This window comes from Pleurodeles waltl, chromosome 3_2 (assembly GCF_031143425.1).
Source record: "Pleurodeles waltl isolate 20211129_DDA chromosome 3_2, aPleWal1.hap1.20221129, whole genome shotgun sequence".
Lineage (NCBI taxonomy): Eukaryota > Metazoa > Chordata > Amphibia > Caudata > Salamandridae > Pleurodeles > Pleurodeles waltl.
The window spans coordinates 8,227,375-8,299,463 of NC_090441.1; positions in this window are offsets into that span (position 1 = coordinate 8,227,375).

Here is a 72,089-nt window from a genome sequence, read left to right on the forward strand (position 1 = left end):
CTCATACCAATAAGCCAATGGCCGCTCAGTCCCTATATACTCACATTCAGCTTCTGATTCAATTTCTCAAGCACATTCAATAAGTCGTGTTAGCCGGCAGATACCGTGTCCACTGCTAGGTGTGGAAGCTAAAAGCCAACTGGAGGTTGTGTAAGGTTGATACAAATCAGCATAGATTTAAACGTGTTTTATGCTCTTGCTCTCTTTGATCTCATCTTACATGGAAACAAGAGGATGGAAATGAGGTGACCAGAGTCTGGGACTTTTCGATCGTCTGAGCGCTTTTATTGGTGGTGGGGGCATTCAAAATATATCATTGTATAATTGAGGCACTTAGTACTGCTAACTACTGTTATGGTTTCTAGGTTGATGGAATCTATGAGAAATGATACTGGACGCAGGGAAGCTGGGATTTTATCAGCAACCTCACAGACTTAGGGGGTCATTAGGACCCTGGCGGTCTCCGACCGCCAGGGGTAATGTGGCGTCCGTACCGCCAACAGAGACCCGTATTACGACCGCGGCGGTAGCGCCGCGGTCGCACCGCCGGGGCCGGTGTTTTCCCGCCGTTTTAGCCCCGGCGGTGATAATCCGCCAGGGCAGCGCTGCAAGCAGCGCTGCCCTGGGGATTATGACTCCCCTACCGCCGGCCTGTTTCTGGCGGTTTGCACCGCCAGGAAGAGGCTGGTGGTAAGGGGAGTCCTGGGGCCCCCTAACAGGGCCCCATGCAGCTTTTCACTGTCTGCATAGAAGACAGTGAAAAGCGCAACGGGTGCTACTGCACCCGTCGCACGGCCGCAACACCGCCGGCTCCATTAGGAGCCGGCTCCTATGTTGCGGCCACATCCCCGCTGGGCCGGCGGGCGTAAACTAGGTTTGCGCCCGCCGTCCCAGTGGGGATGTTGTAATGGGGTCCGCGGGAGTGCGGCCGCATTGGCGGCCGCACGGCGGTGCCGCCCGCCAAGCTTGTAATGACCCCCTTAGAATTATTTAGTAGGTTTTCAATATGACATGCGGGATTGGATTGGGATCAATTGGGCATGGGCACTCCCAAAAAAGTGACCCACATTCCCAGATTGTCCCTTTCATGGATCACCCTTTCATGGTCTCATTGGACTTTTTTTTACAGAAATGTTTGGTAAATTGAATATTTTTAAATCTTATAGGACGGATAACATTGCTATAACTAGAAGCACTGAATTTTAGCTGGATGGGCGAGGAGAAATGCAACCACCCAAGGACTACAACACCTTATCTGGCTAGGGTTTTTCTCCCTAACTTTTTTTTTCACTTTTATGATTGGTATTTTCAAAGTTCTGGACAGTACAAAACTGAAGAAAATCACTCTAAGCTGTTATTTTTTCCTCTGACCCGTATGTACTTTAAACAGTAAACATCGAGCAAAAGTGCTTTAAAATGTGTTCTAAAGCTGTCTTAATGATCCATGACTGATAGTTATTATTATTATTATTAAAATAATTTGATATTGCACATGAATCACCCCAACCGGGATATCTTGGCGCATGATCAACCAGAAGCAGATGAACATGGATTCTAAAACAGTGCCGTTTTTTGTTGTTTCCTACATTTGCTGTAATCAGGTCAGGTTTGGACCCAGAAATTCAATCTATTCCAGAGGGTGGGAGCCAAATAAGAGAAAGCTCAATCACCGCATCTGGTTCGCTTATGCGAGGAACCGACAATAGCTTTTAATTACGAGAGCGCAAGTCTCTAGTGGGCAAGTAGCGCTTGATCTTCTGACAAAGGTACTTGGGGCCTTTCCCTGCAGTGCTTTATAAGTTAAACAGCAGATTTGATCACTATTCTTTACTTTACTGGTAACCAGTGTAAAGACCGTAATAGGCATGTGGAGGCCGTTCTAGGGGGGCAATTACAAATCAGCCGAGCGGCCGTGTTTTTGCACCTGTAATTTAGACAGCAGTGCCTCTTTGGTGGATGCCAATAGTGCATTTCAAAAGTCCAGCTGGCTCACCACAAGAGCTTGTACCAGGGTCTTTCTGGCTGTCAGAAGGAGAATGGCAGAGCTTTCTTTAGTAAGCATAACATATGAAAGCAAGTGCCTGTTATGGATAGAACTTGTTCTTTAATAGTGAGTTCCTGATCTACCCTAAGTCCAATGGTTTTTACAACCTTACTTGGAGTAGGGACCTTGCATAACTCCAACGGCTACCAGTCTGAAACCCACAGATGTTTAGCTTCCCAAGCAGCATAAACTCAGGTTTCCCTGGACTCAGTTGAAGGAAGTTATCCAACATTCATTCTGCAATAGCTTTCATTTATGCCAAAAAGCGGTACTTCATCTTCTCAATATCTTTGTCTAAGGAAATGACTAGCCGTATGTCATCCGCATTTGAAAGGACATTGAACCTGTATGGTTTATTGACCTTGTCCAGGGGTGCCACATATATGTTGAATAATGTAGGGCTTAATCATGAACCTTGAGGTACTTTTTTGTCAACCTGTCTAGGGTTGGATTTGAAAGCTCCCAGCAAGATACCCTGAACTCTGTCTTTTAGGAAATCCTGTAACCAAGTCAGGGCAGAGCCAGTGATCCCACATTCATGTAGTCTTGTCAGTAACTTGTCATGGGACACTGTATGGAGTGCTGTGGCTAGGTCTAAGAGCATGAGCATGGCTGGAATGTCCACATCCAGAGAGCACCTAATGGTGTTAGTCATAGCAACCAAGGCTGACTCGGTGCTATGCTCAGCTCTAAAACCTACTTGCGAAGGATCCAGGATCTCATTCAATTCAAGATATTCAGTCAGTTGCTTATTAATTAGACCTTCCAGAAGCTTGCCAAAAAGCAGGAGTAATGAGATGGGTCTAAAGTTTGAAAGGATAGAAGGGTCAACATTGCTCTTCTTTTGAAAAGGGATGATCAGCGCTGATTTCTAGTCTAAAGGAATTTTCCCTGTCTCAATTGATAGATTAAATAGCAATCTTATAGCTGGAGCAATATGGCTAGATGGACAGGGGTCCGTGGGGGAAACAGATTTCACACTTTTCAATACCTGTTGCATTATTTCCAGAGAAACTTTTCCAGGCTATTACACTTGAAATCAGGGGAAGGCCAGCCAATTTCCTCAGAACCAGATGGGGGGACCCACTAGCAAAGTTTTGATAAATTTGATTCACCGTTTCCTCAAAAAACTCAGCGAGGGAATCGCATAATTCCTGTGTAGCCTGAAGTGGCTGGGTGCAACCGGGAGGATCGGTAAAATCCTTAAGAGTCTTAAACAATTCTCTAGAGGAATTGCCCACCTGATCAATTTGGCTGCTGATATAGCTTTTTTGTGCCCTTTTAATATTCTGACGATAGACAAAGAGGGCCTTCTTGAATGTGACTTTGTAATCAGAAGCATAGCACAACCGTCATTGCCGTTCTAACTTCTTACAGAGCGATTTTTCAGCTTTGAGCTCTGTAGTATACCAGGGTGCAAAAGGTGTATGTAGAGTATTTGCCTGAATTCTTAAAGGTGCGATACTATGAAAGGCAACCTTTAGGGCAGACTGGAAATCTGCCAACTAAATAAATGCAGAAAAGATATGTTAAAAGGGAACTGAGAAGTTTTTATTTAGAGTCCTATTTAATTATCATGCTCATGCTTTGCAGAATCTGGCTGGTTATATTTTATTATTTATTTATTTATTTTAATTTTTGTAGTTTTATATAGTGTAAACCAAGCCTAATTACATTAGAGCACTTCACATGAACACCAGTTACATTGCACAAAGACACATGTATTATTGTAGGCAGGGGGGATTAAGGTCCTCATTAGGCGGTGGGAGTTGGACCGCCACACTCATGGCAGCCTGACTGCCAGATTACTACCCTGGCGGTTGGACTGCCAGGGGACTGCCACCACCACCGTGAACTTGGTTCCCGATGGGGCGGTGACGATCGGAGTCATGGTCAGCCACAGCAGTGCTGAGTTAATCACCGCCATGCAGATCATAAGTCCTCTTTCTGCCAGCCTGGGGTCCCTGCCATGAAAATGCTGGCGGAAAGCCAGTGCTTGGGGCCTTGAGGGTGGGCTATACTGCTCATGCCTACGGCATGGGTAGTGCAGGGGACCCACTGCCAGCACCTTTGGAATGCGCACTGTCAGACAGTGCGCATTCCGAAGGTGCTCGTGTGCCACAGCATTAGCCCCGGCTCCCTTAAGGGAGCTGAGGCCAATGCTGTGGCACTGTTTCCAGCAGTCTGATTTGCAGAAATGTAGCCCAGTGGAAACATCGTAATATGATTAGGGGAGACTGCCTAAAAGACACTGGAACCGAGGCCCATCTCCCAATGCCTGAATGCCTGTCTCCCCAATCTGACCTTAAAGACATGGGTTGAGGGACAGGTGATAAATGGGTAGAGGGTAGCTCAGGTTTGGCCCAAACTTCCTCCTGAATTTTTTAAGTTGTGGTTTTGCGATTATGCTGATTTCAGAAAGGTTGTGTGGAGCTCCTGAGACATGAGGGGAGGGGGCGAGTTCTTAGCCAACTCTAGTTCATCATGAAAAATTCTATCCTTCCATCCTTTGGTTAGAGGATTTAATGATAATGAAGGAAATGTTCTTTTTTGACCTATCCACCAATTTGCGCTAACAGAAATTCTTTTCAAGCTTGATTTTTTTTACTTTTTACAGCATCACTCCAAGGTTAGGCTTCTTCCTTCCACATTTGGTCATTCCAGACTGAACAACCTGTTGTCTGCATTTAGAGACATCAGAATGACTGTTTGCGGGTAGAAATTCAGCATCAACTTTAACTGGTTCTAGACCATGCAGGCCACCACAAGCCAGCAATTGGCGCATGTAAGATAATAGGGTCACAGTGTGCATGGAAACTCATCCTAGGGTGCACCCAGCTTTGTCAGTTGAGGTGTTCATAAGTTGGGTGAACCCAATGATTTCAGGCTTGCTATTCATGTTCTGCTGCATTTAGTGCTGTTTCTTAGCACAAAATGCATCCTCACGTCTATTTTGGAACCAAGGGTTCATTTTGCACTAAGAAAATAGTTCTAAATGCCAGTAGTAAATTGGGCAAAATCCTATTCTAAAAACAAATTTAGCAAACGTGAGTTGCTGCTCGCTATTTGTGTTCTGTTGCATTTACCACTGTTTCTTAGCACAAAATGCATCTTGGTGTCCATTGTGGACACCGGGGGACATATGTGTTCCAAGAAATAGCAGTAAACATGCTAAACGCAGAATTCTTCTTCCTGTGTAATTCAGGCAGAATCTTGCAGAATTCTTAGGCAGTTCTGTGTGATTACGATACATGGAATTATGCGAGTTACACCCACCCCTAACTAGAACCCCAAATCATAAGATGACTCTTGCCTCAAGGCTGGGATATTCATGTTAAAAGATGTCCATCTATTTTTCTGTTAATGTTATCATCAGTATCAGGTATCCAAGATTGTCAAAGCTGATGTGAAATATCATGGCATCTGTATCATAACCTGAGGTTGTTATGACTTCCAAAACAACATCTGCTTCTCCCTCAAAGTACATTTTCAACCTTGCTCTCGCATTTCCATACTCAGAAAATTATTATGAATAATGTTATAGGTCTGAGGGGTGTGACATAGCTGGAAACTAGAATTGCAGTGTTATTTTAGATTGTTTTCTGGCATTAATCTTTCTTTTACTATTTTGATCTCTAACATTTTCTTGCAGACTTCTCTTTTGGAGGCACTTATCTTTGTTTCTTCTTTCTTCTTGACTCTCCCCTCTTCATCGCATAAAATGACAGCCAGTGTACGATGCACACGGAAAGATGAGATCCCGTATGCCATCATTGCAATGTTGCTTCTTTTCATAGTTTTTATTTGACTTTAGTTGTTTAAGTTTTAAATAAGTTAATTATTTATTTTATTTGGTCACATGCTTGTCTGCACCTTTTATTAGAAGGTGACTGGTGTCATTTAAATGTACACAAGAATTATTCATAATGTAATTTATCTATGAAGGACACTCAATGCATTTAAATTTTGCCTTTATATTTTAGTGTGTTTGTTAAGTATTTTGTTTGGCAGTAATTTGTCTGTTCACCACTTTTAATTTCTCTTGGTTTCTGGGTGATTTCTTTTCTGAAGATAGCAAGACTCCCTTAGTCGGCCTGCTCCCTCTTCTGTCCCTACATTTTTCCTCTTTACTCCTTTTCTCATTTGCAATAATATAGTAGCTGGAGTGTGTCTTCTCAGGTAGTGTGCTAAAACTATACCAAAGCCCAATTCACCGTTGTGTGGAAGTCTTGTTATGCTACCCAATACAGGAGACAAGGGCCCTCATTCTGACATTGGTGGTAAATCCCGCTTACCATGGCTGTGACAGCGCCAACATACCATCGCAGAGGCGAACATCCGTACGCCATATTATGACACACACACACCAAACCAACAGAATACTGCCACAAACACAAATCCGCCAGATCAAAGGTTAGTGTTAAACTGTTGGTACGAACACCCATACCGTTATGCCAACAAAACAACGCCCTCCACTTTATGACCCACGAATCACCACAGCAGACATTCAACAGCGGTAAACCATTGGCGGTACACACCGGCGCAGTCATAATGGCCACCCAATTACAAAACAACACAACATTGGCCAATACAAAAAAATGCACACCTAACACTAATACACACACCACACACACCCACCAACAGCACTATAAAACACACACCCACATTACCCACAACACTTTGCTAACACAAAGAGACTGCAATAGCTAGCCACGCAAATCACAGAGCCAACTACACACACCACAACCTCCATTCATCTGTCACGCACCCCACACACCACCACATTACTCAACACCCTCTGCACAACACACACCACACAACACCCATGTCCCCAAAAAGACACCCCTGTTTCACTGATGAGGAGTTGCGGGTCATGGTGGAGGAAATAGTCAGGGTAGAGCCACAGCTGTTTGGAGCACAGTTCCAGATGATCTCCATTGCCAGGAAATGGAGTATGGCGGAGAATTGTGGACCGGGTGAAAGCCGTGGGACAGCATCCATGAACAAGGGACGACATCACGAAGAGGTGGAACGACCTACGGGTGAAGGTACGTTCCATAGCAGCAAGGCACCAGCTCGCTATCCAGAGGACTGGCGGTGGACCCCACCTCCTCCCCCTCAGCTGACTGCATGGGAAGAGCAAGTCTTGGCAATCCTGCATCCTGAGGGACTTACCGGAGTTGCCGGAGGACTGGGCATTGGTGAGTCAATATTTACTACCTATCCCCCTCATACCTGCATGCTACCACTACCCCTCAGCCTGACACCCATCACTCCACTCCATCCCACACACTGCACCACCACAATTAACTAACCTAAATGCCAAGCCCTGCATGCCATACCCACTGCATGCACATCCCTCCCAGCCCTGTATGTACACCCACCACCAATGCATGCACAGCATGGAGAACTAGCAATCCCACAATGCATCACCATACACAAATAAAGGTGGCAGGGCAACAGCAACAATATAGGTGAAGCTAAGGATGCAGAAAATGTCACAGACATGTAGCATAATACACCACTTACATACCCACAGGTGCCCCAGTCAATCTCAGCGCTGAGGAGGTGCCACGGCTACCCAGTCCCCCACCAGAAGATGCCCCCAGTGATGACAGCAACTCTGAACTTCTGGATCTGGATGAACTCCCTGTCCCATCAGGGATCACTGGTCAGTCGGATACCCCAGCCCTCACCCAGTCCACCACAGAGCCTCTCCCCTCAGTATCCAATACCACAGCAGCCACCCAACATCCCCAGACCTCTGTCCCCAGGACATGTCAATCAGCAGTGTGCCCACATGTACACGGACCCCAGTCCACACCTAACAGGCAAGACAATGAGGGTCCTGGGGTCAGTGGCAGTGGGCACACCATTCAGGGGAACACAGGCACAGGGGGCCGGGGACACTCGGAGGACAGCTGTGCGCCAGGGGGAGGATAGGCCCAGGGAACCGACTGTCCAGGAGGCACTCACTAGTGTCCTGGGGGCTTACCAACAATCCCAGGACAAGATGGGTCAGGTGATAGACATCATGCAGGAGAACCAGCGGCTGCAGAAGGAACACAACCAGGAAACCAAGAAAGAATTGCAGGTCCTCAACACCACCTAGTCTCCATAGCAGGGGTGCTGAGTGATATGGCCAACATCATGAGGGAGACCACATCACACCAGCGGGCCCCTTCCACTGGCCAGTAAACTGACCAGCCCTCCACATCTGCTGAAGTTAGTGGACAGGAGGCCCTGTCACAGGACCTCACAGGCCACCAGCACCCCTCCTCCTGCAGAAGGTGAACCAGCCTGCAAATGTTCCCTGCAACCCAGACAGACACCAGAGACACTTGCCAAGACCACTGCCAGGAAATTAGACCCTCCTGAATGTCCCCCTTGTGTTCCACTGTGTCACCATGTCCACTTTGAACTGCCCTTGCTCCCCTTCCTATGGTCCCTTGGACACTGGACCTGTGCTATAAACAGACTGGACCACTACACTGGACTTTCCTCTACCATCACCCCATTCCATTGCACTATTCCTTCATATTTTTCACTTCAATAAAAACCCTTAAACACAACTGGAGTAATAGTGCTTTATCTGACAGAAATGTGCAATGTATTGAACTGTATCATCCTGTGCAATTGTCCAGAACTTTGTGATTCCATCCAACAAATGGCCTGTAGCAGTTTGTAGTCATCACACCAGTACACAGTTGTAACCACACCAGCAACTTCAAAATGGGAAGGCATGGGTGACAGTCAGTTGGGATGCTAAGGAAGTGACTGCCATCATGCAGCCATGCGGACCCTGGGGGTTTATAGCCGGCAGAGCATCCACTGCAGGAAACGGTGGGAGGACCTGAGACCCTGATGGGAGCTGGGCCCGGAAGACCACGGAGGCCCAGCTTGGGACGGCCTCCCAACGAGGAAGGGGTGCCCATCGGAACCTGACCCCACTGATGGCCAGCACACTGGTGGTGGCCTATCCAGAGCTGGATGGGCATTTGAGGGCATCACAGCAGCCACAAGGGTGTATGTCTAGTGTGTGTGACAACCATCTTTGTTGCCTGGCATGAGATTCTGATGGTGGGTTTTAGTCAGTGGATGCCTCTTTATGCCAGCTCATAAATTGCTGCTTGGTACAGCTCAGGGCTATTGGGTGAATAGCAAAATCTGGATAGCTAGCTAGGTGGCTTTCCATGTCAGACAGGGCTTAGTAGGTCTCAGGAGGGGTGCAGATGGCAGTGTTTGGCTCTTATCCTGCTGTGGTACCTAGCCAATGGTATGCCAGTGTGGTGCATACTGCTCAATCGTGGTTCATGTGTGTGATGGTGATGTGTATGCCGTCTGTGGTGTTGGTGGTGTAATTGACCCAGTGCTTCCCCCCCGTTATCCTGTCCATGTGTGCATTAGCATCATCTGGTGAAGGAGCAGGAGCACCGGCAAGTGAGGGAACTGCAGGGCATGGGACCCAGGAGGCAGAGTCCACCAACATCAAGGGAACCAGTGGGACGGAGGGCGAGGGGAGCACCATGGTGGGGACAGGAAGCGACAACACTGACTCCGAAACCTCCTCCGATGGGAGCTCCCTGGTGGTGGCAGCAGACACCTCTGGAACCACCTCAGATACAGGTACAGCCGCCACCCCTGTCCCAGCACCGTCCTCCCAGTAGCCCCCCACCGAGTTGCCAGTGCCCGTTCACCAAGGAGGGTGGCCATCTCCTTCGCCCCAGGCACCTCAGACCCTGCCGCAGTGAGCCCTACTGCCCTGAGTGACGAGGCTATTGACCTCCTGAGATCCATCTCTGTAGGGCAGTCAGCCATGGTGAATGCCATCCAGGAGCTGGCATCCCAGATGTAGCAATGCAGTGCCTTCCTGGAGGGCATTCACGGTGGCTTGGCAGCCCTAAAGAGATCGTTTCAGGCTCTGGCCTCCTCTCTGATGGCAGCCAGTGTCCCTGGTCCTACCGTCCCTCCTCCAAATACCACTTCCCAGTCCAAGTCTCTTTAACCCCAACCCATCCCATGCACACATACAGACAAGCATGCCGACAAAACATCCTACAAGAGTGGCACAGACAAACACAGGCACCAAACTTCAAGCCACAAGCACTTACACAAACAACAGAAAGATGCACATACAATAACATCCACTGCACCCAACACACCACATGCGCAGTCACCACCACCATCACCACCTCATGCAGCACACCCGCTTCACTTGCAGACACCACCACAACATCCATCCACTCCCTCTACCTCCACTCCCATCACTCTTCCCACATCCCGCCCCACGTCCCTAAGAAGGTTTTCCTTGCCCATCTTGACCTCTTCCCTAACCCTGCCCCCCTGTCCTGCCCGTAACTGCAAAGTCCCAACCACCCAGCCCAGCACCTCAGCCAACCAGTCTGCAACTGCTCCCACCAAAAAATCTGCTGCTAGCACTAAGGGGCCTCTGAGTTGGATGGCAGCCACTACCAGCAAGGACACACCTCTGCCTAAAAAACAGAGGCCTAGGGTGGCGGAACCTGAGAGACATAGGACGGGGTCAGTGGAGGCACCTCCTAAACCTGGAGGTAAGGACACAAGTCACGTGACAAAGGCCAAGGGGGCCCCTACCAGGAATGAACCCAAGGATCCCCCAGCCACCACCTGAGGGCAAGGATCCCCCTCCACCACCAGAGGCCATGTAGCCCCCCATCCAGAGACTGTGGCCTAAGACTCCCCTCCAGGGACAGTGGGCAAGGAGCCCCCTCCAGAACCAGGGGACATGATACCCACTCCAGAGACTGTGGCCTAAGACTCTCCTCAAGGGACAGTGGGCAAGGTGCCCCCTCCAGAACCACTGGGCAAGGAACCCCCTCAAGAAAGAGTGGGCATGATACCCACTCCAGAGACTGTGGCCTAAGACTCCCCTCAAGGGACAGTGGGCAAGGACTCCCCTCCAGAACCACTGGGCAAGGACCCCCCTCCAGAACCAGTGGGCAAGAAGCCCCCTCCAGAACCAGTGGGCATGATACCCTCTCCAGAGACTGTGGCCTAAGATTCCCCTCCAGGGACAGTGGGCAAGGAGTCCCCTCCAGAGCCAGTGGGCACGATACCCACTCTAGCTGATGTGCCCCTCCACCCACCCCTTCCCCCTGAGGTGCCTGCCCATTTCCAACATGATGCCCCTGAACAGAGGAGTCGGATGATGTCAGGAGTCAAGTTGGGGCTTAGACGATGCCCTGTGGCCATGTGACCCTTTGGTACTTTGGACTGGCCATTGGCCCAATCTGTACATTGACGCGTATATAGTTATTTATTTATTCATTGTAATGGCTCATGGCAGCAAATTACAATAGTTGTACTACAGGTATGTGTCCTTATATTCTTCGCTCCTGGGTCCTGTAACTGTCGATGTACTATGCTTCTGGTTGTGTATGGTGTGTGTTGTGCATGTGTGTGTCACTCTCCTTTTCCTCCTCCCTCCCTCCCTTGTGCGTTAGGCGGCTGTACTCACCGTCATCGTCTTCGTCAGCGTTGGTGCTCCAGGACGGCCATGGCGTGGTAGACCATCGGGGAAACTTGAAGTTCCGGTTCCATGGCTGCCACGGAGTCCTCTGTGTCCCTGAATGTGAGCCTTTCCTTTTCTGTAATGTGTTTCCGCCAGGCTTTTGATGGCGTTGTTAACGCCCCGGAAATCCTGGCGGTTTGCTATGTCATAATATGGTGGGCGGTACCTTGGCTTCTGCCTGGCTGTAGGTGGTTACCACTGTGGTCGGTGGTGTTAACGCCCTGGCGGTTGGTGTGGTACATTGGCTGTCTATGAGAGGTCTCACCACCATGGTCATAATTTGGCTGTAATTACCGCCAGCCTGTTGGCGGTGTTACTGCCACTTTAACAGTGGTGGTCAGTACACCGCCAATGTCATAATGAAGCCCAAGGTGCCTCTTATTAAAATTAGCCCCTCGCCCTCTAATCACTATGATAACCTGACATTGAAGAAATGGCCTGGACCACCTTTGATGTTTGATCAGATCAAGGAACAAAACATTGTTGGAATTAATGGTTGGATAAATCTCAGACACTGGTGATCCCTTAGGCTGCCTTCCAGTTCGGTTTGATCAGAACAGGCTCATTGTACCAGGACTCTTTTCGTAAACCTGTCAGAGACATTTTGGCCACTTTCATCTTAACCAGATATTCCATTTCATACCAGTGAAGAAACTTTGGATATCCTGCTGATCAGAGAATTTGGGTTACAGACATGTCTGGTCTAGCTGTGGCTGATTCAGTCACCCTGGGCTCTGGACTATTCAGAAAGTTAGTATTTCAGACATCATCATTATTAAAAAGATATAGAGGCAAACATTATTTCAACATCTATATCTTCTCATAGTGATTTGAGTAATGCTAAGCATATGTTTGCTTCAAAAGCATCTCAGTTTCTGTTGCCGTAATCTACTGCCCCTAAGACTACACAATGGTATGTTATATCCAAATTCTTAAATTTGATGTCCTATTTTAAACATTCCTCTAGCAAGATGATGTTAGAGCAGATGTTAGTCTTTTGGGTTGAAGATCACACCCCTCACTGATGATTGAAAAGCTACAATATATACTACTCTTGCAATTGGTTGTGCTTGCCACACATTCTGCTGGCCATACTCTTAAATTTATATTTGTTCCTGAGATGCTCATTTCTGCATTTGATTTAGTCCCATTTACAGGTTTGTCTTGAAGGAAAGGGTGTTGTCCATAATAGTGATACCTCATACCTCCGTAGCTACAAGGTAGGCAAAGGTGTTTGCCCGGACAGAACACAGCTCTGCAAAATCTAATCAATGACTGCTTCAATGCTTATGAGAACTTTTCAAGATGGATTGCTTAGTTTCTGGAAAAGTGGCACATTTTAAATCCACAATCAAATACTCATCTTGGAAAGCAGATCCCCAGATTTCAGCTGAGTTAGTTCCATGCAAATAATCTATTCTAGTGGTCAAACATAACTATCTTAGCCACAGAAATACTGAAAGATGCTTCCAGTACAGCACACAACTTACATTTGCAAAAACTGTGACTGCACCTACTTTTCCTCATGGATTTAACAAGTGCAAAATATTCAGAAAGATTCATTGTTGTGAAGGGTTGTGCACTAGAGTCCACAAATGCTGTGATGCTGTTTGCAGGACTCTTTGAATAATTATCTGTTTTGTTGCAAAATAGTTATTACTAGAATTATTGTCAGACAGCCTGCTTTTTCAGCTCCTAATGTAAAATCTGATTTCAGGCTTTCCATCATTTTCATTCACAAAGCAATAACCACAATTAAAGTGTCATCCTTTCTAGATCCTTGCCTGGCTAAATTCTGGCAACAAAATCACCCAAAACAAGTATTCAGCTGTAAAGATTTATTTAAACAAGTCTGCATCCAATGGATTACTACCTGTAGTTTTCCAAAATGATCTCACTGTTCCCAGTACAGCCAAAGATCGCAGAAGTCATTATTTCTCTCTTGTAGAGCACACTAACACCACTTATACTACAGCTTATGGCTCCTGGTCAGAAATGGCTGAACGTAGCCACTGTGTGGTAACATGGTTATTCACAAATGTAATTTAAGAGTAATTTATATGTGTAAATTAACTCTTACACTTTTGAATAACTTTACAACTTTTGGCTATTCTCAAATTCTGAAAGTAATGTTACTCAAAAGTGTGGAGTTACAGGTCTCCAGTCCTTGAAAAAGGGGGTGGGGTCATACTTACACATGCAAGGTAATACAAAAAAACAACAGTAAGTTAAGCACCACTCATGGCTAACTCCTGGTAGTGTAACGATCCCATAGTAAATAATGGAGGCAGGGACTTAAGTGTAAACCCCATACGAAATAATGTTGCTTTAAATTAAATTAAGACTTAAACATATAAATAAGAATAATTTAATGTTAAATTTAATTCTAAAATATTTTAATAACCTTTTTGTGTTTAAAAATTAATATAACAATAAATAATTTAATTACTTTTAATTACTCCTATACATCCTGTTTCATAATTATTAATGCAAAAGCAATTGGAATTTATAAGGTATGAATTTATTTTTATTAAAACCTTGTGAGAAATAAATGTAATACAATATAATATGTTTTTACTAATTTGAAATTCAATATTTAGTTAATAATGCTGTAGCATTTTGTCTTCAAATCTACATTCAAAATAAAACTATAACAAAAATTTACATTAATGTTTAACATAAAAATATGTTTATAAACTTTTTCCAAGCTAAAAAAGCTTTTTAACTATTCCCTATACTTTACCATATGGAGGTCGGCAGGCCCTCAACAGAGTCTCCCTAAAGTATAGGAAAAATGTGAAAAGTTTATTAAACTAAAACAATAAAAACATTTATATGCTAAATATAAAACTAAAATATGTTAAATTACATTAAAATTATTTTTCTCAAGGTTAAATTAAAAGAATTCCCACGTACCCAACATAAAAAAACAATTATTTTTTATTATAAATTACAAATTAGAAAAATAATGACTCGACAAAGAGAACTCAGAGACCTATTTTTCAAGTTGGAGAATTATCCGAAGAGAATCTTCAAAGTGGTGGGATGCTATGGCTTTAAAAATATTTAGAAATTGATCCTATACCTAGAGGTTAGATGGTCAGTATTTTTCCAGCTATGTTAGATTTGGATGACGAAACTGCTAGCAGATGGAAAAGAAAAGTAAATGAAATATTCAAAGATTTGATGGGCTTGTTAATTGATGAAGTGGAAATACAAAGAGAGATTATAAATAAGGAAAAAGTGGAAATAAAAACTATTTAGAATTTAAATTGTCCAGAGAATGCACAAAGGAATTTCAATACACAAGAGAATTTCAATATTTTAGAAGACACAATGACTACATTTCAAAAAGAGATTAGGCAGGGGAAACAATCAACATTTCTTTGAGATGAGAGGGTCTACAAAATGGAATAATCTGTTCCTAAGCACATAAATTTGTTAATACAGCTAGGAAAAAATGTGCAACTAATAAAACTTTGAGCAATATAACAAATGAAATGCCAAGCATTAATCAAGTTCCAATGCTAATATCTGTGAAACTGATTCAAATGTTTCTAAAACAAGTGATGCCTACTCACATACAAGATCTGTTACTTTTTTAGAAGAGGTGAAGCAGATGAGCATGGCATAACAAAGGATGTTTAGAGGAACAAAGAAGGGCTGGTTTTGAGACAAAAACAAATACAGGGAAAAGAGGCGAGAAACCCAGGTCATGTAGAAGGAGTATCAGGGAGAAATGGGGTGAAGATTGGGAGTGGGTGGTAAACTCCGCTCGGCCAGTGGGCTTCGTTGAGTTTTGCCACTTTGTGCTCTACTTGGAGTGAGAGGTTTGGCAAAATCTCCACCACATAGCGGAGTTTACCACTGCCCACCCTAATAGTACTAAATGTGTTGATGATCTTCTCAGAAAGACTAGATCCCATTTGAGGAATGTCCCTCAGCAATGATGCAAACATCATGTGGCACTAACGTCACGTCCTAATTCTGTTGTGTGTCATTGAATGAAAAATGGATAACCTCTTTCCAGCCCCGCACTTGCAAGCAATTCTCTCCCAGCTCTTGAGCGAATGAGCCCTTGCCTGCTCACACCCACCTGCCATTAGGTGATAAATTCTACAGGGTCAGGTCATGCATGCCTACATCACTCCAACTGTGTCTTCCAACCCTCTGTGCCTCCTTGTGCCCCTGGAGCTGGTCTCTCCTGGCACATCTGTGCATGTTCACAGACCTCTCTCTTGAAGTGCTGGACAGCACAGAACACAACCACAATAGCAGGCCTGCTCAGCTCATGCAGTGAATGAAAGCTGTTGGAAGCTTCAGCAAAAAGGCTCATATGCAGACCGGTAGGTTCCATACGGATACTGCACTGGTGATAAAGTAACTATGTACATGTCACCCGAGTTTAAAGTGCCTGAAACTATTCTGAGTTATAGAAAGCAATGCATAGGCAGTTATGACTTAACTGTCTTTCTTTTTCTTTTTTTTGTTTTTGTCTTCATGTCTCCCGCTCCTCCCTCACTCTTTGTGAATTCATGTTTTCCATGCCCGCAAGGTAACCATGCATGGTTTGTGCACAAGGTGCGCACAGCCTACAAATACTGCACAGCTGTGTCTACTAGATCATCAGCTCTGCTTGGTACTACTCCAGAGCTTTTGTGATGCATTGTGTTATGGAGTAAGTCACTCACTGCACCAATTTACCATGATGGGGATGCTAGTGGCCGGGCCATTGTGCCCTTATTTAAAAAGTACTACAAATGCTGTAAACACAAATAAAAACAAGTTCTCAGGAACGAGATAGGCCCCACAGTTAGCTCTTTTTTTGTAATTCCTCCCTGTAAAGAGATTCGATGTAGCCATGCATCCGTTATTGTACCGCACACTCTTCCCAGAAATAATTGTGTCTCTTTAAGGGGGGGGGGGGGGGCGGGAATCCAAAAAGCTGAGTTGAAGTGTACTATATTGATGTTAAGGAGGTATACATGTACCTTCTTGTTCTGATGGTACGCCCTGTACACCCATAAAGTGGCACAGAGTACTGCCCATGTACAGTGTGCATGTACTGCCAGCATCTCACAATGCTCGTGGTGAAGTGGTCGGCCTGGCACAAACAGGGCTAATGGCATCCGCACAGCACATTGGTCAACCATGCTGGTGACAGCAGTGCCTGGGCCAAGTCTTATAACACCTTCCACAGAGGAATATAAACGTGAGTGACAGCTGTATGCAGATGTGTCAATTTTACCACTGGCAATGGCACACCTTCAGGGCATATTGTGGTATGCTGTGCCCTCCTGTTGTATGTGCCCGGTAGTTTAGAAGTCAGCGGTATTCTGTGCCCAGCTGTATTACATATCCAGCAGGACTGGACGCTGAGCCACTTTCTGCATCAGTGATGGGCATGTACCCATTTGTACCAGATTGGTGCCAAGCAGCTATCTGTGTTCAGCAGAAATGAACATGCTCAGTCATTTATTTTTTTATCAAAAGTAGTTTTTCTAAATGTAATGTTTTATCATATGACGTGAAGATATGCAAATGTGTTTTTCCATGAAGAATGAGTAATTAGTTTCCAAAAATTGTTTTTGTCACTTTACATCTCCAAATCAAAATATGTGGAACTGTGTGGAACAGTTTTATTCAGTCCAGGGCAAGTTCTGCCCTTACAGCACGGCCCATTAATCAGTAGGCCTAAAATTAGGTAGGAGAACATTGTTGGGAAAACGACAGCACTAAGAAATACTCTGGCACAATCAGTCAAGGCTCGGACACAGATCACTGAGGACGGGGCTCAGATGGTGAGGAGTGGATTGTGAGATTAGACCAGAAACACAAGAGCGAATAAATAATGGTTCTGTAACCCTGTGGAGCTGGGAGAGTGAACAGTGGAGGTGACGGGTAACATAATATCTTTCCAACAAAGTCCAGCCAGAAATATTAGGTGTGGGCAGAACTCCACAGAATCTCCCAGAGTTTTTATGTTACTCCACAGAATTCCACAGAGTACAACTCCTAGTGAAGACAAGAGCACAAACCAGGAATGGAGAGGGAAAATGACTAGGATAGTCACTAAACTTTCTGATAGACATCTTAATTCCATTGTGTTAAAAGTACTCCATAAGGGTTCAAGTGTTGCCCCCCCCCTTAACCATGCTGATGATTTACAAGTGAATACACATAAAAATGGGTTTGCTCCTGTAACCCTGCCAAACCTGGGCTATAGACATATATACCGAATAAGAAGGTCAACTAACAGATCAGATCCCATGGTTACTTTGCACCAACACTGAAACTAATCCAAAATTGGCAGGTGACTAAATCATAAAATTATGATGGCTAATGTGATAGTGTTACCACCACTTATCTCCATTTTATTGTGAAACATACTGGTAGGAAGTCCATAGCAATTATGGACATATATATAAACTAAGACACACATCCATATTTCCTAACACCACAATAGCAAAACAATTGCACACTTTATTAAGATACACAGTGAAGAACACAAAATATTACATGCAATCAAAAGAATCCATTTATTCCTTATCCCTGACTGATAGAGGAACAAGGTGTCGATCTTGACTGGCATGTGGTCCGAATATTCGACGGCCATGCTGGAAGTGGAGCGCATAGCCTATAAAGCTATGTGTCACACCACAGGAAGTTGCTTGCTGTCCTAGTTCTCGTCGGCTGCAAATTCCTGTTTGATACCTACTTGAGTGTCGCGTTCCTGTTTTTCTACCTTGGTGTCTTCACAGGTGCACCCGGTCTCCCCTGCGACATCTGCTTAGTGTCCCACGTGAATGCCAGCTTCCTCTTGGAATTTCAGTACTGTGGGATAACTCACAATGCATGCAAGTTTGCATACTTATCTTTTTTATTTTGGTGAATCTAGAGACAAGCAGCTATTTTATTGGAACCAGTTATTTGGGACACATCTACAAAACAAGTGACATTGTGGCAATATGAACAAAGGAGGGAATAATGTAGTAGGCACAAAATAAATCAAGTTTATGGACTAAGAAAGGACTATAAGTATTCTATACTCTGGGATAGTAGGGCACATAACTCATGTTGCTCAGCATGATGAAATGCACTCACTTGTATTATTTGAACTATTATTTCCATTATTATTCATTGTACCAGTTTTCTCCATAATGGTTATTTACATGTGTGCATATATAATATGCTTCTTACCTTTCTATCCATATTCCAAGACATTAGGGCCCATGCATAGGAGGTAGGTGTGTGTTCCATATCGAAGACATTTTGTGAAGCAATGTTTAATCAAAAAATGCTAATAGATATACTCTATATTCCCTAGTGTGCATTCCAGATGTCTCTACACATCACAGACAGGGAAGGGAATAATCAGGTGGATATTAGAACATCAGAGACTATGGAGAATTATTTTATTTGGTGATTAGGATGTGTTAGTAATTTTGGGCCCAATTCACAAAGATAAACTTAGACCAAATGTCTAAGTTTAGAATTAAAGTCTAACTTTACTCATAATAAAGTTAGATTTTTGGCCAAAGTTTAGACTTTTGATCTGAAAACTGCAGAGACAGGTTTTTCAGCTCAAGAAGATAACACAATCTCCAAAACTCTGGCACAGACTAGTACAATGAATGAATGTCAACACTTCTTTGTTTTGGCTCAGTTGACTTGGGAAGGTCATTCTGAAAGCTTAAAGATCTTAATAGACTTGGAGGCTATGAGTAACTTTATGGATATTAATTTAGCAGTTCATGTTACGTACTGCGCTGGACTTCTCACCTCTGGATACCGGGTTGTCGAATACAAGATCTGACCACCGTGCGGCCGCCAATGCGGCCGCACCCCCACTGTGGCCATTTGGAGATCCCCGCTGGGCCGACGGGGATCACGGCCGCAACATAGGAGCCGGCTCCAAATGGAGCCGGCGGTGTTGCGGCCGTGCGACGGGTGCAGTTGCACCCGTCGCGCTTTTCACTGTCTGCATAGCAGACAGTGAAAAGCTGTATGGGGCCCTGTCAGGGGGCCCCAGCACTGCCCATGCCAGTGGCATGGGCAGTGCAGGGGCCCCCAGGGGCCCCACGACTCCCCGTTCCGCCAGCCTTTTCCTGGTGGTGCAAACCGCCAGAAAAAGGATGGAGGTCGGGGACTCGTAATCCCCTGGGCAGCGCTGCAAGCAGCACTGCCCTGGCGGATTACAACCGCCGGGGCAAAAGTGGCGGAATACCGCCGGCCCCGGCGGTGCGACCGCAGCGGTTCCGCCGCGGTCGTAATACGCCTGGAAGCATCGCCAGCCTGTTGGCGGTGCTTCCGTCATTTTAGCCCTGGCGGTCTCGTACCGCCAGAGTCAAAATGACCCCCATAGTCTTCTACAGGTTCTGGATACTCCCAGATAAGGGCGACCCCTTCTAGTAGCCACGGTGCAGCTTGACAGGCTACGCCAAAGCAGACCGTACCCTCCAGAAGGAGTCCCAGAGGGAAAAAACCCCAATACTTGGGGAAAAAAAAACTCAAGCAGGAACTCCTGAAGAAAAACAAGAAAAAACAGGACTAAACAACAGGAAACAAAATTAGACAAAAATCTCCCAAGGCAAAAAGCAGGAACAAAGAACAGGCAAAAATCTCCCAAGGCAAAAAGCAGGAACAAAGAACAGGACCGAACAGCACAACCAGAAGGAAGTCTTTGCAACGCAAGGTGGAACAAGACTGACTGACTTATACACTGAGAAAAGGGAAGTGACATCACAGGAAAAGGAAAGAACACCATCTTGAATTGGGAAGAGCCCATAGACCAGTATAGAAAAAAGGAAGTAGTATAAAAGAAAAACAGAGCATGCTGGGACAAAAACACGAAGAGGATAAGATGGACACAACATGGACAGAGACAGGTAAAAAGACCAGACAAACCCACCAATAACAAAAAATAAGAAAAAAGGGCTACAGGTAAGTGTAGCGCGACTGGGAGCGAAATATATGCTTCCCAGAATGTGTAGTAAAAAAACGCAGGGAACGGCGCTCCAAGTATCGGTAGCGCGTTCCATCCGCGAGGACAGAAAGAGACACCACGTCTGAGCGCGGCGTTACAGTTCATTACAGACTCCCATTCATAACTAAATCAGTGGATGAGTTAAAAACCATTGATGGTAATGCTTTGAAGTCAGGATCTACTACATGCTCTACTGGTGATGGTACTTACTTAAGGATCTCAAAAAGCAATTCTACAAATACCCTTGTTACAGCCACTTATGGCCTTATTAGGAGGCTAGCAGTCCAAGGACCGGCAGCCTCTGGGTGTGGTTGGACCACCACGGCTGTGGCAGTCCAAACGCCACTTTACGAAGTTGGTGGGCAGACCCGCCAACCTACTGTCGTCCTCGCCAGGATCAGTGACCCCTATGAGATGATGGCAGTCCTGGTTATAATCAGCCATTGCGGCACAGAACTACTGATTACAACCTTGTTCTCCACCAGCCTTTTCTTGGTGGTCCAGCCACCATGCAAAGGTTAGTGGAGAAGAAGTGCAGGGGGCCACAGGGGGTTTATGCTCTGACTGACAAAGAAAACCTCCATCTTCAAGAATGCCATGATGAAATGCTAACAATAGAATTTATTAGGCCATCACACTCACCAGCTTCCTCTCCCCTATTTTTGTCCCTGAAAAAGTGAGGGGAGCTACGAGCTTGTATAAATAATGAGCCTTGAACAATAAATAATGGGTACCCTCTACCATTAATACCAACACTACTAGATCAGGTAGAAGATGCTAAAATCTTTCCAAAATTGGATTTGAGAGGCATGTACCTCCTAGTGCACATTAGAGAAGGAGATAAATGGAATACTACCTTCTGTACTAAAATGGATTATATGAACATCTAGTTATCCCCTTTAGATTGTGCAATGTGTCAGGTGCATTCAAATTATTTATACATAAGGGTTTGAGGGAATACTTGCACATTTGTGCTGTAGCCTACATTGCTGGAATATTGATTTATTGGGCTACTATGAGTGAACACGAAAAACATGTTAAAGCCATGTTGTAAAATTACAGAAAAACAAGCTGTTTGTTAAACTAGATAAATGTGAATTTGATTTTTCAGAGGTATCTCTTTTGGGCTAAATACTTTCAGCACAAGGCATTAAGATGGATCCCCGAAAGGTGTCTGCAGTTGTACAATGGAAGTCACCTCAGACAGTGAAAGAGATACAGGGTTTTTAGGATTTGCCAATTTCTATAGCAGATTTATTGATAATTTTTCCAACTTGGTATCCCCGATCAAAAAATTATTACATAAGGGCGTGATGTTTCAGTGGGGTGCGAAAGCAGAAAAAGCTTTTCAACAATTAAAAGAGAAATTTACAAGTGCTCCAATCTTGCAACATCCTGACCTAACACAGCAATACATAGTTGAGGCGGATGCCTATCAGGTAGAAGTAGGCAGGGTTCTTTCACATAGAGATAAGGCTACAGGAAAGCTACATCCAGTCACATACGTTACTCATACATTAAGTTTTGCTGAGGTGAACTATTCTGTTAATGATAGGGAGTTGCTGGCAAAACAAAAGGCCTTTGAGGAGTGGAGATGCTGTCTATTAGGAGTCTTGGACACTGCACCGTTTTGATGGTTCATAGAAATTTGAAATTTTTTAAGTCTGCTCTGGCCTTGTCCATGCGACAGCTTCGCTGGATGCAAATTTTTAATGACTATGATTATGTGATCCCGTTCCAATCTGGTCGGCAGCATGGCAAAGCAGCTGTCCTATCACAATTGGGATATGAAGCATGTGAAGAAGTTAAGGAATACCCCTATATCATTCCTGCAGAAAGAATGTTAGGGGCTTCATATATCGAAGAAGCTTTTGTCTTTGAGGTATCCAGGGCAAAAAAGTACTAATAAGACTCAGTCTGTCATCCAAGACAACAATAATCAAAGGGTAATTTATATGATTTACATCCAAGAGGGATTGTACATTTCCACTAGCACACTACAGCAAAAAGCGTTAGAATGGTGTGATACAAGGGTAATGGTGGGTCACCTCTGGGAAAAGAAAATGCTGGAATTATTCAAGCTGTATTTTTGGTGACCATCCATATTCACTGACATGTGCCCACAGTAAAAACACCCATCAAGCACCAATGGAGTTATTGACTCCTTTGCCTAATTCACCTGCTCCTTGACATACTGTTTCCTTGGATTTTATATGAGACTTACCTAAAACAGAAAAAAAAGGTTACAGTGCTATATTGGTAACAGTAGATCATCTAACAAAAATAGCTTATTTCACTCCCTTAAAAAATCTACTCACATCCAGGTAACTTGCAGATGTTTTTCTCCAGGCAGTAATTCAGCTACATGGGCTTCCTTCTGTTTTGATTTCTGATCAAGGTCCTCAATTTATGTCAAGATTTTGGAGAGCTCATTGTATTCAAAATGAATGTTTGTCTGTCCTCTAGCCATCATCCTTAAACAGATGATCAGATGGAAAGAGTTAATCAATGCATGCAGCAATACGTATTAAGTCAATTGGTACATGGCGCCGCAGATTGGGTTGATTTTTTTGTGGACAGTGGAGTTTGCATACCATAATGTAGTAAACAGTTCAACTAATTATTCTCAATTTATTTGGAATTATGGTTACCATCCTCGTATGTTGGCAATCAATTCAAAACCGATATCGGAAGTACTTGCAGTACAGGAGTTCATCAAAGCAATTACAAGACATCCAACTCTCTCCACAAGAGAACCTTGAACAAGCCAAAGAAACTTACAAGAAACAGGCAAACACACATCAACGGCCAAGCCCAAGAAGAAGTCTGATTATCGACACATATTATCTGTTTAAAAGGCCCATGAAAATTCCAACCAAGATATATTAGACCATACAAAATTCTTAAAAAGATCAATGATGTAGTTATGAAATTGGAATTACCAACTACATCAAGGATACATCCTGTGTTTCATGTATCTTACTGAAACTGGTTACTCCAGGGACTACCGTTCTAAAGAAACCACTGGCATTAATGACAAACAATGAGCCTGAGTTTGAAGTTAAAGCCATAGTTGATTCAAAAAGAGTACAAAACAAATTGAATTATATGACACATTGGATAGGGTATGGTCCAGAGGATCGTACCTGGCAACCTACAGGCCACGTAAATGCCCCCTGTCTGTTGAGATAATCCCATCACAAATATCCTGATAAACCCCGACCTGCAGGAGGTGCTGTAGGGGGTTGTATTGTCTGACTTGCCTGCCGTGCACCCTGTGAGATCCTGAAACAAGGAATAGATGGATTCTTTTGATTCAGTGTTGGTGCAAAGTAATCTTGGTGTCTAATCTATCCCTGCTAGTTGATCATCTTATTTGGTATATATAGATTTACAAGTTCAAGGGTAAAATGTAGGAAGTATTTTGAGAAACTATCCAAACAAAGAGGGCACGTTGAACTAAAGGAACATGTTAGTTTCAAAATGATTAATGACTTGCTTGACATAACCACTTTACTAAGTTTAGAAGATGGTTGATCTGTAGATATTGAAGAATTGTCTAAACAACTAAGCATCATTGCAGCTACAGTTCCAGAAAGTGGACTTAGGCCAGCCTCAAAACTAATGCCAGAACTGAGTAGTGATAATGTCATTGATTCTTTTTGCCATTGTTTTATTTTATTGAATTACTCAAGGGAAAAACATTGCTGCGTACAACCAATAATGCAGCAGCAGGTCAACAAAGATGAAGGGCAACACAAGGCCTCAACCATCAAAGGCAAGACATGGAGCATCAACAAGAGGATGGAAACAGTCCAACTGGTTGGCAGCAATAAGAATGGCACCGAAGACAGGGGACGGCGTGGAGGGTGAAGGGGTGGCAGAAATTAAAGGAAGGAGGGACGAGATGAATAAAGAAGCAGGGGAGGGGGGCAGAGCAACAGAGTGATGCAGGAATGGGGGTGCGCAAGGGACTCAAGGATCACAAGGACCTGGGACCCATGGGAAAACAAGCCAAAAGGAGGAAGAATGGGCCTATGAGGTTAACCCGGGGTGGCCTGTGCCGCTTACCATCAGTCCTCTTGAAGGAAGGGCAGCCATATCAGGACGAACAGGTCAGCTTTGTCCAGAAGGTTGTAGATTATCCTCTCGTAGGATGCAGTTTTATACATTGCCGTGAGCCACTGCTCATGCATTGATAGCTGAAGGGATTGCCAGTGGGGCAGGATGCAGATCTTGGCCACTGTGAGGGCGGTAGTGAACAGTCAATGGGCATTGTGAGGTAGTTGGGGGAGGACCGCCATGTCGTGGAGCACTGATCAATCGACCAAGCATAGGGGCAGGTACTGCTATGGAATCTTTCAGTGCTGACTCCACTTCAGACCAGAAGGGGTGGATGGCTGGACATTCAGAGAGCAAGTGGGCGCTGTTGCATGGAGCATAGGTGTAGTGCCAACAGGTGGAGTGGGGTAGGAGACCCGTGGAAGCAGTGACCAGTGCCATTCCTGTAGGATCTTGAAAAGACTGAGGCACTGATTTAAGAGGGCCTAGCACCACTTTAGCGGCGCCTTAGCATAATTTTTTTGATGCTAGGGCAGCAATAAGGTGTCCTTTTCCCGTGCCATATTTACAAAGTGGCACAATGCATGCAATGTGCCACGTTGTAACCCTTTGCACTACATTATGACTGCACTAGACATAATGTATGCAAAGGGGGCATTCCCCCGTTAGGAGGGCCGACAAAATGTAGCAAAGAAATGAAGATATTTCTTTGCGTAATTTTTGTCTGCACTTTTAACGCCTGCTCAGAGCAGGCATTAAAAGGGGGCACACCATTGTTTACAATGGGCCCCTCTGTACTGTTCGGGGCTAGTGGCGAAATGTTGCTATTGCCCCCTACCCTGTCCCCTACCGTGTGCTGTGGTGTGCTGTATCTTAGATACGGTGCACACATGGTAGCGGTAGGAGGTACAAGGGGGCACAAGGAAAGTGACGCTGCACTGGGTGCTGCTCCACTTTCCTTAAATCTGCCCCCAAATTTCTTCTGGACCTCCCAAGAGACTCTTTAGGAGATCCGACCAATCCTCCTCCTCATACTGAACATGAAGGTGAGCTTGCCAGACTGCCTTCAGTCTGCCACCTGAGGCTGGGAGTGCAAGTGGTGGATCAGGAGGTTCTGTGCCTTGGACATCACGCCCTTGAACTGCCCCCCGTGTTAAGGTAGGAGAGTACCGGCGAGGGGGGACGGTCCAGGGAGGGGGGGCCAAACCTACGTGTGAGGCAGTGGAGGAACTGGGGTTAGCACCACCGTTGGCACCATAGTTGGTTGGCTGGAAGTTCAGCCTGCAATGCGACAAAGAGTTTGAAGACATCCTACGTAAGCAGGAGGGCCAGGATGTGGATTCCTGCGCTGCGCCTGTAGCCCCAGTTGAGCGTCCCTATGTGGATTCCAGTGCTGCCCAAATGGGTGTTTTATCCTGGAGGAGGGTATCCACAGAAAGGAGCATGTAGGCCTGTGCCTAGGACCGAGACATCGCTTGCAACATAGGATTTATCCAATCTGTCCCAAGGGTGGCTGATATATAGAGAGAGCGCAAGCCCCCAAGTCTGTCCAAAAGTTGGCTGTCTTTTGGGACCCACAGCACAGTGTCCTGGGGATGCATAGAAATGTGCTAGATGCAGGGCCAAGCTGTAGTGTTTCACAGAAGGGAGGCAGAGGTCTCCCACAGATCGATGGGCAATGAGTTTCCCAATGGACAGGTGAAGCAGCGCCGGTCCCCAAATGAAAGACAAGGCACTTGTCTACCTGCCATAACACCGAAGGGGCATCAGCATTGGAAGCATACCCAGCACATAGATGAACAATGGAAGAGTCACCATCTTCACTGCCTGTGTTCTATCTCACAATGACAGGTTCAGGTGGGACCACTTCTCAAAATCAAGTAGCATCTGGTCTAAGAGAGGATCTAGGTTGTCCCCCACCATGCGTTCCAGACTCCTGGTCACGCAGATGTCCAGGTACCGTAAGCAGGACAGTTTCCCCTGGAACAGGTGCCCCTCGATGGCGGCATATGTGGTCCCCCTCAAGAGCAGTAGTGCCTCGCTCTTCACCCAGTTGACCTTGTAGCCAGAAATGTCAGCAAAAGCAGTAATTGTCTCTAGCAGTGCCAGGAGAGAGGAGGGCAGGTCTGACAGTATGAGGACGATATAGGCCCTCATTACAATCCTGGTGGTAAATCCCACTTACCGCCATGCTGAAGGGCGCCAACATACCGTGGCAGCGGCGGAAATCCGCTACAGGTATTACGACCCACATCTCGGAATCCGCCACAATACAGACACCCACACAAGTCTGCCACACCAAAGGTCAGTGATAAACTGGCAATACCAGAACCTACACTGTCACGCCAACAAGAATACGCCCACACTATCACGACCCACAAATCAACGTGGCGGTCTTTAAACCGCGGTAATCCATTGGCGGTACCCATCGCCCCATTCAAAATACACACACACTTACAAAACACAACTACATTGGCCAATTCGAAATACACACACCGGATACACATACACACACCACACCCACACACTCACAACACTATAAAACGCACACCCACATTACCGACAAACCCTTACAACAAATTTGTTTTGAAAAAGCTGAGAGAGAGAGAATAGCAAACACAACACCAGCATCCACAGGCACACAACACCATCACTCATACAACATCCACGCACCTCAAACAACACACCCTAACACAACACATCACACACCACAACAAACAGCACCTCACACATTGTCCACACCAAATTATGCCACCTCAAAGACACCCCAGGTTTTCTGAGGAGGAGCTCAGGGTCATGGTGGAAGAAATCATCCGAGTAGAGCCACAGCTATTCAGATCACAGGTGCAGCACACCTCCATTGCTAGGAAGATGGAGCTATGGCGGAGAATCGTTGACAGGGTCAATGCAGTGGGACAGCATCCAAGAACACGGGATGACATCAGGAAGAGGTGGAACGACCTACGGGGGAAGGTGCGTTCAGTGGTATCCAGACACCAGATTGCTGTACAGAGGACTGGCGGTGGTACCCCACCTCCTCCCCCACAACTAATAACATGGGAGGAGCAAGTCTTGGCAATACTGCATCCTGAGGGCCTCGCAGGAGTAGCAGGAGGACTGGACTCTGGTATGTCATATATTTACTATTATATCTCCCACCCTACCTGCATGCCATCACATACCCCCACCCTCACCCCATCACTCCATCACCTCACATATGCCCCACTATCACAACCCAGCCATTCCTATACCAAGGCCCTGCATGCAACACATATGCATGGACCCCCATCACCAAAACATGTCCAGTACAGATACCCACCCAGACCCCAAAACAACAATCACACAAGGGCAAACACAATAATGCAAGCACAGGAGTAGAGGGTAACTCACCCAATGCAGAAGATGGCACACACAGATATTAAAACTATGCATTTACACCCGAACAGGACCCATACCCAACGTCACCGGACAGGAGGTGCCAGACATATCCAGTCCCCCCACAGAAGAGGCCCACAGTGATGATAGCAGCTCTGCATGCCTTGATCAAGATGACCATCTCGGCCCATCAGGGACCTCTGGACAGTCGGTTCCCCTGCCACTGTCACAAGCCACCACAGACCCTCCCCCCTCAGGAAACACCACCACAGCACCCACCTAGCGGGCCCATGCCACTGCCCCCAGGAAACATCAATCAGCAGTGTGTCCACCACTACAGGGACCCCAGGCAAACCCACCAACCCAAGACAATCTGGGTCCTGGGGTCAGTGGCAGTGGGCACACGGTTCAGGGGACAGCGGCACAGGACAACATGGAAGCTGGGAGGACTGCTGTGCGACAGGGGGAGGACAGGCCCAGGGAACCCACTCTCCACGACGCACTCTCAAACATCTTGGGATCATACCACCATTCCCAGGAGACCATGGGCACAGTACTGGCCAAGTTTCAGGCTGCAGGAGGAACACTACCTTGGGATCAGGGAGGACTTGAAGTCCATTAACACCACCCTGGTCACATTGCAGGGTTGCTGGCAGACCTGGCCAACACCATGAGGGACACAGAGGCACACAAACGGGCCCCAGACACTAGCCTGGACGATGAACAGCCCTCCACCTCCGCCGGCGCTAGTGGACAGGAAGCTCCACCACAGGAACATCAGGCCACCCGCACCCCACCCCCTGCAGAAGGAGAACCACCGCGCAAATGGTCCCTGAGATCCAGGAACAAGACAGAGAACATTACCAAGACCCCCGCCAGGAAATAAGACCCTCCTGATGGTCACTCTTCTGTCCCACTTTGTTACCCTGTCCACCTTAAACTGCCATTGCACCCCTTTCTATACCCCCATGGACAATGCACCTGTGAGACCAAGAGACTGAACTCTACCATTCCTCCACCATCACCCCAGCCCATTGCACACCCCCCTCCACTTATTAGCACAGAAATAAACACCCTTGAATCACAAATCAATCTGGAGTCAGTCAGTACTTTCACAAATGTGTAATAGCAACCTCTCAGAAATATAGCAATGTCAATGTACATGTTCACATACCTATGTTACACAGTTGTTGGGCAGCAGTAAACATAGCAGAGGGCACAAAGTGGGACCCAGATCTGTGAAATGGAAAGGCAAAGTGACATGTCAGGGTCCATACGCAGAGGTAAAAAGGCAGATTTATGCTATGTCCTACGGTATTATGAGATGTGGGAAGCAGTGCCATCCTCTTACCTGTGTCTCACTGGAAGCATTGCATGATGATGTTGTTTTGGTTGTCTATATCTCCTCTTTCTGCCTCCTCTTCTTCACTGTCCACAGGCTCCAAGTTGCCACAAGACCAGCATCAGGCCCATCCTCCTGCAGAAAAGGCACCTGGCGTCGCAAAGCCAGGTTGTGCAACATATAGCATGCCACGATTATCTGGTACACCTTCTTGGGTGAGTAGTACAGGGATCCACGTGTCAGATCGAGGCACCGGAATCTGGCCTTCAGGAGGTCGAAGGTGCGCTCTATTATCCTCCTAGTTCGCCCATGTGCCTCACTGTAGCGTTCCTCTGCCCTTGTCCTGGGATTCCTTACTGGGGTCAGTAGCCATGACTGGTTGGGGTAACCTGAGTCACCTGCAGATATTGAGGGACAACTGTTAGACATCCTCCAAACATTAGGGAATCTCCCATACACAGACACCTATTTAAACTGTGTGGGGACCTTGGGCTCACCTATTAGCCACACACGGTGCCTCTGGAGTTGCCCCATCACATAAGGAATGCTGCTATTCCTCAAAATGTAAGCGTCATGCTCTGAGCGAGGATACTTGGCATTCACATGGGAGATGTACTGGTCTGCCAAACACACCATCTGCACATTCAAAGAATGGTAGATTTTCTGGTTTCTGTACACCTGTTCATTCCTGAGGGGGGGAGTGACAAATGCCCCATGTGTACCATCAATGGCACCAATGATATTGGGGATATGTCCCAGGGCATAAAAGTCACCTTTCAATGTGGGCAGATCCTCCACCTGAGGGAAAACGATGTAGCTGTGCATGTGTTTCAGCAGGGCAGATAACACTCTGGACAACACGTTTGAGAACATTGGCTGTGACATCCCTGATGCCATGGCCACTGTTGTTTGAAAAGACCCACTTGCCAGGAAATGGAGCACTGACAGGACCTGCACTAAAAGGGGGATCCAACTAGGCACACAGTTCCTGGATTGTTGCACGATCAAGTCTGTAAGTGATAATGATGTGTCTGTCTTCCATTGTTGACAGGTCCACCAGAAGTCTGTACACCGGAGGATGCCGCCATCTCATCACCTGCCCCAGCGGACGTGCCTTATGGAGGAGAAGGGTGAGCAGAGGGTCATACACCACATAGGTTTCACAAGGCAGTTTAACACAATTGTGAAATTATCTGTATGTGCCTTTGTCTGTCCGTATTCCTGCCGTAAATAGGTGTGACGCAGTTAGTTGGCCTGCCATGTGGCCCCCTGAAATGGCGGCTGCCTGACCTGTAAGGAGGGACAAGGGGAAATGAGGTAACTGCGCTGGCGTTGTGCAGCGTCGCAGTAGGTGGTCGAATACCACTGCGCAATTCAGCATTGGTTATCATTGGGCTCTATGGGTTCCAGGAGCCAATGACAATGTACGCCGGCGGTGACGGTACGCACCGCCGCGGACGTGACCGCCATTTTCTATCTGTTCCCTCACTTGATACCTGACCTTCAACAGGAGAGGACCAACACTGCAAGTGCTGCTGTGACCTGAGTCTGGAAGCGACAATGGCTACAGTGTCTGGGGAAAGGGCCCCTGCCTTCACTGCGGAGGAGTGGGAGAAACTGGTGGATGGGGTCCTCCCCCAGTACACTCTACTCTACGGTCCTCCAGACAAACAGGTGAGTGAACCGTGTGCATGGTGGATGGGACATGATTATATGGAGTGTTGTGGATGGAAGAGACGGGGGACAGGCCAGCATGTGAGGATGGTGAGTGCATGTTTTTCTTGGACAGGGTGGGAGGTTTGTGGCCAATGTGTGAGAAGAAATGTACGGGAGAGTAACATCCTTTTTTACTTCAATATTCCTCTAGGTCAGCACCCACCAGAAGATGGGTATTTGGGGTGCCATCGCCAAGGGAGTGCGGACCCTGGGGGTCTACCATAGACGGAGCACCCACTGCTAGAAAAGATGTGAGGACCTGCGCCGCTGGAGCAAGAAGACGGCAGAGGCCCAGCTGGGGATGGTCTCCCAACTTGGAAGGGGTGCCCGTCACACCATGACCCTCCTGATGAACCGGATCCTGGCAGTAGCATATCCTGAGTTCGATGGGCACTTGAGGGCATCACAGCAGCCACAAGGGGGAGAGTACACTCTCATTCAGCTGACTCTGTGCGCTTGAGAAGGTGTCTGGGTGGGGGAGATGGGCTGTGGGATCCCCTAGGCCAGGGCAGACGTGCAAAGGTAGATCCATTGATTTGCAGGCTCATTCCCACTCCAACCACAAAGGTGGTATTTGCCTTCTACACCTAGTCAGGCTCCCATGGGTCCCAGCTGTGCATAAAATGGGTCTAGGCAGAGTCCCCCATGGGCATGTGCTTTTCCCCTGCACTATTAGTCCATGGCTTAGTACATAGGGCTACTCTCTGTGTGTTGTGTCCGCCAACTGTGGTGGTGTTGCAGGCATTGACCATGTGTCTCCTCTGTCTTTCCCCCCTTTTTTGTTTTGTCACCCTGTCCTTATGTGCATTAGCATCATCTGGCGGAGGAGCATTGGCACCGGAGCAGGAGGGAGCTGCAACCCACGTGGCCCTGGAGTATGAAATAACGGAGTCAGAAAGCACCAGTGGGACGAAGGGCGAGGGGAGCTCCACGACGGGGACAGGAGGGGACACCAGCAAGAGTGACTCATCCTCTGATGGGAGCTCCCTTGCGGTGGCGGGCACCTCTGTGCCCACTGCAACAACAGGTACAGCCGCCACCCCCCCTACCAGCACTGCTATCCCAGCAGCCCCTCATCGAGTTTCCCGTGCCTGCTCACCCAGGAGGGTGGGCATCTCCATCGCCCCAGGCACCTCAGGCCCTGCCCCAGTCAGCCCTGCTGCCCTCAGTGAGGAGGCTGTTGACCTCCTGAGATCCCTCACTGTTGGGAAATCAACCATTTTGAATGCCATCCAGGGTGTTGAGAGGCATTTGCAACAAACAAATGCATACCTGGAGGGCATTCATTCTAGCGTGGCGGCCCAACAGAGAGCATTTAAGGCTCTGGCCTCAGCACTGATGGCAGCCATTGTCCCTGTGTCCAGCCTACCCCTCCAACTTCCTCTACCCACACCCAATCCCCTGTACCTCAGCCTATCCCAAGCACACCATCAGACCAGCATGCACACTCATCAACATACAAGAGTGGACATGGCAAACATAAGCACCACACATCCCACAGGCACTCACAGAAGCACCATCCCCATGCAAACACACCAACATCCACTGACTTCACTGTGTCCCCCTCCTCCACGTCCTCCTCCTCCCTCCCTGTCTTGTCTCCTCTCATACCTGCATGCACTACATCTTCATCCACTACCTCCATCACCAGCACGCCCATCACCACACACTGCTCACGTGCAATCACCACCCCAACTACCATTCACACATCCCCTGTGTCCTCACCCAGTGTGTCTGTGAGCCCTCCTCCCAAAGTACACAAACGCAGGCACACACCCACCCAACAGCCATCAACCTCACAACAGTCTCCGGCCCATTAACCTTCACCATAATTCAGCAGACGTACACCTCCTACAACCACTACCTCTTCCTCCACTTCCAAACCCCCTCCATCTTCCCGTCCCAGTGTGTCTAAGAAACTCTTCCTGGGTAACATTGACCTCTTCCCTACACCTCCCCCCCATCCTTCCCCTAAGGCCAGGCTGTCCAGGTCCCAGCCCAGCACCTCAGCCACCAAATCCTCCAGCATTGTGGTCTCAGCAAGTCTGGTCACATCGCGGCCGGCACCCATCAGGGCTGCCAGTGCGCCACCTAGTGAGGCCAAGGATCAGTCCATTCCGCCACCTGCCAAGGTGAAGAAAGTGCCCACATGCAGGAGGGAGAAGCCGCACCAACCACCCAGCAAGGGCTCCTCCATGCCAAAAGGGGACAGTGCCAAGGGACCAGCAGCGACATCAAAGGTGGGGAAGGGACACAAGGCGAAGGAGAAGTCAGGACAGGGCACGGAGCCTCCAGCTGAGGGACGAGAGTCCCCCCTTCTGGCAACCAGAACAGCAACCTGTACGGCGGTGGACACCGCCACCTGCACCACCACCTGCCCCGCCACCCGCATGGCCACCTGCACGTCTGCTGCCTCAGCAACAGTCCCCAGCATCATCCCCGGTGGGCAGCCGTCCGAGGCTGCAGGAGACGTCCAGTTGTGTCCCTTTACAGGTGCTGACACATTCACCAACTCCAGCATCTCCGCCACAGGCACTGCCGCAACCACCACCACCAGCCCTGCGACGTGCTCAGACAGTGCCACCACAGCTGACATGGCTATCATCCCCAGTGGGCAGCCATCCGATGCTGCAGGAGATGTCCTGGACCCTGCACAGCATACATAATGCACAACACCCAGCACTGTTTGTACCAGTAGGTGGCAGGCGAAGTCGCAGCAGGGTGGAGTGTGTCTCTCCCTCCATGGAGTATCATGCTACCTGTTCCCAGGCAATCTTGTGGCAGACACACCCAGATGATGGAATGGGACCTGCCACACTGCATGTGAAGCACTCTGGGCACAAAGCCCCCTCCAGAACCAGTGGAGAATCACATCCACTACCCCAGTCCTTGGCAGGATGAAGCACTCTGGGCACAAAGCCCTCTCCAGAACCAGTGGAGAAAAGCATCCACTTGAGTGACTGTGGCTTTGCACTCCCCAGGATAATGCAGTGGGCAAACCACCCACTGGAGAGACTGTGGCTTTGCACTCCCCAGGATAAAGCAGTGGGCAAACCACCCACTGGAGAGACTTGAGAGACTGTGGCTATGCACTCCCCAGGATAATGCAGTGGGCAAACCGCCCACTGGAGAGACTTGAGAGACTGTGGCTTTGCACTCCCCAGGATAATGCAGTGGGCAAACTACCCACTGGAGAGACTTGAGAGACTTTGGCTTTGCACTCCCCAGGATAATGCACTGGGCAAACCACCCACTGGAGAGACTTGAGAGACTGTGGCTTTGCACTCCGAAGGATAATGCAGTGGGCATGGAGCCCCCTCGTGGAGCAGTGGCGGCGTCCGTTCATCCGGCTGAGGTGCCCCCCCCTGCCCCTGAGGTGCCTGTTTATTTTCGATCTGATGCCCCAGCAGTGTTCTCTCCGTTTCGAGTCAGGTATCATGTGTGGGCTTCGCCCATGCATTTTGGGACCACTGGTCCATGGACAATGATTTCATTACTATCCGGACTTGTGTAGTTGGTGTACATATTTGTATATAGTGATATTTTAAATTGGCCTATCTGATATTTCAATGATTACATCTATTACAATCATTTCATTTTGTCCTTGCGTTCTTCCGGGGGTGACAGGGTGTATATGTATTGTTTCTGCATGTATTTGTGTGTATGTTGTTGTGGGTGGGGGTGTTGCGTGTTGCGTGTGTGTGTCACTCTCTTTTCCCTCCTCCCCTCCCCTGTGTGCTAGGTGCAGTACTCACCGTGGTCGTCGCCGGCGTCTTTGCTGCTCCTGATACAAGAGGAGGTAAACCAGCATGGGCAGGACCTGTAACTCAGGCTTCATGGCGTCCTAGTTCCTCGTTGGGTGTTGGAAGGTGAGTGGTTTCCGTTCCACAGACTGTTTCCGCCGTGCTTTTGATGGCGTTCGTACCGCCCCGGAAAAGGTGGCGGATAGGCCTCTTGTAATACAGTGGGCAGAACCTTGTCTTCCGTCTGGCTGCTGGCGGTTACTGCCGCGGTGTTTGTTTCTGCGGCCGTGGCGGTCGGGGTGTTAATGTAGCTGTCTATGTTGGCTGTTTCTGCCATGGTCGTGATCTCATTTTTTTTACCACTGGCCTGTTGGCGGTATTACCGCTGCTTTAACACTGACTGCCAGGGTTGTAATGAGGGCCATAATCAGCAGATAGGTAGAGGGTTGAGGGCCTGCTGGCTGCACAGAATGCCCTTGATTTTGTCCGACTGGCATACACCTGCTACTAGAGGCTCTATAGTGAGGAGAAGGAGCAGGGGACTGTGTACCAGTCACGCATGTTGTAGGCCGCTGGCTGTAGCGAGCTACTATGCCTCACAGGGTGAATCTCATGCTACATGTGTCCCGACCACAGAACCACAGAGTGCCTGCTGTCAGGATGACCTGGGCAGAGAGATCCGGGGGGAGGCAATTTAAGTCCCGGGTGTCAATCACCACTGTGGTATGGAGAGGTCCGTTGTGCGCCCTGCAGCCGGCTCCTGCGGGTGGCATTTGCCATGAGATAATCATGCTCTTGGGTCCCAAGTGATGGAGTGCAGTGCTCCAAGGTGCCCTCACCTCACAGTAGTGGCTTTGGACTGCGGGCTGCATCACCATCAAGCAGAGCTGACAGGAGTACGGAAGATGGGGTGCTGAGAGGGACTCTCGCCCATCCGAGGCTCCACAGTTTGCCACTGCTACCAAAGGTCTCTTAGTGGTGTGGGACTCAGAGGCCACCACATCTTCTGGTACTGGCCCCAGGAGACCAGGAATGACCCGCTCAAGAGGATTGCCATAGTTCGGCATGTCCCCGATGATGAGCTGGCTGCCGCATGGTGCAGGATGCCAACTTCGCTGTCCCCCAAGCTTCTTGGCTTAGCGGAGTTCAGTGTTCAGTCAGCCATCATGGTTGGTGGCCAGGCTCCGCCGCCATCATTGATTTTTTAACAAATTGGTATGAAGGAGGTTGATTTATTTTCAAAAAGGAAATCTATTTTAAATTTAAATAAAAAGGAACTTGAAGCTTTTAAGTGTTTTAGAAAACAATACTTCTATCATTATTAGACAAGCAGACAAGGGGGGCAATGTTCTGGTTATGAATTTTGTTGACTATGAAAAAGAAACTGTAAGGAAATTAAAAGTGATAGACAACTTGTTTTGCTGTTTGTCCGTCATTGTTGAATATGACCAAGGACATCACGTTGAGGAGGTTGACTGGGTACAGTGTGTCCGGCTGTTTCTGATCAGTCCTATGCAGGATTGGAAAGCTCTGCTGCACGTCGGCCACAAGTGTTCTGCTGGGTTGGTTGGCAAAGAGTTGGTTATGAAAAAAGACAACTAATTAGCAAAAGACAACAGTGTTCCTGTGAAATCTAGAGAGGGTTTGGCAATTAAATTAAAAAGATACCATGATGCTTTCCTATTAACAGATGATGGGTACAAATATTTGAACATAACAGAACTCAGAACACTAATCATATATGTTCTATCCAAAAGTCTTGAAGGTGGCAAAATACCTCCAGCCACCCCTTTGTATCAGGGATAGACTCACACATTGAAAGTGTGTCTGAATACATTCATATTTAGCTGGCACCTCTGGCTTTGACTCACTCATTTGTGATGCTACATATCTTTTGGATCACGTTGCAGAAATGCCATGCAAAGATAATTGCTGCCTTTTCATGATGAATGAAAGTAGTCTATTCACTAACATGGAACATCAGAAGGGGTTAGAGGCTACGAGATTTTTTCTATTCATAAAATCAGCAAGCTCTTTACAACACTCTAAGATGTCATAGGATCTAATGGGATATGCTCTAGATAACATTTTCCTCCTATTGGGAAACCGCTATATCAACAGAAGTGTGGAAATACCATGGGTTCCAGGTTTGCATCCTATTATACAAATCTATTTATGGAAATGTATGAGAGGGAGCATGCCTGGAATGGGTGTATGTACCACTAGGAAGAGTTAGTTTACTGGGGGAGGTACATAGTCAACATATCAATGATTTGGAAAGGAACATGCACCAAGATTAACATGTATCACATATACTTGAATAATAATGGTTATAATTTTACCTTGAGTCTTGAGATTCACCAGAATTCCTTTGTTTTTCTGAATTTGGACTTCTATGCAGAAGACTGCATAATCGGCCCATGTTTTTAAACAGAAGAACAATATACAATTTAGGAAGATTCTCAGCGCAAAAAGGAATTGTGGTTCTATGATGGATTATGAAAAAGATGAGGATAATATTAATAAGAAATTTCTTGATGCTGATACAAGACTGAAATTATTAAAAGGCAAAGAATTAAACAAATGTTGCTTCCAGAACACATCTGTTAATTGCAAGATCCAAAACAAAAGGGATTGAAGTAAAAATAATTTGCTTCATTAATATGTATAGTAGGGATAACAACTACAGTCGCAGGAGTCTAGCTAAATATTGGTTAATTCTGACTATGGATAAAGAATTAAGGTCGTTTCTTTCAACCAAACCCTGTATAACTGATAAATGAGCACCTCCATCAAAGTTGATTCTTAGCCCAAGTGATACTATTAGGTAAATGGGATCTAAGAGCTTATTTGAAATAGCAGCAGAGTGGCTTCCTTCCCTGTCCAAAGGGTGTTACAAAGGTGGTAGCTGCAACTGTTGTACATTTGTATTTGATAGGACAAAAAAGTTTTCGATTATTGGATACAATAGGTTAGATGAAATCAAGTCAAATATGGTGACAAGACATATCCTATAGTTTCACATTTAGAAAAAAAATATCATAACAATAGAGGTTTCCCAGTTAAATTTCTAGGGATTGAACAAGGTAAACTTCATCAATGAGGAAGTGATCTAGAAGTAAATTAAAGGTCTAGAGAGACCTTTTGGATTAAAAAAGTGAGAACCATAACAAAAAGACTGAATGCTGATAGAGAGCTATACAATCTTATTTAGAGTATGGGGTGTTCAGTTTGCATTATGGACATTACAAGCTTCTCCCAAATCATCATATTTAACTAACTAGAGTTGGATGTTTAAATACTAAAATATTAAAATGTGAGATAATGAACTTTCCCTGCAAATGTCAACTATGTTCAAATACTTTAGATTATCTAAATGGGATTACTTGGACATTGCTTATATTTTTAGATTATGAGTTACAAAATTAAATTTTCTCTCTTTTAAAAAACAGTAAAATATAAATTGCAGTTTTTTTATTGCATGTGTTGTGCTCCTTTTTAGGGAGTGGTCTAATATGGATGATGACCAAAGCCACACTTTAGATATGCAAACTAGTGTGACAGAACAATAACAGTAGGCAACCTACATAGGTGACCATGGTTGGAACCTATCCATCAACTATACATTTTCTACTTCTCTTATATATTATTATGTTAATATTACAATTTTTACAAAATGTGAGCTGAACTTTCCCCAGAAATGTAAACCATGATAGAATAAGTTATACTATCTAAATTGGGACTTTCATGTTATCACTTGTACTCTTTCGACTAGATTCAAGAAACAAAATTTCCCTCACTGATAAATCATGTAATATAATATGCTGTTTTTATTGCATTTGTTGTGCATATATATCTAAAGCCGCCGCTGGTTTATTTAGAAAAATTGTTGGCCTAAGCCACACATAGGATAAGAGAATTGTGATGATAAAACACTGACAAGTAACACAAGAGTCAACTTACACAGACACCCATGGATCAAAACGATGCACTAATTATAGATTTTAATAATTCTCTATTTTTTATATCCTGTGTTACTACTGTTCATCCTTTATGAAAACTCTATGGAAATAGTTCAAATTTTCTAATATTTTTTATTTTTCATCATTTTCAATATAAAGGTTAATTTCAAAGTTTTCTTCTTAAATTGCCTTTCTCCTATTTTTGTTGAAAAATAATATTTTCTTGATTTGAGTCCTTCCTTCATTTCAGTGTGAACATTTTGAAATCAAATTGTTAATACTATGGTGTAATAAGAAAGGATTAAAATGAATTATGTTGCAATAATGAGATAGACATAAATACATTTCTATGATTCAGTACTTTGTTTGTGGCCTTAAAATTGGTAGACCATAAATCCATTTTCTAAATTCAAACTCAATTTGTTTTGTTATGTTAAGAATACTTATTAAGCACATGTACACCAAATTAGGTCTTTTGGCGCTAGGTAAGAGGACAACTGGACAATTGTATAACTAAGAATTAGCCATATGCTTGTCTAAATAACATGTTTTAAATGCTTTCTGAATCCCATGTAGTTGGCATTAAACCTCAAATCAAGGAGGAGTGTGCTCCAAGTGTAGGGGGCAGTCACTGAGAACCTAACCCCTCCCAACCTCTTCCTTTTACTTCTAGGTACAGTCAACAGTTTCAAATGGGCTGATTGAAGATGTTGATTAGGAGTGTAGTGCTGACTTCTGGTAGAAATAAACCCAGGACTATTGCCATATAGAAATTGAAAAAATCAAACACCCTGTTTTGAAAATGGACCTCTTGGACCCAGGAAGCCAATGAAACTTACTCCTTCTGCCTGACTCTTCTTCTTTACTCTTCTCTCTTCTTGACTCTTCTCCTCTTCTTCTTGACTCTTCTCCTCTTCTCCTCTTCTTCTTGACTCTTCTCTCTTCTCTCTTGACTCTTCTCTCCTCTTCTTCTTTACTCTTCTTCTTGACTCTTCTCTCTTCTGTTCTTCCTGACTCCCCTCCCCCTCTGTAATCCCCCCTCTCCTATCTTTTCTCCCCTCCCCTCTACCTGACCCCCCCACCCTCCACTTTCCCACCGCCACCTCCTGCTCGGCCCCGTCCACCTGCTCCCATTCGTCGCACCCCTCCCACCCCGCCCCCAGCTGACCCCTCCTCCCCCCCTCCTCTCTCTTATGGCGGCCACTGCACGGCAGAGTCAGCGACCCTTGACCCGATGGTAGGTCGCTCCCCCTGCCACTGCAGCTCCACCAGCCCAGGTTCCTGACACCTCCCAGCAAGACCTGCTAAAACAGTAAGTACTCCCCCACCCAGCCCCTCGCCCTGCCCCGCGCAACTCACCTCTCCTTTTTCTGTACTTTTGTCTTCTGCCTTCCGCTCTCTCCTCCAACCTCTCTCCGCACCTCTGCTGTCCATTTCCCTTCGCTCTCTGCTCCTCTTCTGCAGCCCACTTGCTGCATGTTCTCTCTTCTTTCTTCATCTGTGTTCTTCATCTGTGTTTTTCTTTCTCCTCTGCACCCGACCTGCGTTTACTTTCTTCTTTCTTCATCTGTGTTCTTCATCTGTGTTCTTCATTTGTGTTCTTCTTTCTCCTCAGCACCCCGACCTGCGTGTTCTTTTCTTCTTTCTTCATCTGTGTTCTTCATCTGTGTTCTTCTTTCTCCTCTGCACCCCGACATGCGTGTTCTTTCTTCTTTCTTCATCTGTGTTCTTCATCTGTGTTGTTCTTTCTCCTCTGCACCCCGACCTGCGTGTTCTTTTCTTCTTTCTTCATCTGTGTTCTTCTTTCTCCTCTGCACCCCGACCTGCGTGTTCTTTTCTTCTTTCTTCATCTGTGTTCTTCTTTCTCCTCTGCACCCCGACCTGCGTGTACTTTCTTCTTTCTTCATCTGTGTTCTTCATCTGTGTTCTTTATCTGTGTTCTTCTTTCTCCTCTGCACCCCGACCTGCGTGTTCTTTTCTTCTTTCTTCATCTGTGTTCTTCTTTCTCCTCTGCACCCCGACCTGCGTGTACTTTTTTCTTTCTTCATCTGTGTTCTTCATCTGTGTTCTTCTTTCTCCTCTGCACCCCGACCTGCGTGTTCTTTCTTCTTTCTTCATCTGTGTTCTTCATCTGTGTTCTTCTTTCTCCTCTGCACCCCGACCTGCGTGTTCTTTTCTTCTTTCTTCATCTGTGTTCTTCTTTCTCCTCTGCACCCCGACCTGCGTGTTCTTTTCTTCTTTCTTTATCTGTGTTCTTCTTTCTCCTCTGCACCCCGACCTGCGTGTACTTTCTTCTTTCTTCATCTGTGTTCTTTATCTGTGTTCTTCATCTGTGTTCTTCTTTCTCCTCTGCACCCCGACCTGCGTGTTCTTTTCTTCTTTCTTCATCTGTGTTCTTCTTTCTCCTCTGCACCCCGACCTGCGTGTACTTTCTTCTTTCTTCATCTGTGTTCTTCATCTGTGTTCTTCTTTCTCCTCTGCACCCCGACCTGCGTGTTCTTTCTTCTTTCTTCATCTGTGTTCTTCATCTGTGTTCTTCTTTCTCCTCTGCATCCCGACCTGCGTGTTCTTTTCTTCTTTCTTCATCTGTGTTCTTCTTTCTCCTCTGCACCCCGACCTGCGTGTTCTTTTCTTCTTTCTTCATCTGTGTTCTTCTTTCTCCTCTGCACCCCGACCTGCGTGTTCTTTTCTTCTTTCTTCATCTGTGTTCTTCTTTCTCCTCTGCACCCCGACCTGCGTGTTCTTTTCTTCTTTCTTCATCTGTGTTCTTCTTTCTCCTCTGCACCCCGACCTGCGTGTTCTTTTCTTTTTTCTTCATCTGTGTTCTTCTTTCTCCTCTGCACCCCGACCTGTGTGTTCTTCTCCTCTTCTGTATTTTTCTCTGCGTGTTCCTTTTCTTCCTCTGTGGCCTCTCCTCATCTTCTGGACGCTTCCCCTCTGCTTCTCAGGTCTCTCCTCTTCACCCTGACTCTTCTTCTTTACTCTTCTCTCTTCTTGACTCTTCTCCTCTTCTTCTTGAATCTTCTCCCCTTCTTCTTGACTCTTCTCTCTTCTCTCTTGACTCTTCTCTCCTCTTCTTCTTTACTCTTCTTCTTGACTCTTCTCTCTTCTGTTCTTCCTGACTCCCCTCCCAATCTGTAATCCCCCCTCCCCTATCTTTTCTCCCCTCCCCTTTACCTGACCCCCCCACCCTCCACTTTCCTGCCGCCACCTCCTGCTCGGCCCCGCCCCCCCTGCTCCCATTCGTCGCACCCCTCCCGCCCCCAGCTGACCCCTCCTCCCCTCCTCCTCCCTCTTATGGCGGCCGCTGCGTGGCAGAGTCAGCGACCCTTGACCCGAGGGTAGGTCGCTCCCCCTGCCGCTGCAGCTCCACCAGCCTAGGTTCCTGACACCTCCCAGCAAGACCTGCTAAAACAGTAAGTACTCCCCCCGCCCAGCCCCGCGCTACTCACCTCTCCTTTTCCTGTACTTCTGTCTTCTGCCTTCCGCTCTCTCCTCCAACCTCTCTCCGCACCTCTGCTGTCCATTTCCCTTCGCTCTCTGCTCCTCTTCTGCAGCCCACTTGCTGTGTGTTCTCTCTTCTTTCTTCATCTGTGTTCTTCATCTGTGTTCTTCTTTCTCCTCTGCACCCCGACCTGCGTGTACTTTCTTCTTTCTTCATCTGTGTTCTTCATCTGTGTTCTTCAACTGTGTTCTTCTTTCTCCTCTGCACCCCGACCTGCGTGTTCTTTTCTTCTTTCTTCATCTGTGTTCTTCATCTGTGTTCTTCTTTCTCCTCTGCACCTCGACCTGCGTGTTCTTTCTTCTTTCTTCATCTGTGTTCTTCATCTGTGTTCTTCTTTCTCCTCTGCACCCCGACCTGCGTGTTCTTTTCTTCTTTCTTCATCTGTGTTCTTCTTTCTCCTCTGCACCCCGACCTGCGTGTTCTTTTCTTCTTTCTTCATCTGTGTTCTTCTTTCTCCTCTGCACCCCGACCTGCGTGTACTTTCTTCTTTCTTCATCTGTGTTCTTCATCTGTGTTTTTCTTTCTCCTCTGCACCCGACCTGCGTGTACTTTCTTCTTTCTTCATCTGTGTTCTTCATCTGTGTTCTTCTTTCTCCCCTGCACCCCGACCTGCGTGTTCTTTTCTTCTTTCTTCATCTGTGTTCTTCTTTCTCCTCTGCACCCCGACCTGCGTGTACTTTCTTCTTTCTTCATCTGTGTTCTTCATCTGTGTTCTTCATCTGTGTTCTTCTTTGTCCTCTGCACCCCGACCTGCGTGTTCTTTCTTCTTTCTTCATCTGTGTTCTTCATCTGTGTTCTTCTTTCTCCTCTGCACCCCGACCTGCGTGTTCTTTTCTTCTTTCTTCATCTGTGTTCTTCTTTCTCCTCTGCACCCCGACCTGCGTGTTCTTTTCTTCTTTCTTCATCTGTGTTCTTCTTTCTCCTCTGCACCCCGACCTGCGTGTTCTTTTCTTCTTTCTTCATCTGTGTTCTTCTTTCTCCTCTGCACCCCGACCTGTGTGTTCTTCTCCTCTTCTGTATTTTTCTCTGCGTGTTCCTTTTCTTCCTCTGTGGCCTCTCCTCATCTTCTGGACGCTTCCCCTCTGCTTCTCAGGTCTCTCCTCTTCACCCTGACTCTTCTTCTTTACTCTTCTCTCTTCTTGACTCTTCTCCTCTTCTTCTTGACTCTTCTCTCTTGACTCTTCTCTCCTCTTCTTCTTTACTCTTCTTCTTGACTCTTCTCTCTTCTGTTCTTCCTGACTCCCCTCTCCCTCTGTAATCCCCCTCCCCTATCTTTTCTCCCCTCCCCTCTACCTGACCCCCACCCTCCGCTTTCCCGCCGCCACCTCCTGCTCGGCCCCGCCCACCCTGCTCCCATTCGTCGCCCCCCTCCCGCCCCCCACCCCCAGCTGACCCCTCCTCCGCCCCTCCTCCCTCTTATGGCGGCCGCACGCAGCAGATGCGCTGCTGGCGCGCAGAAGGCGCGCCAAAGGCAAGCCCGTCAGCGCCCATCCGCGCCTGGACCGCATCCAGCGCCGCGACCCCTGGCCCCCAGCACTCCCAAACCCCTCAGCACCGCTACAACCCCAACACCCTCCACGCCTTCAACCCAGGGCGCTCCCGTACCTGCTTCCAAGCTAACCCTAAACGCACCCATGGACCATTCTAATGCCTCTCCTGCAAACTCACCTTCCACCGCGTAACCACCCCTCCCGCAAGCCCACGCGCCAACAACCACCTCAAATGCATCCTGATCAACGCACAATCCGTCCACAAGCACGCCATTGAACTATGGGACCTCCTGGACTCCACCGCACTGGACGTCGCCTTCATCACTGAGACCTGGATGAACGCCTCTTCGGCCCCGACATTGCCATAGCCATCCCCGACGGCTACAAGATCTCCAGGAGAGACCGCACCAACCATGTCGGTGGAGGAATCGCCATCGTCTTCAAGGACTCCATCAACGTCACCACCTCCATCGAAGACACCCCCCTCACTGCCGAACACCTGCAGTTCCAGATCCACACCGACCCCAGGACCACCCTCAGAGGAACTCTCATCTACAGACCCCCTGGACCACGCGCCCCCTTCAGCGACTCTATCACTGACTTCATCTCCCCGCACGCCCTTGCCTCGCCGGACTACATCCTCCTCGGTGACCTCAACTTCCACCTGGAACAGAACAACGACCCCAACACCACCGCCCTGCTCGACAACCTCGCCAACCTCGGTCTTAAGCAACTGGTGAACACCCCCACCCACATCGCCGGACACACGCTCGACCCCATCTTCTCCGCCAGCAACCACGTATCCTTCAGCCACTCCTCCGTAATACACTGGACCGACCACAGATGTGTCCACTTCACCTTCCGACGCGAGACTCGCCACCTCCGCACACAATCCATCCCACGCAGACATTGGAACAAAATCCCCACGGAACAGCTTCTCTCCACTCTCAGCGACAACCAACCCACCTTCTCCACCGACCCCAACGACGCAGCCCTCCGCCTCACGCATTGGATCACCCACTGCGCAGACAACCTTGCACCCCTCAGACGCATCCCAAGACAGACCATCACCAGGAAACCTCTTTGGTTCACAGACACCCTCAAAGAATCTAAAAAAAACTGCTGCACCCTCGAGAAAGCCTGGCGCAAGGACCACACCGCAGAAAACATGTCTGCCCTCAAAAACGCCACCCGCGAACACCACCATCTGATCCGCGCAACCAAAAGAACTTCCTTCACAGACAGACTGGACAAGAACACTCACAACAGCAAAGAACTCTTCAACATTGTCAAAGAGCCCTCCAATCCCAACGCCAACGCCATCACGCCCTCACAAGACCTCTGCAACTCCCTCGCCACCTTCTTCCATCATAAGATCACCGACCTACACGACAGCTTCGGACACCAGACCCAGCCAACCACCACAGAACCTACAACCCCAGCCATCACCCTCAATGCCTGGACTCACATCAGCACGGAAGAGACCAAAGCTACCATGAACTCCATCCACTCCGGTGCCCCCTCAGACCCCTGCCCACACTTCATCTTCAAAAAAGCCGACAACATCATCGCCCGCATCTCCAGACCATCATCAACAGCTCGTTTGCTTCTACCACCTTCCCCGAGAGCTGGAAACATGCAGAAGTCAACGCCCTACTGAAGAAACCTACAGCAGACCCCAGCGACCTGAAGAACTTCCGCCCCATCTCGCTCCTCCCCTTCCCTGCCAAAGTCATAGAGAAGACCGTCAACAAGCAACTTACCAACTTCCTTGAAGACAACAACCTACTCGACCCCTCTCAGTCTGGATTCCGAGCCAATCACAGCACAGAAACCGCCCTCATCTCAGTCACAGACGACATCAGAACTCTGATGGACAACGGAGAAACAGTCGCCCTCATCCTCCTCGACCTCTCGGCTGCCTTCGACACCATCTGCCACCGAACCCTAATATCCCGCCTCCGCTCCACCGGTATCCAAGGACAGGCCCTGGACTGGATCTCCTCCTTCCTCTCCAACCGCTCCCAAAGAGTCTACCTCCCACCGTTCCGCTCAGACCCCACCGAGATCATCTGCGGCGTCCCTCAAGGCTCCTCGCTCAGCCCGACTCTCTTCAATGTCTACATGAGCCCCCTCGCCGACATCGTACGCAAACACAACATCAACATCACCTTCTACGCCGACGACACTCAGCTGATACTTTCCCTCACCAAGGACCCCACCAGCGCCAAGACCAACCTGCAAGATGGAATGAAAGACGTCGCAGAATGGATGAAACTCAGCCGTCTGAAACTGAACTCAGACAAAACGGAAGTACTCTTCCTCGGAAACACCCCGTCCGCCTGGGACGACTCCTTGTGGCCCACGGCCCTTGGCACCGCACCAACCCCCTCAGACCACGCACGCAACCTCGGATTCATCCTGGACCCTCTTCTCAGCATGACCAAACAAGTCAACGCTGTATCATCCTTCTGCTTCCTCACCCTCCGCATGCTCCGAAAGATCTTCCGTTGGATCCCCGCCAACACCAGAAAGACTGTGACCCACACCCTCGTCACGAGCCGCCTGGACTACGGTAACACCCTATACGCAGGAACCACCGCTAAACTCCAGAAACGTCTGCAGCGAATACAAAACGCCTCCGCCCGCCTTGTCCTCGACATACCCCGCAACAGCCACATCTCCGCCCACCTGAGACACCTGCACTGGCTTCCCGTCAACAAAAGGATCACCTTCCGGCTCCTCACCCACGCACACAAAGCCCTCCACAACAAGGGACCTGAATACCTCAACCGTCGCCTCAGCTTCTACACGCCCACCCGTCAACTTCGCTCAGCCAACCTCGCACTTGCCGCCGTCCCTCGCATCCGCCGCACCACAGCAGGTGGGAAATCCTTCTCCTACCTGGCGGCCAAGACATGGAATTCCCTCCCCACCAACCTCAGGACCACCCAGGACCACCTCGCATTCCGGAGGCAACTGAAGACCTGGCTCTTCGAGAAGAAGTAACCCCCTCCCCCTAGCGCCTTGAGACCCTCACGGGTGAGTAGCGCGCTTTATAAATGTTTTTTGATTTGATTTTGATCAATGGTGAAATATGACAGTGTCTAGGTTGACAAAAGACCAGCTGGGTAGCCTGATTTAGGCTAGGTAGTATCACTGCCTTGTAGCCCTGTGGTCCTGACTTGTTCGTCAAAATAGTATGATCAACAGGTCAAAGGCCGCCAATAAGTCCAGAAGGACCAATGCCTGTGTTGCGCCTTTATCAGATTCTTTCCTCAAGTCATCCATGACAGGAAGAATGATTCTGTGGAATGGGCTGGTCAGAACCGGGTCTTGTGGGGATCAAGAAAGTCAGACTACTCCAGGAATGTGCAGAGATGTTGAGTCACATGGGTCTCTACTAGCCTTGCTAGATAAGGGAGTAAGGGAATTGGCGTATAATTTCTCAAAGCAGCTAGATATCCGTGTTTTTTTTTTAAGGGGGAGTACAACTGCCTCATTAAAGGAGCGTGGAACCATTCGCTGACTATGGGAGAAGTTAATGAAAGATGTAGCTATCTCTGGAAATCAATAAGTTTAGGAATTCTTGGGGTGCATATATTGTCTCGTAGGCTATCATTATTCTAATGAGACTACTGGATTTTGAGCGGCAGAATCGCCCGCGGTGTGGGAGATTGAATCTTACCCACTACAGGTGACACCTGTCGCCCTAATCCAGGTTTTGCTCCGGCTAACTAGCAGTGCCTTATCCCTACCCAAGGGCAGGGATGATTGGGCAGCTGAGCGCATGACATAATTGATTTCTCAGGGAAACCGTGGTCACTCAGGTCCAATACGTTTCTCTCAGTTACATTAGTCTCACATACACAATGACAAACAGAGGCAGTATATGTTTCAATAAGATTTTAATGAAGCGACTGCATCTTAGATAGCAAAGCATGTGCTGCAATAACTAGGACGATACAACATGACAAGATTAAACTTGTGACAAGGAGAGTAAAGGATAGAAATAACGCTACCATGTTGTCACTAGAGTCAATAGACTAATTCCTACCTAAGCTATGATAGAGCACAGCGTGTTCAGCTCTAATTCTGCCCTTCAGGTTCCCCTGGGAAGACATCATCCCCCATACCTGAGCAAAGGCCTGAAGTCTGCATAAGCAGCTGTAGCGAAGCGTTCAGCAATGAGCATACAGTCGTGGGTCTCTGGCTGGAATCTCCCTCTAACGTGTAACGGACAGGGAAGTGTTTTTATAATACAACAGCTGATGTTCTAAGAAAATGTCCCTACTTAAGGATGTGTGTTTTTCTATGAATGTCAGAGACAAACCTTGTACCACGTTCACCGGCAACCTATCTTAACTGCAGCCTTGACCAAAGCACAGAGTGAGCAAGAATGTCTTGCTTGAGAACATAGTGCTGGCCTAGGCAAAAACAGCTAGATAGAGAGAAATAAAACAAGACCTCAAAAGTGGCTATTTAAAGAATAATAAAACAAATCTGAATGAAATATATCTAGGTTTGCCTGGACAGCGGCAGGCCTTGTTTGCTAAAATAACATGCATGGAGCTATAACTAAAATGTATACACAACACCCTCCCCTTGTCGGTTGAAGGTGGTTCGAAGCCTAGAGATACATAAAAGCTGCTATGACTCAATCTAGGATATGCCTTTAAGAAATGTCAATAATAAAAGGACACCTGAGCATATATATAAAAGGACAATTTAAAATGTTAACATGTCATTTTTAAAATTGACAATTGAATCTGGGACTATGGAGGACAGTAAATCTTCCAATTCGGCAGGTGTTAAAGTTGGGAAGGCATCGCCGAGAAGGACCAAGGAGCAGTCATGTTCCATAGCCTGGGCCTCAGCTAAGGCAGCAGCATTCCGTGGTGTGCCCAATAATGAGTTAAGAGCTGCATCCTCCTAGAAGGGCAACTCGTAAGCAGGTTCCTGTACCAAATGCACCCTCAATGCGCATGTCCAATACTGAACCCTCAGCGAGAACATCGACAGATCAGCGTCCAATGAAAGCAAGCGCTGCGTAGAAAGACAAACTTCCAGTGCATGTTCGAAAAAGCACCAAAGGCACTGAAAAACAGGCTGCACACATTGTAAAACCGCTCTAAATGACAGAGACCAGTCACACTCCAATTCCTGCAGGAGTGTTGCTCCAAAGTGCTGCATCATGCGTTCACGACACAGATGCGCTGGTGGGAAAGTGTTTATTCCTCCTTGTTGCGATGGGACAGCCATTGTGCATGAAAAGAAGCAACAGAAAAATGCCAACTATTATAGCCAAAGTTATTGGAAATCCCCCGAAAATACTGGGGAATATTGGATGGATAGCAGATGGTATCAAACCAAATATGGAGGAGAAGGTGTGAACAAAACCCGAACCAACAGCCTTAAAGAAATTTGCAATTCCAGTAGTACTGGACGCATTAAATATTTGTCCCACGAGTTCACCAAAGTATCTCGGAAAGTTGGTACTTAAAAGGGACTGTGGGGGTCATTCCTACTTTGGCGGGCGGCCGAGGCCGCCTGCCAAAGTACCCCCGCCAGAACACCGCTGCGCGGTCAGAAGACCGCCGCGGTGATTCTGGCTTTCCCGCTGGGCTGGCCGGCGACCGCCAGAAGGCCGCCCGCCAGCCCAGCGGGAAAGCACCTTCAACGAGGAAGCCGGCTCCGACTGGAGCCGGCGGAGTTGAAGGCGTGCAACGGGTGCAGTAGCACCCGTCGCGATTTTCAGTGTCTGCATAGCAGACACTGAAAATCATGGTGGGGCCCTCTTACGGGGGCCCCTGCAGTGCCCATGCCATTAGCATGGGCACTGCAGGGGCCCCCAGGGGCCCCACGACACCCCATACCGCCATCCTGTTCCTGGCGGCCAAAACCGCCAGGAACAGGATGGCGGTATGGGGGTCGGAATACCCATGGCGGCGCAGCTTGCTGCGCCGCCATGGAGGATTCCCCTGGGCAGCGGAAAACCGGCGGTACACCGCCGGTTTTCCGTTTCTGACTGCGGCTGTACCGCCGCGGTCAGAATGCCCTTGGGAGCACCGCCAGCCTGTTGGCGGTGCTCCCGCGGTCGTTGACCCTGGCGGTCATTAATGACCCCCTGTATCTCTGCTGACGACCTTGCCACCTGAAGTGCGTACTTCTTGCGTGCAGATGTGAGAGCCGCATGTTTTTGAAACAGTAAATCCTTGAGTCTGCTCAACTTGTCAAACTTTACATTAGAAGAGGCAATATGGGGCCAAATGTCAGCTACCTTTTTTATTCTAGTGGGAGGAAAAAGTAAGTTCAAGCAGCATGTAACAATCTTAGAGACCGAAACAACATAAACTCTTCCGGCTCGCATCCCACAACAGTCTTCACCATTGAGGAAGACATAGCTGCCGTTTGTAAGCACCTGGAACGTAGGTCTAATCAAGGGTACTGGAACTCCCTTCAGATAACAAGCCAAGTTCGCTGCAGACGCGTTACACGCCCCATGCAAGGACAGCTGTTTACAAACCATTGAGTGGCTGACAGAAGTCTTGCATTCACTACCGCTAAGAAAGACTTCTTTTATGCCACTGAGACATTTGTACGAGAAGGGCAGCTCACACACCTCATGGATGTAACTATTTCCCAGCCTTTCATATCTGCCTACCAGAATGTGTTTTGTAGTGTGGAAATAGGCAGATTAATGACCTCGGGTATTAGCCACTCAGCAGATGGTATTTCAGTCAAAGTAAAAGGCAACTTTTCTAACTTTTGGATACTTAGCGTGACATAAGTCGCTTCTTTCTTAGCCATTAGTTGTTGTTGTCACGTTAAATTAAATGTTGAAATATGTCTCTTGCGCTAACGTGTTGCCAGGGAACGCGACCTGCCTTCAGTGTTTAAAGCGTCCAACCCAACTGCATAATGGACCTTAGTTGGCTCTGTCCATGGTGTAAGGAAGACATATCTGTTTGTATGATGTCTATAGCAGAAGAGACAATGTTATTTAAAGTGTATATTCGGTTGGGAAGGGTATTAATCCCATTATCTACAACAGCTAATGCCTTCTGTAAGTTTTCTTGGTCTATTTGCCTTAACCGGGCAGCAGCTTCTTTTTGGAAAAGCTTCCAAATTTCATTACATACTTTATAAAAGAAGCGATTTCTGTATTGTTTTCTGGGGCCTAATAGGAAGTCCTGTAAGTCGGTATTATTAGACAGGAGACTGAGGTGTTCTCTAAACGCATCTAGTGAGGAACTCTTTAACCATTGCTGGCATAGTTTCCCTACACTGTATGTTGTTACTATACCTGCATGTTCAGATGATATGTAGCGAGGGTCCAGCCTACTAGTTCTAAACCCCCCCCATGGAGTTTATAAAACATTTATGACACCCATTGGTATCTATTGGCCACAATACCCCACCCGCCAGGGCATGACAGTGAAGCATTAAACGTGCCATTCTGGACCCATTCATCAAGCTGATTCTCAGTTGCATTGATATATTTTTGCCATTTATGAAACTTTGCAGGTGCAGGAATACAGGGCGTGTTTAATTCCTTAATCTTTGCTAAGCCTAAATAACTTGTTTGTTGTACAGTTTCATTTAAAAATATCATTTGAACAGGTATCAGGCATGCTCTAAATAAAGCTTCCTTCCTCCGTATTTGCCAATGTCTAGTTCCCCACACACTTTTTAAGTCAATCAACTTCAGCCAATATTCACAGCCTTCTATAGTCAAACAGAGGAATCCGAATAAATACATTTTGTATTTGTCAATAATATACGTACATTTTCTGTAGGTGGCAATTTAAAATAATACGACTCAGCATTTGCAACATCGTGCCCAGAAAAATATGTAAACTTTTCAGAATATGTTTTAGAACTCCCTTGGGGTTGAGTTGGACAATGATCACATTGTGTGTAATTAAAAACAGTCTTTGAGGTACTTGCTCTGTGGATGAAATGGTGCCCATAATAATTTGTGCAAGACATATCAACTTAATTCTCTTTAGATTGATAAACATCTTCATTTTCAAATACAGTGTACTACTGCAGTTTTCACATCCTAATCATCAGAAACAACTCTGGGTATTATTATATCGTTCATTGAAAGTTTAAACACATATGGTTTTTGAATGACCTCTGTGGGGCTGTATATATCAAATGTTACTTTATACCAAACAATCCCATCTGGAATTGATATGGCAGAAATGTTCACAAAAGACAAGTCTCTGCAAACCTTGTGTGAAGAAAAATGTGTTTTTAGGACTTCATCCACTAGTTCAAAGGTTGATTTTTTAGAAAGAAAATGACCATGTATTAACAAAAAAAATGGTATAACAAACCCAGTCCAAAGCAGGAAAGCCAGTACAGTCAAGGAAAGCCACAGATAGGTCCATAAAAGATAAAGGGTGGTCATTATGACGGAAAACCCGCCATCCGACATGGCGGCCCACACCGCCACATAATGAACCCTTGGCGGCCCTCACTCACCGCCAGGATGCCTTCGTCGGTATCATTGTCCGACAGGGCAGCGGTGCTGCCCCTCGGATAACGATCTCTTAGTCTCCAGCCTTTCCCTTGCTGGTTTCCCTGACAGGGAAAGGCTGGTGGAAGGGGTGCACCGGGGCATGGCAGTGCAGGGGCCCCTGTGCAGTACCCCATCGCGCAGGTCACTGCCCGATTTTCGGGCAGTGATCTGCACAACGGGTGCAGCTGCACCCGCCGCACAGAGGCATTGGCGGCGGCTCCATGTGGAGCTGCCATCAATGTCCCGGCCCACAGGAATGTTCTTTATACGGCCGGTGGGGATCCGGGGGCGCTGGTGGTCAGTAGTATGACCGCCAGCATGAACACGGTGGTTTCGACCGCCTTGCTCATAACGAGGGCCAAAGTAAGTTGTTTTAAGCTAATTTATCAGCATACATGTTTTTGACAGTTCAGGTGTTGAAGAAGCGAATGAGTCCGAAACATTGTCATTGATGTCAGCGAAGTATCCAGAAGCAGTTTGTGCAAAGGTTGGAGCCGTGTTTGTAGGTGGAGTGGGTATTTCCCATGGTGGCTCAGAATAGATGACGCCATCTGTCTGTATTGAAGTTGTGTCAAATCGATCAGTAATTTCTGTATTGTTTGATGTCAGTGGAACCAATGCAAGATCATTTTCCACCCTCCCCAAGCTCGGAGAGGTATCAGTGTTGCTGCTTTCAACTTGTAAAGGAACTTCTTGACCAGTAGTGAGAGGGATTCAGGAACTACTGGCTGTTCCTTTTGGTCGGCTGTGCATAATCGGCCACAGGGTGTAGCTTGACATTGTCGATAGATCCAAAACGGTTTTCTTTGGCACCTGCCAACGTTGGTAGAATGACAGTTCTGGTACCATGTATTCCCAAGATTGGGACTGGTGCACGAGAGGAAGGGCCAAACTCCTTTTTCACAGCAACCTTTCAGGTACTAGATCCCCAACTTTAGGAATCCAGCCTGTAGGCGTTACAGGTACATCCTTAATTCCTGGGGAGGCAGCACCGGCAGAAGCACTGTTGTCACGGAACTGTTACAATTCCTTTAAGACAGTGACACGTTCATTTATGTCAAAGGGTGTTTCTGCCGCCTCCATGCCAGGACCATCAAGATCTGGAGCACACATTTGAGTTCCAAACAGGCACTCATGTGAAGTGCGACCCCCCCAGGGACCTTCTTTGCAGATTGTTAAGTGTTCTCTGGACTCCATAAAGGTGGTTAAGCCAACTACGACCCGTACCAAAGTCTATGGCTGTTAAGGATTACTTGAAATCCCGGTTTAATCACTCCACTACACTATTTCCCTCGGGATAAAATGCAGACGACTACTGAAGTTGGACCCCCAACGAAGCCATGGGATCCCTGAATGCCCTTGAGGCGAAAGCAAGGCCCTGGTCCGAGCGGAAAGACGCAACTGCATATGTACCGATAAAGACTCGCAAATCTTTAATAACAGTCCGAGCGTCAGCCGAGCGTTGTGGCCACACCCATAGATATCTGGAACAGGAGTCAACAGCGACTAAGATGTATTTGTATGCACTGTTCAGTGTTAGGGGACCACAATGGTCCAAGTAAACACATTGTAAAGGTTTGTTAGAAATTAGGAGGGGTGTCTGTGGTGGGGGCTTAGCAGTGGAAACTTTAATTTGTTGGCAGATGTCACAACAAAGGACGTACTGCTTGGCCTCTTTGTATAGGCCTGGCCACCAATAACGGGCTTGTAACAATGATATTGTAGCCGCCACACCAGCAAGGGCAGCTACCCATTCATGCGCTGCTTTAATCAACTCTGGTGTTATATCTTTGTTGGGAATATCTCGAACCCCTATGCCTGGTATCTTAACCTCAGCATTTAGGCAGCCTCCCATACAGTAGGAATATTTAGCAGGAAATGCTTTTGGATAGGGCATACCATCAGCCATAGCTTTCACGGCAGCCCATATGTCTTCGTCCGGTTTTGCACCTGAGCACGTTACTGCAGCAACAGTGGCAGTGGCGACTGCTGACTTTGCGGCTTCATCAGCCAGTGTATTCCCAGCAACATGTATTCCAACGCACTGGTGTCCAAGTGTATGTACAACATGGACATTTGGTAGCGTTTCTTTCAGATCCGCTGTTGCCTTTTAAATCTCGGAACCCATTCTGGCACCAGTAATGCAGGTATTCATTGAAGTAATGCAGGTATTCATTGAAGGACTAGATTGAAGGACTGGACACAGTAGTACGAATCGCAAACAATCAGTGTTAACTGTGCAGGATCCGTATGTTCCAGTGCCATCACCAGAGCCTTTAGCTCTGCTAGCTGTGCTGTGCAATCCCCTAGGGTGTGCGTGTATGTATGTTGGGGACAACATTTATTATCCTCCATGTAGCAACTTACAACTGCTCAAGCAGCTGAGTTTTGGTGTTTTGTGGCAATTGCAGGTTGCCCTGAGCCATCGGTGTACATGACTCTATGATACTGATCAATAGGAAGTGTGTTTTCAGGAACTAGGTATTCTGGTTCATATTGCAAAATTTCTTGAGTTTGTAATTTTGGGTCAAAAATGTAGTCTACATCAGTGGCTGTTAAAGACGTGGCCCATTGTATCCAACGTGGATGTTACGCCTTAGCGTTTGGAACGCTGACTTTGGTAACAGCCTCAAGGGCTGGAATTGGGGAGACAACAATAATGCATTTCCCCTGGGCTAGCGGTCTTTCTTTAATGACAGCCATCTGTAGAGCCATTTGAATTTTTTCAGTGGGAGCAAAGCGTTGTTCTGCTGCTGAGTACAAATGTGATTTGTATGCAGTCTGGACAGTCTCACCCTCATTGATAGCTACATAGGTGAAACCAATGGCACCAGCAATTACTCTGATGACCAAATGTGTTTTGTTGTCCCTTGTGTGTAAATGTTGTGCTGCAAGCATGTCTGTTTGCAGGTCTCTGAGAATGCGTGTGTGTTCGACTGTCCAAAATTTACTTGAAAAGTCAGGACGTATTATGGCCCTCATTACAACCCTGGTGGTCGGTGTTAAAGCGGCAGTAAGACCGCCAACAGACTGGCAGTAAAAAAAATGGAATCACAACCATAGCGGAAACCTCCAACATAGACAGCCACTTTAACACTCTGACCGCCACGGCAGTAGAAGCAAACATGCGGCGGTAACCGCCAATAGACAGATGGAACACAATGTACCACCCATCGTATTACAAGGCACCAATCCGCCAGCTTTTCCAGGGCAGTACCAATGCCATCAAAAGCACAGCGGAAACAGTCTGTGGAACGGAAACCACTCACCTCTCAACACCCAACGAGGAACCAGAACGCCATGGAGCCCGAGTTACAGGTCCTGCCTATGTTGGTTTACCTCCTCTTCTATCAGGAGCAGGAAAGACGCTGGCACCGACCACGGTGAGTACTGCACCTAGCACACAGGGGAGGGGAGGAGGTAAAAGAGAGTGACACACAAACGCAACACCCCCACCCACAACACCATACACACAAATACATGCATCAATATTACATTTACACCCCGTCACCCCCTGGAATAACGCAAGGATCAAATGAAATGATTGTAACAAGTGTAATCATCGACAAATCAAAATTTAAATCATCAGTATATACAAATATGTACACCAACTACACAAGTCCGGATAGTAATGAAATCATTGTCCGTGGACCAGTGGTCCCAAAATGCATGGGCGAAGCCCACACATGATACCTGACTGGAAACGGAGAGAACACTGCTGGGGCATCAGATCAAAAATAAACAGGCACTTCAGAGGGAGGGGGAGGGGGGCATCTCAGCCAGATGAACGGACGACGCAACTGCTCCACGAGGGGGAGTTTGGTCCTGAGGAGTGCAAAGCCACAGTTTCTCAAGTCTCTCCAGTGGGTGGTTTGCCCACTGCTTTATCCTGGGTGGTTTGCCCACTGCTTTATCCTGGGGAGTGCAAAGCCACAGTCTCTCAAGTCCTTCCAGTGGGTGGTTTTCCCACTGCTTTATCCTGGGGAGTGCAAAGCCACAGTCTCTCAATTGGATGTCAGTCTCCACTGGTTCTGGAGGGGGCATTGTGCCCAGAGTGCTTCATCCTGCCAAGGATAGGGTGAGTGGATGCTTTTCTCCACTGGTTCTGGAGGGGGCATTGTGCCCAGAGTGCTTCATCCTGCCAAGGATAGGGTGAGTGGATGCTTTTCTCCACTGGTTCTCGAGGGGGCATTGTATCCAGAGTGCTTCACATGCAGTGTGGCAGGTCCCATTCCCTCACCTGGGTGTGTGTGCCACGAGATTGCCTTGGAACAGGTAGCATGATATTCCATAGAGGCAGAGACACACTCCACCCTGATGCGACTTCGCCTGCCACCTGCACGTACAAACAGTGCTGGATGTCGTGCCTCATGTACGCTGTGCAGGGTCCAGGACGTCTCCTGCAGCCTCAGACGGCTGGCCACTGGGGATGATAGCCATGTCAGCTGTGGTGGCACTGTCTGAGCACGTCGTGGGGCTGGTGGCGGTGGTTGCGGCGGTGTCTGTGGCAGAGATGCTGGCGGTGGTGAATGTGAACATCTCCTGCAGCCTCGGACTGGGGATGATCCTGGGTACTGTTGCTGGTGCGGTGCAGGTGGCTGTGCAGGTGGCAGTGCAGGTGGCAGTGCAGGTGGCGGTGTCCACCGCCGTACAGGTTGCTGTTCTGGTTGCCAGAAGGGGTGACTCTGGTCCCTCAGCCGGAGTCCAGGCGGAGTCCTGTCAGCCCTGTCCTGACTTGCCCTTCGCCTTGTGTCCCTTCCCCACCTTTGATGTCGCTGCTGGTCCCTTGGCACTGTCCCCTTTTGGCTTGGAGGAGCCCTTGCTGGGTGGTTGGTGCGGCTTCTCCCTACAGCATGTGGGCACCTTCTTCACCTTGGCAGGTGGCAGAATGGGCTGATCCTTGGCCTGTCGCGCCACTGCGCGCAGCACGAGCCGAACATTCGGCTCGGACCGTGGCATGCAGTTCCAAGACGCGCCGCGTCCCCAGCCTGCTCTGCACCTTCCGAGGCCCCAAATTGGGAATGGGGCCTCGTTCTTCTTTAGCGCACCGCGCTCACAGGCAGGTCTGACCCCCCCACTCACCTGTTCTTTTCTTTTTCTTCTTTTTCTGGTAATCTGGTTGTGCCTTCCTTTATGTTTTTTTCTCCCTTTCCCATATTACCCTTCTCTTCCCAGCATTCCTTGTTCCCTACTCTCTATGGCTCCTAGTCCATTCTGTTCTATGTGTTTTTCCCTATCTAAGATGGTGTCCTTGTACTTCCAGTTGGTCGCTTCCTGTTTGTTGGTATTTAAGGGCTGTGATTCTTTCTCTCCTTGTGCTGCAACACTTTCTGTTTGGATGGTGTCTTCGCTCCTACTTCCTTGTCTTTCTGTGCTGGTTCTCGTTGGTTCCAGTATATTTTCCTGTATTTTGTTCCTGCTGTTACCTGTTCATTTTGTTCCTGTTGCAGAAACCTATCTTTTTGGAGGTTTTTTCCCCTTTTCAGGTTTTTTTTCTCTCTGGCACTACTTCTGAGGGACACGGCCTGCTCTTGGCGTACCCATTGCCTGCAGCACCGTGGCTACCAGAAAGAGTTGCCCCTACCTGGGCCAAGGCCAATCATTTAAGAACAAGATCCACGCCACTCGTTCTGCGGACTCCAGGTTAAAGCAGCACGTAAGTTGTGACAGATTGCAGCGCCCAATACTCCCGACGTCGTCTAACACCATGGATGATACAGTGGCAGCTGCTGCAGATCCTGATCAATCTCTTCTGGCAACTATTCAGCAACAGGCTCAGAACTGCAACAATTACGCAATGAGAATGCTGCTTTACGACAGGCTTTGGCTTTCCGCAGTGCAGATGTTCCGGGCGTCTCCACCTCTCCTCCTCATTTCTCCGGTGAACCAACAAAACTGCGAGAGTGCCTCGATGCATTAACTGTGTAGTTCGCCTTCCGACCTACCCAATTCTCCCACGACAAGACAAAGGTGGGATATCTTATCAGTGCGTTATCCGGTCCTGCCTTGGCCTGGTCAACCCCAATGGTATCATCCAATGACCCGGTATTGTCGGACTATTACGCCTTCATGAATCAGTTTAAACAGATGTTTAGTCGTCCAGGATTGGAGGCCTCTGCGAATAAGCCTTATGTAACATCCAACAAGGCTCACAAGATGTCCTCAAATATATTACTTGCTTTCGACAGCTAGCGGCTGAGACCACCTGGGTGGAACGAACTCTGGTGACTTTATTCCGTAGAGGACTTAAAGATGAGATTAAAGATGAGTTAGTACACTCCACCCGAGTTGAAGATCTTCGTGGTCTGATGGATCAAGCTCTTTCCATCGAATACCGTCTCCAAGAACGACGTATGGAGAAGAAAAAGAGTAGAGGATCTTCCCAGCCAAGCACTTCACGAGTCTTTATGCATCGTCCCAAGGAACCTCGTCCTCCCGCCAGAGACACAGAAGGTGAACCTATGCAGGTGGATACCACTCAAGGCCCACTTTCCGTTAGCGAGCGGGAAGACAGACGTAAGAAAGGATTGTGCCTATATTGTAGTGCTGCGGGCCACATGCTTCGTACCTGCCCCGTTCGTCCTCAAAGGCCATCGGGAAACACCACTTCCTGTCCTCTGTAAGAAGGGAGGGGACGGGATCATCTGCTATACCTTCCATCAGTTCATTCAAGGACAATGTCACAACTTTGTTTATGTTACCTGTGACGTTACAGTTACCGGACGGCCGTCAAGAAAAAACTATGGCTTTACTTGATTGTGGTGCTAGTGGCATATATATGGATAAGACTTGGGCCACGACTCAACAAATACCAGCACGATCTAAAGAAATCCCAGAACAAGTGTACACAGTGGATGGGTCCTTAATATCCTCTGGTCCAGTTGATACTACCACCCTGACACTAAGTTTACAATTTGGAAACCACCAAGAACACATCTCATTTGATCTCATATCATCACCCAATCATACTATCATTTTAGGAATTCTGTGGTTCATAAGACATAACCCTTATGTAAATTGTGAAACCCAGGCTATTTCCTTGTCCTCACAGTTTTGACATGAGAACTGCTTTGCTTCAGACACTTATTGGTCACCCAAGAGGTTGATGCCTACTGAAATGACTACCGGATGTTCCATCAATACAGTCCAAGGAGTCCCCGATCACTATCTAGAATTTCAAGATGTGTTCCAATAACCATCCAGACCTGTGTTACCCCCACATCGAGATTATGATTGTGCTATTTCCTTGGAACCTGGAACTATCGTTCCCTTTGGGAGGATGTATTCACTCACGGAACCTGAAAGGAAAGTTCTAAAGGAGTATCTGAAAGAAAATTTACATAGTGGTCTTATTGTACCATCGTCCTCTCCGGCAGGGGCTCCCCTCTTTTTTGTACCCAAAAAGACGAAGGATCTTCGTCCCTGCCTGGATTTTCGAGGTCTAAATAAGATAACTATAAAAGACCGTTATCCTTTGCCCCTCATCAAGGATATACTAGAGGCAGTCAGAGGGGCCCAACGATTTATCAAACTGGATCTTCGTGGAGCCTACCACCTTTTGCGTATTAAAGAAGGAGACGAGTGGAAGACTGCTTTTCGGACCCCATTTGGTCATTATGAGTACAGAGTTATGCCTTTTGTTCTCACTAATGCCCCTCCATTTTCCAAAGATTTATGGACTCTGTGTTCTCTGATCTCTTGAACCATACGGTCGTCATCTACTTAGACGATATCCTTATTTATTCTAGACGTCCTGAACTTCATTCCTCTCATGTGAAACAAGTCCTCCAAAGACTCCGGGAACATCAACTGTCCTGTAAACCAGAAAAGTGTGAGTTTGAGAAGACCGAAGTCAAATATTTGGGATATCACCTTAGTCCCACTGGAATAGCTATGGACCAGGAAAAGGTACAAGCCATCCTAGACTGGCCTTCTCCTTCCTCTATTAAGGAAACGCAATGTTTTCTAGGATTGGCTAATTTTTATCGGCAGTTTATTTTAGACTTTGCAGAACAAACCAGCCACATAACTCAAACATTAAAAAAGGAGAATTTAAAGAAAGGCTTTGTCTGGACTAGGGTGGCTGAAATAGCTTTTCAGAGTCTAAAAAAGGCCTTCACTCAAGCACTGATATTGAGACACCCAGATACCAACAAACAATTTATTGTTGTTACTGATGCTTCCGAAAGAGCCATCGGAGCTGCCTTACTCCAACAACAAGAAGATGACGGTCTTGAACATCCTGTTTTCTATTTGTCCCATGTACTCTCTGCGTCGGAACAACATTACTCAGTACTTGAAAGGGAGTTATTAGCTCTGAAAACAGCCTGCCTAGAGTGGAGACAGTTTCTTATGGGTTCCAAAAAGCCCTTCGAGGTGAGAACAGACCATTGTAATCTACAATGTTTACGTAATTGTTTATGCCAGAACAGTCGTCAGGCTCGTTGGGCCTTTTTCTTCCGTCAGTATGACTTTTATGTCACCTATATTCCTGGATCCCAAAACATTCTGGCTGATGCTCTGTCTCGCCGTTATCCAGATTGTACTCTACCCCATCACAGTATTTACTTGAGCCTAGTAAAATCATCGGAGTAGCTCAGTCTTTCCTGGATGAGGTACAACTAGAATATTCCAACCTGTCTGATCAAGAATGAAAGAAACTAAACCCCCTAATATGTAAACTGCAAGGGTATTATTATTATAAGAACCTGTTGTTCCTCCCTACTAATGGAGCAAGAGAAAAGGCACTACAAATGTGCCACGATTCGCCGGTTGCTGGTCATAGAGGCATCAAGGTCACACAAGAACTACTCTTGCGATCTTTCTGGTGGCCTACCTGGAAATCGGATGTCGAAAGATACGTTCAAGCTTGTCCCATATGTGCTCAAGTGAAGATTCCCCGTACCAAATCTGCAGGATTACTACAACCATTACCTGTTCCACCGGCTTCCTGGCACACCATTTCTACTGATTTCATGTGTTCACTCCCTCCATCAGCAGGAAACCGGGTTATCATGGTCACCATAGATTCCTTTACTAACATGGCTCACTTCACTGCCCTGAAAAAATTACCTACGTCCCAAGAACTAAGTCAGATATTTATCCTTCATATTTTCCATCTCCATGGACTTCCACACAGCATTGCATCTGACAGGGGACCTCAGTATATCTCCCGGTTTTGGAAACATTTTTGTAGGACACTGAATATCAATATAGCACTATCATCGGGTTTCCATCCTCAAACCAATGGACAGACTGAGCGTCTCAACCAAGGATTGGAGCAGTACCTTCGCTGCTTTTGTAATTCTACCCAGAGCAACTGGAACACTTACCTTCCTATCGCCGAATTCTCTTACAATAACACTGTCCATAGTGCCTCCAAGGTCACTCCTTTTTTTCTGTTCTTATGTCTATCATCCTACCTCTTTTCCTACTACTCCTCAGTCTACCTCTTCTCTGCCTGCTGTTACTTCATTTTCCAGATGACTTTTACAGATCCATAGATTGATTCGATCTAACTTGTTGAACACCAAGAGATACATGAAGAAAATAGCAGATAAGAAACGTAGGGATGCTCCAGAATATCACCTTGAAGATAAAGTCTGGCTTTCGTCAAATTTTTTGCCTTTACGCCTTTCTCAGAATAAGTTCACACCTCGTTACTACGGTCCTTTCCGTATCCTTCAGCTGATTAATCCTGTCACTGTCCGTCTTCACATGCTTCGTACCTGGAGGATTCATCCGGTCTTTCATGTTTCCCAGCTCAAACCCTATGTACCTGATCCCTACTCTCGTCAGTTTCCTTATCCTCCTCCTGTGTTAGTGGATGATGTACCTGAATATGAGGTACAAGAGATTTGTGACTCTCGTGTCTTTCACAAAAGTCTTCAGTATCTGATTCATTGGAAGGGTTACCCTCTCAGTGAATGCTCTTGGAAAGATGCATCTTCTGTTCACGCACCTCTTCTGATTCGCCATTTTCACCACTTGTTTCCGCACAAACCTGGACCTTCGCGGGGGGACCTACTGCCGCGCCGCTGCGCGCGGCATGATCCGAACATTCGGCTCGGGCCGCGGCACGCGGTTCCAAGACGTGCCACGTCCCCAGCCTTCTCTGCACCTTCCGAGGCCCCAAATTGGGCTTGGGGCCTCGTTCTTCTTTAGCGCACCGCGCTCACAGGCAGGTCTGACCCCCCCACTCACCTGTTCTTTTCTTTTTCTTCTTTTTCTGGTCATCTGGTTGAGCCTTCCTTCATGTTTTTTCTCCCTTTCCCATATTACCCTTCTCTTCCCAGCATCCCCTGTTCCCTATTCTCTATGGCTCAGAGTCCATTCTGTTCTATGTGTTTTTCCCTATCTAAGATGGTGTCCTTGTACTTCCTGTTGGTCGCTTCCTGTTTGTTGGTATTTAAGGGCTGTGATTCTTTCTCTCCTTGCGCTGCAACACTTTCTGTTTGGATGGTGTCTTCGCTCTTACTTCCCTGTCTTCCTGTGCTGATTCTCGTCGGTTCCATTGTATTTTCCTGTATTTTGCTCCTGCTGTTACCTGTTCAATTTATTCCTGTTGCAGGAACCTATCTTTTTGGAGGTTTTTTCCCCTTTTCATTTTTTTTTTCCCTCTGGCACTACTTCTGAGGGACACGGCCTGCTCTTGGCGTATCCATTGCCTGCAGCACCGTGGCTACGAGAAAGAGTCGCCCCTACCTGGGCCAAGGCCAAACATTCATGATCGAGATCCACGGCACTCGTTCTGCGGCCTCCAGGTTAAAGCAGCACGTAAGTCGTGACATGGCCTCGCTAGGTGGCAAACTGGCAGCCCTAATGGGTGCCGCCCGCGATGTGACAGGACTTGCTGAGACCACAGTGCTGGAGGATTTGGTGGCTGAGATGCTTGGCTGGGACCTATACATCCTGGCCCTAGGGAAAGGACGGGGGAGGGAGGTGTAGGGAAGAGGTCAATGTTAGCCAGGAAGAGTTTCTTAGACACACTGGGATGGGAAGATGGAGGGGGTTTGGGAGTGGAGGAAGAGGTAGTGGTTGTAGGAGGTGTACGTCTGTTGAATTTGGGTGAAGGTGCATGGGCTGGAGGCTGTTGTGAGGTGGATGGCTGTTGGGTGGGTGGGTGCCTGCGTTTGTGTACTTTGGGAGGAGGGCTCCCAGACACACTGGGAGAGGACACAGGGGATGTGTGAATTGTAGTGGGGGTGGTGATTGCACGTGAGTGGTGTGTGGTGATGGGCGTGCTGGTAATGGAGGTAGTGGATGAAGATGTAGTGCATGCAGGTGTGAGGGGAGACGAGGGAGGGAGGGAGGAGGAGGACGTGGAGGAGGGGGACACAGTGGAGGCAGTGGATGTTGGTGTGTCTGCATGGGGATGGTGCTTGTGTGAGTACCTGTGGGATGTGTGGTGCTTATGTTTGCCATGTCCATGTGTGTTGATGAGTGTGCATGCTGGTCTGATGGTGTGCTTGGGATAGGCTGAGGTACAGAGGACTGGGTCTGGGTAGAGGAAGTTGGAGGGGGGAGGCTGGACACAGGGACAATGGCTGCCATCAGTGCTGAGGCCAGAGCCTGAAATGCTCTCTGTTGGGCCGCCACACCAGAATGAATGCCCTCCGGGTATTTCTTTGTTTGCTGCAAATGCCTCTCTACACCCTGGATGGCATTCAAAATGGTTGATTGCCCAACAGTGAGGGATCTCAGGAGGTCAACAGCCTCCTCACTGAGGGCAGCAGGACTGACTGGGGCAGGGCCTAAGGTGCCTGGGGCGAAGAAGATGCCCTCCCTCCTGGGTGAGCGGGCACGGGAAACTCGATGAGGGGCTGCTCGGAGGGCGGTGCTGGTAGGGGGGATGGCGGCTGTACCTGTTGTTGCAGTGGGCACAGAGGTGCCTGCCACCGCAAGGGAACTCCCATCAGAGGAGGAGTCGCTGTCGCTGGTGTCTGTTCCTGTCCCTGTCGTGGAGCTCCCCTCGCCCTCCGTCCCAATGGTGCCTTCTAACTCTGTAAATTCACCCTCCAGGGCCATGTGGGTTGCAGCTCCCTCCGTCTCCGGTGCCAATGCTCCTCCACCAGATGATGCTAATGCACACAAGGACAGGGTGACAAAACAAAAAGGAGGGGAGACAGAGGAGACACATGGTCAATGTTGCAACACCACTACCGCTGGCGGACACAACACACAGGGAGCAGCCCTATGCACTAATCCATGCACTAACAGTGCAGGGGAAAAGCACATGCCCATGGGGGACTCTGTCTAGATCCATTTCATGCACACCTGGAACCCATAGGAGCCTGACTAGGTGTAGAGGGCAAATACCACCTTTGGGGTTGGAGTGGGACTGAGCCTGCAAATCAATGGATCTACCTTTGCGCATCTGCCCTTGCCTAGGGACACCCACAGCCCACCTCCCCCAACCAGACACATCATCAAGCGTGCAGAGTCAGCTGAATGAGAGTGTACTCACCCCCTTGTGGCTGCTGTGATGCACTCAAGAGCCCATCCAACTCAGGATATGTCACCGCCAGGATCCGGTACATCAGGGCGGTCATGGTGCGACGGGCCCCCCTTCCATGTTGGGAGGCCATCCCCAGTTGGGCCTCCGCCGTCTTCTTGCTCCAGCGGCGCAGGTCCTCCCTTCTTTTCCGGCAGTGGGTGCTTCATCTATGGTAGACCCCCAGGGTCCGCACTCCCTTGGCGATGGCAGGCCAAATACCTTTCTTCTGGTGGGCGCTGACCTAGAGGAATAGTAGAGTAAAAATGGATGTTACTCCCCGTACAGTTGTTCTCACACATTGGCCACAACCTCCCACCCTGTCCCAGGAAAACATACACTCACCATCTTCACATGCTGGCCTGTCCCCCCCATGTATCTTCCATCCACATCACTCCATACAATCATGTCCCATCCACCATGCACACGGTTCACTCACCTGTTTGTCTGGAGGACCGTAGAGTAGCGTGTACTGGGGGAGGACCCCATCCACCAGTTTCTCCAACTCCTCTGCAGTGAAGGCAGGGGCTCTTTCCCCAGACACTGTAGCCATTGTTGCTTCCAGACGCATGTCACAGCAGCATTTGCAGTGTAGGTCCTCTCCTGTTGAAGGTCAGGTATTAAGTGAGGGAACAGATAGAAAATGAGGGTCATGACCGCGGCGGTGCGTACCGTCACCACCGGCGTACATCGTCATTGGCTGCTGAAACCCATAGGGCCCAATGATAACCAATGCTGAATTGCGCAGCGGTCTTCGACCGCCTACTGCGACGCTACACAATACCAGCGCAGTTACCTAATTTCCCCTTGTCCCTCCTTACAGGTCAGGCAGCCGCCATTTCAGGGGGCCACATGGCAGGCAAACTAACTGCATCACAGCTATTTTGGCCAGGAATATGGACAGACAAATGCACACAGAGATAATTTCACGATTGTGCTAAACAGCCTTATGAAACCTATGTGGTGTATGACCCTCTGCTCACCCTTCTCCTCCATAGGGCACATCCGCTGGGGCAGGTGATGAGATGGTGGCATCCTCCGGTGTACAGACCCCTGGTGGACCTGTCGACAATGGAAGACAGACACATCATTATCACTTACAGACTTGATCGTGCCACAATCCAAGAACTGTGTGCCCAGTTGGAGCCAGAACTGATGTCAGCTATCCGCCATCCCACAGGAATCCCCCCTCTAGTGCAGGTCCTGTCAGTGCTCCATTTCCTGGCAAGTGGGTCCTTTCAAACAACAGTGGCCATGGCATCAGGGATGTCACAGCCAATGTTCTCAAACGTATTGTCCAGAGTGTTATCTGCCCTGCTGAAACACATGTGCAGCTACATCGTTTTCCCTCGGGTGGAGGATCTGCCCACAGTGAAAGGTGACTTTTATGCCCTGGGACATATCCCCAACATCATTGGTGCCATTGATGGTACACATGTGGTATATTTCCCCACCCGCAGGAATGAACAGGTGCACAGAAACCGGAAAAGCTACCATTTTTTGAATGTGCAGATGGTGTGTTTGGCAGACCAGTACATCTCCCATGTGAATGCCAAGTATCCTGGCTCAGTGCATGACGCTTACATTTTGAGGAATAGCAGCATCCCTTATGTGATGGGGCAACTCCAGAGGCACTGTGTGTGGCTAATAGGTGAGCCCAAGGTCCCCACACAGTTTAAATAGGTGTCTGGGTATGGGACATTCCATACTGTTTGGAGGATGTCTAACAGTTGTCCCTCGATATTTGCAGGTGACTCTGGTTACCCCAACCTGTCATGGCTACTGACCCCAGTGAGGAATCCCAGGACAAGGGCAGAGGAACGCTACAATGAGGCACATGGCCGAACCATCTGACAGGTGGCTCCCTATACTACTCACCGAAGAAGGTGTGCAAGATAATCGTGGCATGCTGTATGTTGCACAATCTGGCGTTGCAACGCCAGGTGCCTTTTCTGCAGGAGGATGGGCCTGATGCTGGTCTTGTGGCAGCTGTAGAGCCTGTGGATAGTGAAGAAGAGGAGGCAGAAGAAGAAGATATAGACAACCGAAACAACATCATCATGCAATACTTCCAGTGAGACACAGGTAAGAGGATGGCACTGCTTCACACGTCTCATACTACTTTAGGACATAGCATAAATCTGCCTTTTTACCTCTGTGTACGGACCCTGACATGTCACTTTGGCTTTCCATTTCACAGATCTGGGTCCCACTTTGTGCCCTCTGCTATGTTTACTGCTGCCCAACAACTGTGTAACATTAGTATGTGAACATGAACATTGACATTGCTATATTTCAGAGAGGTTGCAATTACATATTTGTGAAAGTACAGACTGACTCCGGATTGATTTGTGATTCAAGGGTGTTTATTTCTGTGCTAATAAGTGGAGGGGGTGTGCAATGGGCTGGAGTGATAGTGGAGGAATGTCCATGGTAGAGTTCAGTTTCTTGGTCTCACAGATGCATTGTCCATGGGGGCATAGGAAGTGGAGCAATGGCAGTTTAAGGTGGACAGGGAGACCAAAGTGGGACAGAAGGGTGACAATCAAGAGGGTCTTATTTCCTGGCGGGGGTCTTGGCAATGTTCTCTGTCTTGTTCCTGGATCTCAGGGACTGTTTGCGGTGTGGTTCTCCTTCTGCAGGGGGTGGGGTGCTGGTGGCCTGTTGTTCCTGTGTTGGTGCCTCCTGTCCACTAGCGCCGGCAGAGGTGGAGGGCTGTTCATCATCCAGGCTAGTGTCAGGGGCCCGTTTGTGTCCCACTGTGTCCCTCATGGTGTTGGCCAGGTCTGCCAGCACCCCTGCAATGGTGACCAGGGTGGTGTTAATGGACTTCATGTCCTCCCTGATCCCAAGGTAGTGTTCCTCCTGCAGCCGCTGGGTCTCCTGAAACTTGGCCACTACCGTGCCCATGGTCTCCTGGGAATGGTGGTATGCGCCCATGATGTTGGAGAGTGCCTCATGGAGAGTGGATTCCCTGGGCCTGTCCTCCCCCTGTCGCACAGCAGTCCTCCCAGCTTCCCTGTTGTCCTGTGCCTCTGTCCCCTGAACCGTGTGCCCACTGCCACTGACCCCAGGTCCCTGATTGTCTTGGGTTGGTGGGTTTGCCTGAGGTCCCTGTAGTGGTGGACACACTGCTGATTGACGTGTCCTTGGGACAGGGGCATGGGCCCGCTGGGTGGGTGGTGTGGTGGTGTTTCCTGAGGGGGGGAGGGTCTGTGGTGGCTTGTGACTGTGGCAGGGGAACTGACTGTCCAGAGCTCCCTGATGGGCTGAGCTGGTCATCTTGATCCAGGCGTGCAGAGCTGCTGTCATCACTATGGGCCTCTTCTGTGGGGGACTGGATATGTCTGGCACCTCCTGTCCGGTGACATTGGGTATGGGTCCTGTTGGGGTGGAAATGCAGAGCTTTAGTATCTGTGTGTGCCATCTTGTGCATTGGGTGAGTTACCCTCTACTCCTGTGCTTGCATTATTGTGTTTGCCCTTGTGTGATTAGTGTTTTGGGGTCTGGGTGGGTATCTGTACTGGACATGCTTTGCCAATGGGTGTCCATGCTTTGGTGTTGCATGCAGGGCTTGGTATTGGGATGTGTGGGTTGTGATTGTGGGGCATGTGTGAGGTGTTGGAGTGATGGGGTGAGGGGGCGGGTGGGGGTATGTGATGGCATGCAGGTAGGGTGTGGGGGATATAGTAGTAAAGATTTGACTTACCAGAGTCCAGTCCTCCTGCTACTCCTGCGAGGCCCTCAGGATGCAGTATTGCCGAGACTTGCTCCTCCCATGTTGTTAGTTGTGGGGGAGGAGGTGGGGGTTGTAGGAAAGTACCATCTTGCCTGGCATGTTACCCCCATATTTCACTGTATATATGTTGTTTTAGTCTATGTGTCACTGGGACCCTGCCAGGCAGTGGCATACTGGAACACCCTTATAATTCCCTAGTATATGGTACTGAGGCACCCAGGGTATTGGGGTTCCAAGAGATCCCTATGGGCTGCAGCATTTCTTTTGCCACCCAATAGGGAGATCTGACAATTCTTACACAGGCCTGCCAGTGCAGCCTGAGTGAAATAACGTCCACGTTATTTCACAGCCATTTACCACTGCACTTAAGTAACTTATAAGTCACCTATATGTCTAACCTTCACCTGGTGAAGGTTAGGTGCAAAGTTACTTAGTGTGTGGGCACCCTGGCACTAGCCTAGGTGCCCCCACATTGTTCAGGGCAAATTCCCCGGACTTTGTGAGTGCGGGGTCACCATTTCACGCGTACACTATACATAGGTCACTACCTATGTATAGCGTCACAATGGTAACTCCGAACATGGCCATGTAACATGTCTAAGATCATGGAATTGAATTCCATGATCCCCCGGGTCTCTAGCCCAGAACCCGGGTACTGCCAAACTGCCTTTCCGGGGTCTCCACTGCAGCTGCTGCTGCTGCTGCCAACCCCTCAGACAGGTTTCTGCCCTCCTGGGGTCCAGGCAGCCCTGGCCCAGGAAGGCAGAACAAAGGATTTCCTCTGAGAGAGGGTGTGACACCCTCTCCCTTTGGAAATAGGTGTGATGGCTGGGGAGGAGTAGCCTCCCCCAGCCTCTGGAAATGCTTTGATGGGCACAGATGCTGCCCATCTCTGCATAAGCCAGTCTACACCGGTTTAGGGATCTCCCAGCCCTGCTCTGGCGCGAAACTGGACAAAGGAAAGGGGAGTGACCACTCCCCTGACCTGCACCTCCTAGGGGAGGTGCCCAGAGCTCCTCCAGTGTGCCCCAGACCTCTGCCATCTTGGAAACAGAGGTGTTGCTGGCACACTGGAATGCTCTGAGTGGCCAGTGCCAGCAGGTGACGTCAGAGACTCTTTCTGATAGGCTCTTACCTCTCTTAGTAGCCAATCCTCCTTCCTAGGTAGCCAAACCTCCTTTTCTGGCTATTTAGGATCTCTGCTTTGGGGAATTGTTCAGATACCGAATGCAAGAGCTCACCAGAGTTCCTCTGCATCTCCCTCTTCACCTTCTGCCAAAAGATCGACCGCTGACTGCTCAGGACGCCTGCAAAACCGCAACAAAGTAGCAAAAATGACTACTGCAACCTTGTATTGCTTCATCTTGACGGCTTTCTCGCCTGTTTCCTGGTGGTACATGCTCTGGGGGTAGCCTGTCTCGTTTCTGCACTAGGAGCTTTGAAGAAATCTCCTGTGGGTCAACGGAATCTTCCCCCTGCAACCGCAGGCAACAAAAGACTGCATCACCGGTCCTCTGGGTCCCCTCTCAGCACAACGAGCGTGGTCCCTGGAACTCAGCAACTCTGTCCAAGTGACTCCCACAGTCCAGTGACTCTTCAGTCCAAGTTTGGTGGAGGTAAGTCCTTGCCTCCCCACGCTAGACTGCATTGCTGGGTACCGCGTGATTTGCAGCTGCTCCGGCTCCTGTGCACTCTTCCAGGATTTCCTTCATGCACAGCCAAGCCTGGGTCCCCGACACTCTAACCTGCAGTGCACAACCTTCTGAGTTGTCCTCCGGCATCGTGGGACTCCCTTTTCTGACTATGGATGGACTCTGATTCACTCCTCTTCTAAGTGCCTGTTCTGGTACTTCTGCGGGTGCTGCCTGCTTCTGTGAGGGCTCCCTAACTTGCTGGGCGACCCCTCTGTCTCCTCATCCAAGTGGCGACATCCTGGTCCCTCCTGGGCCACAGCAGCATCCAAAAACTCTAACAGCGACCCTTGCAGCTAGAAAGGCTTGTTTGCGGTCTTTCTGCATGGGAACACCTCTGCAAGCTTCTTCATGAGGTGGGACATCCATCCTCCAAAGGGGAAGTTCCTAGTCCTCTTCGTTCTTGCAAAACACCAAGCTTCTTCCATCCGGTGGCAGCTTCCTTGCACCCTCAGCTGGCATTTCCTGGGCTCCTGCCCACTCTCGACACTGTCGTGACTCTTGGACTTGTTCCCCTTGTCTTACAGGTACTCAGGTCCGGAAATCCACTGTTGTTGCATTGCTGGTGTTGGTTTTCCTTGCAGAATCCCCCTATCACGACTTCTGTGCTCTCTTGGGGTTGTGGGTGCACTTTGCACCTACCTTTCAGGGTCTTGGAGTGGGCTATTTTTCTAACCCTCACTGTTTTCTTACAGTCCCAGCGACCCTCTACAAGCTCACATAGGTTTGGGGTCCATTCGTGGTTTGCATTCCACTTTTGGAGTATATGGTTTGTGTTGCCCCTATACCTATGTGCTCCTATTGCAATCTATTGTAACTTTACACTGCTTGCATTACTTCCTTTTGCTATTACTGCATAATTTTGGTATTGTGTACATATATCTTGTGTATATTTGGCATCCTCATACTGAGGGTACTCACTGAGATACTTTTGGCATATTGTCATAAAAATAGAGTACCTTTATTTTTAGTATATCTGTGTATTGTGTTTTCTTATGATATTGTGCATATGACACCAGTGGTATAGTAGGAGCTTTGCATGTCTCCTAGTTCAGCCTACGCTGCTCTGCTATAGCTACCTTCTATCAGCCTAAGCTGCTAGAAACACCTCTTCTACACTAATAAGGAATAACTGGACCTGGCACAAGGTGTTAGTACCTCTGGTACCCACTACAAGCCAGGCCAGCCTCCTACAGGGGTCCACCGCCAGTTCTCTGTACAGCAATCTAGCGTCTGGATACCACTGAACGCACCTTCCCCCGTAGGCCGTTCCACCTCTTCCTGATGTCATCCTCTGTTCTTGGATGCTGTCCCACTGCGTTGACCCTGTCGACAATTCTCTGCCATAGCTCCATCTTCCTAGCAATGGAGGTGTGCTGCACCTGTGATCCGAATAGCTGTGTCTCTACCCGGATGATTTCCTCCACCATGACCCTGAGCTCCTCCTCAGAAAACCTGGGGTGTCTTTGAGGTGCCATAGTGTGGTGTGGGTGATGTGTGAGGTGATGTTTGTTATGCTGTGTGATGTGTTGTGTTGGGGTGTGTTGTTTGAGGTGTGTGGATATTGTTTGAGTGATGTTGTGGTGTGCCTGTGGATGCTGGTGTTGTGTTTGCTATTCTCTCTCTCTGTTTTTTCAAAAAAAAGTCATTGTAAGGGTTTGTGGGTAATGTGGGTGTGTGTTTTATAGTGGTGTGAGTGTGTGGGTGTGGTGTGTGTATGTGTATCAGGTGTGTGTATTTCGAATTGTCCAATGTTGTTGTGTTTTGTGAGTGTGTGTGTATTTTGAGCGCGGCAGTGTGTACCGCCAATGGATTACCGCGTTAATTCGTGGGTCGTGATAATGTGGGCGTATTCTTGTTG